General features: G+C 38.8%; 1 long non-coding RNA gene across 3 annotated transcripts; it reads right to left on the bottom strand.

Moving 5' to 3' along the window:
• Positions 1-32,252: 32,252 nt before the first annotated feature.
• Positions 32,253-52,707, bottom strand: LOC309644657. Of its 3 annotated transcripts, XR_014254541.1 has the most exons (4): positions 49,249-52,707; positions 47,430-47,544; positions 45,611-45,704; positions 32,253-32,979 (listed from the first exon to the last, which is right to left on the bottom strand). It is a non-coding gene; the product is annotated as an uncharacterized lncRNA (long non-coding RNA). The 3 variants fall into 3 exon arrangements; XR_014254542.1 differs by lacking the exon at positions 32,253-32,979 and having other exon boundaries at positions 45,577-45,704; XR_014254543.1 differs by lacking the exon at positions 32,253-32,979 and having other exon boundaries at positions 45,577-45,711.
• Positions 52,708-65,922: the final 13,215 nt, after the last annotated feature.

A 65,922-nucleotide genomic window follows, 5' to 3' on the forward strand; every position in this document is an offset into this window, starting at 1 on the left:
CATATATGTCCATGCCACTCTATCACTTCGTCCCAGCTTAACCTTCCCCCTCCCCTTATCGTCAAGTCCATTCTCTAGTAGGTCTGCATCTTTATTCCCATCTTGCCCATAGGATCTTCATGACCATTTTTTCCCCCATAGATTCCATATATATGTGTTAGCATATGGTATTTGTTTTTCTCTTTCTGACTTACTTCACTCTGTATGACAGACTCTAGGTCCATCCACCTCACTACAAATAACTCAATTTTGTTGTTTTTTATGGCTGAGTAATATTCCATTGTATATATGTGCCACATCTTCTTTATCCATTCATCTGTTGATGGACACTTAGGTTGCTTCCATGTCCTGGCTATTGTAAATAGAGCTGCAATGAATATTGTGGCACATGACTCCTTTTGAATTATGGTTTTCGCAGGGTATATGCCCAGTAGTGGGATTGCTGGGTCGTATGGTAGTTCTATTTTTAGTTTTTTAAGGAAACTCCATACTGTTCTCCATAGTGGCTGTATCAATTTACATTCCCACTAACATTGTAAGAGGGTTCCCTTTTCTCCACAACCTCTCGAGCATTTATTGTTTGTAGATTTTTTGATGATGGCCATTCTGACCGGTGTGAGATGATATCTCATTTTAGTTTTGATTTGCATTTCTCTAATGATTAATAACATTGAGCATTCTTTCATGTGTTTGTTGGCAATCTGTATATCTTCTTTGGAGAAATGTCTACTTAGGTCTTCTGCCCATTATTGGATTGGGTTGTTTGTGTTTTTGATATTGAGCTGCATGAGCTGCTTGTAAATTTTGGAGATTAATCCTTTGTCAGTTCCTTCATTTGCAAATATTTTCTCCCATTCTGAGGGTTGTCTTTTCGTCTTGTTTATGGTTTCCTTTGCTGTGCAAAAGCTTTTAAGTTTCATTAAGAACCATTTGTTTATTTTTGTTTTTATTTCCATTTCTCTAGGAGGTGGGTCAAAAAGGATCTTGCTGTGATTTATGTCATAGAGTGTTCTGCCTAAGCTTTCCTTTAAGAGTTTAATAGTGTCTACCCTTACATTTAGGTCTTTAATCCATTTTGAGTTTATATTTGTGTATGGTGTTAGGGAGTGTTCTAATTTCATTCTTTTACATGAAGCTGTCCAGTTTTCCCAGCACCACTTATTGAAGAGGCTGTCTTTTCTCCATTGTATAGTATTGCCTCCTTTTTCAAAGATAAGGTGACCATATGTGCGTGGGTTTATCTCTGGGCTTTCTATCCTGTTCCATTTATCTATATTTCTGTTTTTGTGCCAGTACCATACTGTCTTGATTACTGTAGCCTTTGTAGTATAGTCTGAAGTCGGGGAACCTGATTCCTCCAGCTCCGTTTTTCTTTCTCAAGATTGCTTTGGTTATTCAGGGTCTTTTGTGTTTCCACAGAAATTGAGAGATATTTTTGTGCTAGTTCTGTGAAAAATGCCAGAGGTAGTTTGATAGGGATTGCACTGAATCTGTAGGTTGCTTTGGGTAGTATAGTCATTTTCACAATGTTGATTCTTCCAATCCAAGAACATGGTATATCTCTCCATTTGTTGGTATCATCTTTAATTTCTTTCATCAATGTCTTATAATTTTCTGCATACAGGTCTTTTGTCTCCTTAGGTAGGTTTATTCCTAGATATTTTATTCTTTTTGTTGCAATGGTAAAGGGGAGTGTTTCCTTAATTTCTCTTTCAGATTTTTCATCGTTAGTGTATAGGAATGCAAGAGATTTCTGTGCATTAATTTTGTGTCCTGCTACTTCACCAAATTCACTGATTAGCTCTAGGAGTTTTCTGGTAGCATCTTTAGGATTCTCTACATATAGTATCATGTCATCTGCAAACAGTGACAGCTTTACTTCTTCTTCTCTGATTTGGATTCCTTTTATTTCTTTTTCTTCTCTGATTGCTGTGGCTAGGACTTCCAAAACTATGTTGAATAATAGTGGTGAGAGTGGGCAACCTTGTCTTGTTCCTGATCGTAGTGGAAATGGTTTCAGTTTTTCACCATTGAGGACAATGTTGGCTGTGGGTTTGTCATATATGGCCTTTATTATGTTGAGGTAAGTTCCCTCTATGCCTACTTTCTGGAGAGTTTTTATCATAAATGGGTGTTGAATTTTGTCAAAAGCTTTTTCTGCATCTATTGAGATGATCATATGGTTTTTATTCCTCAATGTGTTAATATGGTGTATCACATTGACTGATTTGCATATATTGAAGAATCCTTTTATCCCTGGGATAAATCCCACTTGATCATGGTGTATGATCGTTTTAATGTGTTTTTGGATTCTGTTTGCTAGTATTTTGTTGAGGATTTTTGCATCTATATTCATCAGTGATATTGGTCTGTAATTTTCTTTTTTTGTAGTATCTTTGTCTGGTTTTGGTATCAGGGTGATGGTGGCATCGTAGAATGAGTTTGGGAGTGTTCCTCCCTCTGCTATATTTTGGAAGAGTTTGAGAAGGATAGGTGTCACCTCTTCTCTAAATATTTGATAGAATTCACCTGTGAAGCCATCTGGTCCTGGGCTTTTGTTTGTTGGAAGATTTTTAATCACAGTTTCAATTTCATTACTTGTGATGGGTCTGTTCATATTTTCTATTTCTTTGTGCATTTCTAAGAATTAGTCCATTTCTTCCAGGTTGTCCATTTTATTGGCATATAGTTGCTTGTAGGAATCTCTCATGATGCTTTGTATTTCTGCAGTGTTAGTTATTACTTCTCCTTTTTCATTTCTAATTCTATTGATTTGAGTCTTCTCCCTTTTTTTCTTGATGAGTCTGGTTAATGGTTTATCATTTTTGTTTATCTTCTCAAAGAACCAGCTCTTAATTTTATTGATCTTTGCTATAGTTTCCTTCACTTCTTTTTCATTTATTTCTGATCTGATCTTTATGATTTCTTTCCTTTTGCTAACTTTGGGGTTTTCTTGTTCTTCTTTCTCTCATTGCTTTAGGTGTAAGGTTAGGTTGTTTATTAGAGATGTTTCTTGTTTCTTAAGGTAGGGTTGTATTGCTATAAACCTCCCTCTTAGAACTGCTTTTGCTGCATCCCATAGGTTTTGGGTCATCGTGTTTTCATTGTCATTTGTTTCTAGATATTTTTTGATTTCCTCTTTGATTTCTTCAGTGATCTCTTGGTTATTAAGTAGTGTATTGTTTAGCCTCCATGTGTTTGTATTTTTTACAGATTTTTTCCTGTAATTGATATCCAGTCTCATAGTGTTGTGGTCGGAAAAGATACTTGATATGATTTCAATTTTCTTAAATTTACCAAGGCTTGATTTGTGACCCAAGATATGATCTATCCTGGAGAATGTTCCATGAGCACTTGAGAAGAAAGTGTATTCTGTTGTTTTTGGATGGAATGTCCTATAAATATCAATTAAGTCCACCTTGTTTAATGTATCATTTAAAGCTTGTGTTTCCTTATTTATTTTCATTTTGGATGGCCTGTCCATTGTTGAAAGTGGGGTGTTAAAGTCCCCTACTATGATTGTGTTACTTTCGATTTCCCCTTTTATGGCTGTTAGCATTTGCCTTATGTATTGAGGTGTTCCTATGTTGTGTGCATAAATATTTACAATTGTTATATCTTCTTCTTGGATTGATCCCTTGATCATTATGTAGTGTCCTTCTTTGTCTCTTGTAATAATCTTTGTTTTAAAGTCTATTTTGTCTGATATGAGAATTGCTACTCCAGCTTTCTTTTGATTTCCATTTGCATGGAATATCTTTTTCCATCCCCTCACTTTCAGTCTGTATGTGTTCCTAGGTCTGAAGTGGGTCTCTAGTAGACAGCATATATACAGGTCTTGTTTTTGTAGCCATTCAGCCAGTCTATGTCTTTTGGTTGGAGCATTTAATCCATTTACATTTAAGGTAATTATTGTTATGTGTGGTCCTATTACCATTTTCTTAATTGTTTTCAGTTTGTTATTGTAGGTCTTTTCCTTCTCTTGTGTTTCTTGCCTAGAGAAGTTCCTTTAGCATTTGTTGTAAAGCTGGTTTGGTGGTGCTGAATTCTCTTAGCTTTTGTTTGTCTGTAAAGGTTTTAATTTCTCTGTTGAATCTGAATGAGATCCTTGCTGGGTAGATGAATCTTGGTTGTAGGTTTTTCCCCTTCATCACTTTAAATATGTCCTGCCACTCCTTTCTGGCTTGCAGAGTTTCCACTGAAAGATCAGCTGTTAACCTTATGGGGATTCCCTTGTATGTTATTTGGTTTTTTCCCCTTGCTGCTTTTAATATTTTTTCTTTGTATTTAATTTTTGATAGTTTGATTAATATGTGTCTTGGCATGTTTCTCCTTGGAGATATCCTGTATGGGACTCTCTGTGCTTCCTGGACTTGATTAACTATTTCCTTTCCCATATTAGGGAAGTTTTCAACTATAATCTCTTCAAATATTTTCTCAGTCCCTTTCTTTTACTCTTCTTCGTCTGGGACCCCTATCATTCGAATGTTGGTGCGTTTAATGTTGTCCGAGATGTCTCTGAGACTGTCCTCAATTCTTTTCATTTTTTTCTCTTTATTTTGCTCTGCAGTAGTTACTTCCACTATTTTATCGTCCAGGTCACTTATCTGTTCTTCTGCCTCAGTTATTCTGCTATTGATCCCTTCTAGAGAATTTTAAATTTCATTTATTGTGTTGTTCATCACTGTTTGTTTGCTCTTTAGTTCTTCTAGGTCCTTGTTAAACGTTTCTTGTATTTTCTCCATTCTATTTTCAAGATTTTGGATCATCTTTACTATCATTATTCTGAATTCTTTTTCGGGTAGACTGCCTATCTCCTCTTCATTTGTTAGGTCTGGTGGGTTTTTACCTTGCTCCTTCATGTGCTGTGTGTTTCTCTGTCTTCTCATGTTGCTTAACTTACTGTGTTTGGGTTCTCCTTTTCGCAGGCTGCAGGTTCATAGTTCCCGTTTTTTTGGTGTCTGTCCCCAGTGGCTATGGTTGGTTCAGTGGGTTGTGTAGGCTTCCTGGTGGAGGGGACTAGTGCCTATGTTCTGGTGCATTTGGCTGGATCTTGTCTTTCTGGTGGGCAGGTCCACGTCTGGTTGTGTATTTTGGGGTGTCTGTGGTCTTATTATGACTTTAGGCACCTCTCTGCTAATGGGTGGGTTTGTGTTCCTGTCTTGCTAGCTGTTTGGCATAGGGTATCCTGCACTGGAGCTTGCTGGTTGTTGAATGGAGCTGGGTCTTGGTGTTGAGGTGGAGATCTGGGAGACTTTTGCAGTTTGATATTACATGGAGCTGGGAGGTCTCTTGTGGACCAGTGTCCTGAACTTGGCTCTCCCACCTCAGAGGCACAGTCCTGATGCCTGGCTGGAGCACCAAGAGCGTGTCAATCACACAGCTCAAAATAAAAGGGAGAAAAAAAAGAAAGAAAGAAAGAAGATAAAATAAAATAAAAGACCACAAAATAAAGTTATTAAAATAGAAAAGATAAAAAAATTATTTTTAAAAAAGTTAAAAAAAAAAAGAAAGAAAGAAGAGAGCAACCAAACCAAAAAACAAATCCACCAATGATAACAAGCACTAAAAATTATACTAAAAAAACCCACAAAAAACAAACAAACAAAAAACGGACAGACAGAACCCTAGGACAAGTGTTAAAAGCAAAGCTATACAGACAAAATCACACACAGAAGCATACACATACATACTCACAAAAAAAGAAAAAAGCAAAAAATATATATATATATCATTGCTCCCAAAGTCCACCGCCTCAATTTGGGATGATTCATTGTCTATTCAGGTATTCCACAGATGCAGGTACATCACATTGATTGTGGAGATTTAATCCGCTGTTCCTGAGGCTGCTGGGAGAGATTTCCCTTTCTCTTCTTTGTTCGCACAGCTCCCGGGGTTCAGCTTTGGATTTGGCCCCGCCTCTACATGTAGGTCCCCTGAGGGCATCTGTTCTTCTCTCAGACAGGACGGGGTTAAAGGAGCAGCTGCTTCGGGGGCTCTGGCTCACTCAGGCTGGGGGGAGGGAGGGGTACGGAGGAGGCGGGGCGAGCCTGCGGCGGCAGAGGCTGGCGTGACATTGCAGCAGCCTGAGGCACGCCGTGCGATCTCCCGGGGAAGTTGTCCCTGGGTCACGGGACCCTGGCAGTGGCGGGCTGCACTGGCTCCCGGGAGGGGCGATGTGGAGAGTGACCTGTGCTCACACACAGGCTTCTTGGTGGCGGAAGCAGCAGCCTTAGCATCCCATGCCCGTCTCTGGGGTCCGCGCTGATAGCCGCGGCTCGCGCCCGTCTCTGGAGCTCCTTTAAGCGGCACTCTGAATCCCCTCTCCTCGCCCACCAGGAAACAAAGAGGCAAGAAAAAGTTTCTTGCCTCTTCGGCAGCTGCAGACTTTTTTCCGGACTCCCTCCCGGCTAGCACCGAAGCCCGAGCCTCAGCTCCCAGCCCCGCCCGCCCCGGCGGGTGAGCAGACAAGCCTCTCGGGCTGGTGAGTGCTGCTCGGCGCCGAGCCTCCATGCGGGAATCTCTCCACTTTGCCCTCCGCACCCCCGTGGCTGCGCTCTCCTCCGTGGCTCCGAAGCTTCCCCCCTCTGCCACCCGCAGTCTCCGCCCGCGAAGGGGCTTCCTAGTGTGTGGAAACTTTCCTCCTTCACAGCTCCCTCCCACTGCTGCAGGCCCCATCCCTATTCTTTTGTCTCTGTTTTTTCTTTTTTCTTTTGCCCTACCCAGGTACATGGGGACTTTCTTGCCTTTTGGGAGGTCTGAGGTCTTCTGCCAGCGTTCAGTAGGTGTTCTGTAGGAGTTGTTCCACATGTAGATGTATTTCTGATGTATCTGTGGGGAGGAAGGTGATCTCCACATCTTACTCTTCTGCCATCTCCTATCTATTGATTCTTAGTTGTCCATTCATATTTAAGGAGTAACTGCTTAGCTAATAAGGGTTTCCTCTGCTGTTATGTCTCTTTTTCCTTCAGTCTCTCTCTTGAATAAAAATATGCCTGGCTACCAAGCATGAGATAGAGCAGAACATGTAGCTGGTCAACCTTCCTTCACATGAGTTAAGGGAAACACTCTCACACTATTTCCCCCTCTATTGTAAGAATGTAAGAAGAAGGACTTAAATCTGTGAAGTCAACATCTATACTAGGCATTTCCCTAAATGGCTTATTCCATTTCTTTAGAGAAGAAACCTCCATATTTGGATAAGAAATAAAAGCCTGGCTGCCTGTGCCAGGTGAGGGAGGTTGAGGGCAACCATTTATAATTTGATCCTACAAACATAGGTACTGTCATTCCTCCAAAGCTCACTTGAAGCATATTCCAGCAGTGGTTTTACCATGCACTATTTTCCTGAAAACACCAGAGAAACAGAAATAGAATCTGTTTTTAAAAATTACTATCTTAGGGAATGGGAGCTGTCAACTGAAAATAAAAATGCACCATGTCAGAGTTGTGAGTTAAGTTTTATTTGGGGCAGACTGAGAACTATAGCCCAGGAGACAGCCTCTCAGATAGTACTGAGGAACTGCTCCCTAGAGCCGGGGGAGGAGGTCAGCATACATATGGTTTGGGGGAAGGGGGAACATGTACAATCCAGCACACATTTTGGCAGAAGGTTGCTGCTAGTCACGAGGAGCAGATGTCTCCGTTAATGGTTTTAGTGCTTTCCTAGATGTGAGAAGATGCAAGAAATTAGGCTCATAAATTCTTCTCCTGAAAATATCTAACTAAAGGCCTGTTCTGCCAGTTTTTGCTAGAGCACAGAGTGTCTCAGTCCTGATCTCTGCCCTGAACTCCTGGGTTGAAGGTCAGCGACTGCAGTGGCTAGTGACCTGATCTTTGTAGAGGCAGATGGCAAGTGATAATTTTTAGTTGGCAGGGCTAAAGATACATGCCAAGAGAGCCTTTTTTTAAAAACTGTATTTTTTTGTACTCTTCCATGAAGCCTCAATGTTTCTGTCACTTGCAGATATTTATTCTATACGTTGATGCCAAGATTAGTTTAAATTTGTAATGTATAGAGGAAAAAATCACTGGAAGCATAGTTACAAAACAAACCAAACACCGAAATATGTTAAAAAGAATTATGTCTGGGGACCTCCCTGGTGACACAGTGGATAAGACTCCATGCTGCCAATGCAGCGGGCCTGGGTTCAATCCCTGGTCAGGGAACTAGATCCCACATGCATGTTGCAACTAAGAGTTCACATGCCTCAACTAAGGAGCCCTGGAGTCGCAACAAAGGAGCCCACAAGCGGTAACTAAGGAGCCCTCCTGCCACAACTAAGACCCCATGCAACCAAATAATTAATAACTATTAAAAAGAAAAAAGAATTATGTCTGAGTAGAGGGAATACTTTGGGGTGATATTTTCCTGTATGCATAGTTTTTATCATAAAAATATTACAAATCTAATTTTGTGAGTGGGATAGTGAAGAAGAAAATCATAAAAAATTTAATGAGATCAAAGCTTTATCTAAACCAATGTCTAGGAAATATTAATATATAGTGACTGCTTCAGCCAAGGCCAAAGTCCTGCATCATCTTTGCCCTCTAACACAAAAATGAGAATATATGTTTCAATATTGACCTAAAGTTTCTAAAAAATCCTCAGACATCAAAGAAAGATGCACCTATGTTTACTACACGGAATTTTGCTAAGGGCATTTTATAAGGATTATTTAAAAAGTGTTGAAATAAGAATGATTTTCTGACTAGCCTGAAATTAACCATAACATTAAGCTACCCCAAGTGTTCCAGTCCCTTAAAATTCTGTGTAATTACAATCTTCCCAGTGCCTCATGCTTACTTCCTTAGGATTCTTTGCCAATGTGTTATTCTATATTTTAAACCACCAAAATACAGTCCAGGGATTCAAAGCTGAAGAAGCAAACCCAACTTCTCTGTATACTTTAAGTAACTATGAGATCTGGTTCTTTGGGAATTAGTAGACATGTCCCAGTATCCTTAGTACAGGGAGTTATTGTGGCCCAAGGAGGTGAAATTAATTTACTGTTCCAAAAGCACCAATGATATTCTTGGATATCTCTGTCCCAATCAAAATCCTAGTACGTGAGCAGCCCTCTGCAAAACATGACAGAGGACACAACAGAAGAAAACAAGGTCTATCTTTGAGAAGGTTAACACTCAGGAGAGACCAGATATAAACATAGCAAACCATGAAAAAGCTTATGAACAAGTTGTGTTAGGACCCTCATCAGGATGAGCTCTATGGGAAGGTAGAGTACAAGTGTTCAAGGGAATCAGAAAATACAGTCAGGAATTTGAACTATATCCAACTTTTTATGCAACTCTAATAAAGCCTCAGCTTGAGCCTAAAAGAGATTCAGATACGCCTGGGGACATCTGGAAAAAGGGCAGTGTCAGCCTCTGGAAACCTATTTGCATGCAGACTGAGAAATCTGGGAGAGGACTGGTCCCGAGGGAGGGATGACCCAGGCATGATGAAGTGACTCAGTAAAAAACCCATAGTCATTGAATGAGGAAGATGATTCTGAACACAGCAAGTCTGAGATTTATCCCCAACTTAACACTAATTGAGCTTCATTTGAATATTATGGAAAGCAAAGTTCTAAGTAAATGTTGAAATAGTTGTTTTACTTTCTGACCTAAACAGTTCTACTTTGGGGTTCCCTGTAGCAGAACTTAACAGAAAAGGAAAGTCTCTCTCACCACTTTTCCTTAGGTCATCACACAACGTTGGTGCCCTGAGGACACCAGCATGGTGCCTGGGAGAGCTAGCACTGTGTCTACCATGTCTTGTCAATAGTCTAAGGGTGGTCAGTCAGGAGGAAATGCCATGTTTTCGGATCAGTAACAGAGACAAAGTACTCAGCAGTGGAATCAGCATCTAAGACAGGCTTTTATACCCAGCTCATCATTAGCAGATGCCAATAAAAGACCACTGAACCAACTGAACCACAAGTAAAAACGCCAGTCCTGGCAGAGCAGAAATGTACCTGCCATGTCCAGGAGAGCAGCAGCAAGCTTAGCTTAAGAATTGCTGTGCCCAGTACCATGAGATCTGACTTTGTGGCCACATGAGAATGCAGGGCAAGAGCTCCTGCAGGGAAATAATTACCAGGGGTCTAGGAAGTCTTATGTCCACATAAAAAGACGTGAGATAGTGACATTTAAGTCTTTAACATTATCATACCTTAAGCTATCTGCAGGAGTGGTCTTGAGGAATCTAGGATGTACAATTAGTTATTTCTCAAAGTATAGAAAGATTGCTTTTAGCTGTGATGTTCAAGGTTAGGTTTACAGTGAAGTCAAAAATGGCATTAAGCATGTATAAAGAAATAGTGTTTAACCTCACTCCTGTTAGAATGGGCATCATCAGAAAATCTACAAACAACAAATGCTGGAGAGGGTGTGGAGAAAAGGGAAACCTCTTGCACTGTTGGTGGGAATGTAAATTGATACAGCCACTATGGAGAACAATATGGAGGTTCCTTAAAAAACTAAAAATAGAATTACCATATGACCCAGCAATCCCACTACTGGGCACATACCCAGAGAAAACCGTAATTCAAAAAGACACATGCACCCGAATGTTCATTGCAGCACTATTTACAATAGCCAGGTCATGGAAGCAACCTAAATGCCCATCAACAGATGAATGGATAAAGAAGTTGTGGTACATATATACAATGGAATATTACTCAGCCATAAAAAGGAACGAAATTGAGTCATCTGTTGAGACGTGGATGGATCTAGAGACTGTCATACAGAGTGAAGTAAGTCAGAAAGAGAAAAAAACAAATATCGTATATTAATGCATGTATGTGGAACCTAGAAAAATGGTACAGATGAGCCAGTTTGCAGGGCAGAAGATGAGACACAGATGTAGAGAATGGACATATGGACACCAAGGGGGGAAAACTGCGGTGGGGTGGGGATGGTGGTGTGCTGAATTGGGCGATTGGGATTGACATGTATACACTGATGTGTATAAAATTGATGCCTAATAAGAACCTGCAGTATAAAAAAACAAACAAAACAACTAATACTAAACTTTCATTGGGTTATTTGTATGGAAATATGTTAATATAAAAAAATAAATAAATAAAATAAATAAAAAATTAAAAAAAATTAAAAAAAAATTAAAAAAAAAAAGAAATAGTGTTTAAATGTCCCAGGATGATCACTTCTATAGAAGGCTTAAAGAATCACAATCCTAGGAGGACACAAAGGTAGAAATCAAGTAGACCAATCACCCAATCTTCAACTATGAGAGTGAGACCCAGGAGAAACAAAGGCAACCACTAGCTGGTTGTGGAACAGACAGAATAACAGAAATCTTCCGACTTCCGGTCCAAGGCTCTTTGAATGGCACTACGAACACTCAGGGAAACCAAATGAGAAATAATAAGCCTGACCTTTTGATTCCTAGATAGTGTCAGCAAATTACCTATAACCATTCTGTACAAGTAAAACTCCAGCTGGGAATTTAAGAACTGTCAAAATGCTCTCTTCTTGAATATGGATGGGTTTACCTACATTTCTGCCAATTTGAAAATGTAAATTCCTGAATTGATTTTTGATATGACTCCTCAAAAATTAGAAGCCGTGTTAGACTTAGCTTCAGAAGAGAAAAAGGTTGCACAATTTTTTGTTGGCTTTTAGGAATGGATGAAGGAAACATGGAGGGAAATGAAGAAAGAAGGAATGCAAGCAAAAAATGAGAACCAGAATGAGGAATAAAAATAGAAGAGTAAGTAAGTAGAAGAGAAAGAGCCAAAGAAGTTTGGAGTCTCCACATGAGAGGGATGGGTGGGTAAACTCCACCAAGAGTGTATTGAACATGAAGTTCATCTGTTTCAACTGGTGTGATTTACTTGACGTAAGTGACAGACCGAAACGGAAATAATAATCATCTGTCAAACAAATCAGTTTGATTGTTTCTTGACTGTCCTGGTTATTGTTTTCTTTTTTTAACCTAACCTAGCTGTTTCCTTGACCAGTCAAGTCAAAACAGACACCCAATTTGCACATGTCAACACAGGCTCACTCTTGAGTTAATGGCTCAGAGTCTGACTCACTGTCCTGAGAATCCCAGATCCTAACTTTTCTCTTCTTCTAAATTAGAATGAGATGGCCTCTGTTTATACTTTCATTAAACAGAACCACATGATTACAACCTTTCCACTGGGGGGTTTTAGCAGAGAGCTTATTAGCAAGAGCCTGTTTCCTGGGCTACAGGGCTGCTTTGGTTGTGAGCCAAGAGTGGCTGAGATAGACTCTTGCTTTGCTATTTTTCCTGGTTTAATGGGTTTCTTCTAGAGGATTCTAGGGGCTTGTGTCCATATACTGAAGGAAGAAAGAAAGAGATGAGTATTTCTTCCACATGGCCCAACTGTTTCTGTCTCTGATAGCTCCTATGTTATCAGAGATTTTCATTTGAAGCCTGAAGTTTCTCTTTCACTTGTCCTGTGGAAAAAATAATGCACAGATTCCTGAGAAGTGGTGCTGGCTTCATTTTTTTTGGCTGCGTTGGGTCTTCATTGCTGCATGCAGGCTTTCTCTAGTGCAGCGAGCGGGGGCCTCTCTTGCTGTGGAGCACAAGCTCTAGGCGCACGGGCTTCAGTAGTTGTGGCTCGCGGGCTCTAGAGCACAGGCTCAGTAGTTGTGGCTCGTGGGCTTAGTTGCTCCACAGCATGTGGGATCTCCCTGGACCAGGGCTCGAACCCGTGTCCCCTGCATTGGCAGGTGGATTCCCAACCATTGCGCCACCAGGGAAGTCCCGGTGGTGGCTTATCAATTTGTCATCTTTTATTACATGTGGTAATCAAACTGGAAGGTGTCTACCTTTTATTTCAAAGGCCCTCTCCCCTTCAAATTCTCCTATATCCTTTGAGACCCAGCCTCTGTGTTGACCGCCTTGACCCACACACCTGAAAATCCACATTCTCCTTGGAATTAACCTTTCCTTCCTCTGTGTCCTTAGCACTTGACTGCCTCCCCTGCTGTGTATTATGCTGTATCTACATTGCGACAGTTCCCTGAAGATAGAAACTATGTTTTAACATCATCACTTTTTAAATAGAGGAATGAATATTTGTTAAATTAAACAGAACTGCAGACGGCTAATGGGGGGAGGACATGAAGAAGAGATAAGGAGAAAAGAAGGGCAAGGTTATTAGTAGTTGAAGGGACCGCAGACAGATAAAGATGATGGGACAAAATTGCTGGTATTATCATGGAAGGGGGTAGGGTGATGGGAGGTGTTTGCAGGAAAGACAAAATGACGCTCAGGAGATGGATCACTAGGATGAGGACAGAATGGGAAGTAGTCAGAGTGAATGAAGTGCTGCAATTATAGTAAATGCTATAACTGATGCCCTTGTGATGGTATCTCCTTTGTGGGAAGGGAAGGAAAATCAGGAGATCAGGAAAGGACAATCATCCTACCCCAGAATACCTCTCCTTCTCCCTTCCTCCAGGCAGTCCACCTTGTTTCTTAGGCTTCAGAGCCTCAGCAATGCCTTGCTGGTTTTGCCCCCAGTCCCTATGCAGAGGTGCAAGCCTGCTGCTGTTCCCATAGCTCCAGCATCACATTCTGAGATAAAATTCCCGAAGTCTCTCCCTTCTTTTAAATATAGACATGGCATGTGTTATGAGATAACACAAATACACAATTAGCATGTATGTGTGGACTTATTTTTCCTCTATGTCTTAGTAAAATTATAGATAGATAGATAGGTAGAGTAGGGTAGTGAATCTTTTGACTTTCTGTTGCCCTTTTCTTATGATGAAGTAATCAAATTCATTATGAAACCTTAAAATGGATGTTAAGTCCTCGATAAAATTGAGGAGAAAGGTGTGCTGTTCAGAAGCAGCAGGTGTTGACAATGAAACCAGTAGGCCAAACCATAAGGTCCTAGGAAGAAAACACAGGGGTGACAGAGAAAACCCTGGACCAAGAAATAATCTTTGAGGATTTATATGGGATATAAGGTCTTCCATACTAAGGAGCCAGCCTCTTGTCTCATCTCTCAGTAGCTTCTGTTCCTACTTCTTCATCTCCTTCCAATTTCCCTATTTTTTCCCTCCAGATGGAGACCACATAGAGAAACGTGAATAGGCAGCAGCCCCTCATCCCCACCGCTGACAAGGTTTAGAAAGGAAACAGAGGGGAAACCTGTGGTTCTCTTATTTCAGGGGAAGGTGAAATCATTTTCAAATGGCTTCCTATATGTTATCTTATTTGATCCTTGCAATAACGAACCAGTGAGGGACGAAAAACAACTTTTATTACCTGCCCTCCTCCCCCTATTCAGTTAAAGAATCTTAGAGCTAAAAAGATTTCTAAAAATTGTTCACGGTCACAGGATTGATGAGAGTACAGCCTGGCTTCCTCTCACCAAAGATGGTGTTGGTTTCACCTCCTTTTCTACTTCTTGGTTTACCCATGGTGGTTCTATGTTATTAAGATGAGCACTGTTTATTGAGTGCGTTATGGGTCAGACAGACTTTTGTGAACTGGGATGACCTGGGTTAACTCACCATGAGGCATGACTTTATTTTATTAGAAAAATTTGTTCTGGGTTCTAAACAACTAATTTACACACAATATTTTAGTACACAGCTCCTTTTAGATTGAGGACTGCCTGTACTAAGCTTCTAGCTTCTAAGGATAGAAAGATAGTCTTTTTTATTTTTCCTGTTCTGCTTTTGGAAACTAACAACAAGGGTGCCAATTAGCACCAGATGGGACAGAGACTGTGTGATGTGGAACGGCAACCACTAGGGACTGGATCAAATCCACTGATGTATTAAGCAATCGAAGAGCCAGAAGTCGGGCAGGATTGGAATTTGGCACAATGTAAAGTTCTGGTCTGTAAAGGCCTAACTTTATACACAAAATCTGTCCCTTCCCCACTCACCGTCTGTGAGGAACAGCAAGGAAAACGGGAATTTGAAACTCTAGTACCTTTGCGGCCATAGACTTTCATATGCATATTGCCTTTCCCCTTGACTCCTCTCCATTTTTAAAAAAACTTATTTATTTATTTTTGACTGCGTTGGGTCTTCGTTGCCGTCTGCGGGTTTTCCATAGTTGTGGCAAGCGGGGGCTACTCTTCGTTGCGGTGCGCGGGCTTCTCATTCTGGTGGCCTCTCTTGTTGCAGAGCGCGGGCTCTAGGCATGTGGGCTTCAGTAGTTGTGGTGAGCGGCCTCCGTAGTTGTAGCGCACGGGCTTAGTTGCTCTGTGGCATGTGGGATCTTCCCAGACCAGGGCTTGAACCCGTGTCCCCTGCATTGGCAGGCAGACTCTCAACCACTGCGCCACCAGGGAAGTCCCTCCATTTTGAAGTTGAACTAATCTTTAGAGAATAAATAAGTAAACGTGCAAATGCCTACAGTCTTGAAACCTTGGATTTTTAAGTATATCATCTTAGCTGTCTTTACATTTATGAACGTTTTGATTTTTGAAATTAGAACTTTGCATTTGCACAAAGTCAAGTGTGGAATTGAAGCATTAGATAGCTAGCTTGAACTTAAAGGTAATTCAGACCTAAATGGCATATGTTTACTGAAAACATAGAGATGTGAAGCAATATAGGAATTTCTACTGATATTCTCTAGATAAATGTCTATTCTTTTCCTCACCTAGCTAGTTGTGTGCCTTTGCTGCAAATGGATAGACTACATTACAGTCCATTTGGTTTGCTGAGTTCTGTCACTTACCACTCACTACATAAACATCAGTTTTCCCAGGCAGTTCACCTTGAAGACAGCTGAACACAAGACAAATTGAACACAGTTCTGCCTCAGCTTGGTACAAACCTGTATTTAATAGAAATGATCAAAGTTAGGCTTCATCCATAAAATTAATGGGTTGGATTTAAACATTTCTTCATGACTTTTTTCTCTTTATAGCACACATAGAAAATGGTCTTATTCTGTAGTGTTCGCTGGCCAAAGAGATAACAGAGCTCATGGCCAGAGGAAAACAACAGCTAGAGGCTCCATAGAGCCTGCCCAGCCAATCCAAGGGCTGAGGAAATCAATACCTCAGTTCGTCTGGAACTCATCAGTAACACACCAGTGTGTCAGCACCTACCACTGGGCACACAGGTTGGAAGTTCTGTAGTAAAGGATGTTTATGGACCCATTGGGGATTCCATGACTACTTTTTAGCATAAATTCACTGGGACTTAACCACTGACTTGTGATTTGAGCACCATGGCCCAAAACCTTCTAGAGCATAAACTGATCCCAGAATGTAGTCTCTTTGTTAATGGCATTGATAAGTCATCTCATGCTGGGGTGACCAACTGTCCCAGTTTGACCAGGACTGAGGGGTTTCCCATGACATCCATGAGATTTTCAGTGCTAAAACTAGGGCAGTCCTAGGCAAACCAGGACAGTTAGTCCTCTACCCACCATATGTTAAAATATTCTATTAAGGAAACACAGAGGAGATACACTTTCTGCTTTCATAGGCTCAAGTGTTTGTGGTGGTCTTCCCAGCCCATTGGAACCAAAGGCAACAGCCCCGGGGCTAGAGTCCGGATCTATGGTTCATAAAGCAAAAGCCTATGACTTTTATTATGAAATGTTTTCCTTTGTAGAGTTGTTTTTGCCAGCTCAAAGAGGAAATAGTGGGCTGAAATCAAGTGGCATGACTGAATGACTAGTGCTAAGCCTTCGTGCAAAGGCTTCATTGGAAACATTCAGACTCAGAACAATAGTAGTTCTGACATGACTACCTCTTGCCTGGGAAACTCATAAACATGGCCTCTAGGCTATACTTTTTTTCCAGCAGCTGCTGGTCCTTTAATTTAATTATAAGCTACAAGTAAGCTTCTTAAAGAGGCAATGTGTGTACCAAACAGTGTCCAGAGGACACACTGTTCATAAAATTTAAGACAGTCAGCATTGTTGGAATTACATGTTCTATTAAGAGATGGGTGGACTGCTGTGGGAGAAATAGGAACCACCATCCCCCTCCTCCCCTACCCAACTTAACCCAAAATTGTTTTTGAGGTTCAAAAATATTCACATGACAGCTTTCTATGTTTGGCTGGAGTGGACTAAAGTGCAATGCCAAGAAAACGGTTTCTTCTATCTTTTATGCTAATACAGATGTCACAGGACTGAAGAGATTCCACAGCCCTGGTTCTCCATACTCATGCAGAGATACTATTTTATTTTTAACATTTATTATACACCTATTATGTGCACAGAACCAGGCTTTGCCCTGAAGGGAATGAGAAATAAGTAAGATGAAATCCTTCCCTTGAGGCACACACCATGTCCTGAGGAAAACCCATCTAAACAAGTAACTTTCACACTAAGCAGAATAAAATCAGTACAGCAGAAATGTGAAACCAGGAAGAAAGGAGAAAGTGGCATTTGAGCCAGTAGCATTTGGCAAGGTAGGATGTCAGTGAAAGAGGTGAAATTTAGAGTTCTAAAAGTAAACCACAGGAAGTCTTCTCCCTGGTGATAGCCCATCAAGACAAGCATGCCCTTGCTTCCCTGACAGTCATGTCACATAGGAGCTCCCTTTTCTGAATGGACATTGACTTTGAAGTCAGATAGAGTTGAGTTTGAATTCCATCTCTGCCTTGTATTAGCTATGGGTCTGTGTCAATTATTTAGCTTCTCTAAATCCATTCCTACACTATAAAAGGGAATTAATAACAAAGCAGTTTTACTAATACAGAAAATGTAAAGTGGGATAATACAGGTAAAATTGCCTTATACAGAGAAAGACACAGAGAGAGACAGAGACAGAGAATTCTCAGGGCCACTTACCCTTCTCTTTCCGGTTTCTTAAGAAACTTACTGTGTATACTTCAAACCTAAGTTTTGAAGTGGGATGACTTGTACTGAACTCTGAGTAGTGTGTAAAAAGCTCCCATTTCTTTTCTTATCAGGGAAACCAACAAATGCATTTAAAACTTAAAGCTAGTCATATTAGATCTATTGTTTTAGTATAAATGTCTTAGTACATGGAAGATGTGGAGTTAAAGGTGGGTAGAGGGAATGCTGGAAAAAAAGAGGGGAGAAGATATTTAAGTATGTAGACAGCCCCAAATCTAAAACAGGCAAGGCGTGAATCTTATTTCAGAGGACTCAGTCCTCAGAATTAAACAGAACAGATTGCATTTTTAATACCCAATATTCCAGTGAAAACCAGTACCTATGCCTCTTTGACGTGTCTTTTATAGTATCTTTGGGTACTGGTGTTTGGTCTAATGTAAACAGAATGTTCGCTGAACACACCAAGCTCCACTTAATATGACACAACTTTATTCTGATGGAGAAATCATTGAGGGTATTGCAATATGGGTTTTGCAACATGTACAACATTTTGGCACATGATAGTGATAGGATTGCAATATCTTTTTCCTTCCTGAACATATTCCAGATTCTTATTTGAACATCTAATATAGGAGAACTAAACAATGGTTCAGGGCTTGCAGGTAGGATATGATACCTGTAAAAGTCAAGTTTCTACGAACCACCACCCCCTTTTAGCCATCGTTTCCGCTGCTTAATTTCCTTCACCATTGGTAATATTTTTTTCCCAAATACCTATTTCAGCTTTCTCTTCCTCAATAAATATCCATCTTTAGCAAGGACAAAAAACCACACTCATTAAAACTGCAAAGACAATATTATGTTTTCCCTTTTAGACTCAAACATGGAAGGGATCCATCGAATAAGTAGAACTGGGAGGGAGAAAGGAGAGGGAGAAATTGGTGTGGAAGAGAGAGGAGAAAAGCAAGCATCATTCCCATCCCCCTCCTTTTGGGGCCCACATTCCATTGCCTCCTTCAAATCTCTGATCAGTGACAAATCCATGAGGCAAGCTTCTATGCCTTCAACCTGGTTTCCATTACATTAGAAGGAGACCAGTGCCCAAAATATATATCAGTATGTGACTTTTAGAAAATTCAGGGGTTGAGATACCCCAGTGGGTGTTACTGGCAGATCAGTAACAAATCACATTTCCACCAAGTCTCTTGTCTTTAAGTCTCCACATCAATTTCCTTGTGCTGAATGAGTCAAATACTTACAACTCTGGTTCTGTCATACTTGGCAGAATAACACTACATTTCTTGATTTTTTTTTTTTAATGGTTGAGAAAAATTCTATGATCTTCAGCAAATTTGCCTCGTTCTATTACTGGCTTCATCTCTTTGGGATCTTTCTTTAAATGATCACAATATTCACTGTCACCAGTGCAAGCAGTGGTTGTAGTAGGTCTATTATTTTTATGAAATGTTAACATTCCTTTAAAAAAAACCTTTAAGGAATTAACTAATGAATACAACAGATGTGTGGAGAAACTAACCTACATCTATTCATTCACTTATTTATTCATTTATACAACAATGTTTATTGTGCTCCTACTACATAGACAGTTATAGGCATTGGGAATACAGTAGTGAAAAAAAAAAAAAAAGGGAAAAAAAGACAATCCTTATGGTTACCAAAGGGGAAAGGGAGGGGAGGGATAAATTAGGAGTTTGGGATTAAACTATATTCATTACTATATTTATATAAAATAAATAACCAACAAGGACCTACTGTAGAGCACAGGGGACTATACTCAATATCTTGTAATAACCTAAAAGGGAAAAGAATCTAAAAAAAGAATATATATACATTCTTTTGTGTATGTAACTGAATCACTTTGCCGTACCCCTGAAACTAACAAAACATTGTAAATCAACTATATTTCAATAAAAATTTTTTAAAAAGACAATCTTTCCCATCATGACTTTTATAATCTGCTGTGAGGAGACAGACAATAGACATAATAAATAATTGGATTATATAGCATTTCAAAAGTGTTAAGTGTTATAGAGAAAAATGACTTAGAATAAAAGAGATGTAAGATGCTGGATGGCAAAAGTGTCAGTTTAAATGGAATGTTCATGGGTAACTGAGAAGGTGATACTGAGTGAAGAAATAAAGGAGGTAAGGAGTAAGCCAAATGGGCATCTGAAGGAATACTACTCGCGCCAAAGACCCTGAGGTAGGAGTGTGCGGTGTGCTAGTTACAAGGTGCGATGGTTAATTTTATGTGTCAACTGGACTGGCCTAAGGGATGCCCAGATAACTGCTAAAACCTTATTCCTGAGTATGTCTGTGAGTGTTTCTGGAAGATATTAGCATTTCAACCAGTAGGCTGAGTTAAGAAGGTCACATTCACCAGGGCAGGTGGGCATCACCCAATCTGTTGATGGCCTGACAAAGAATGGCAGAGAAAGGGCAAATTCCTTCTCTGCTTGTGCTGGGACTTTCATCTTCTCCAGCCCTGGGACCCTTGCATTCCTGGTTTTGGGCCTTTGGACTCAAACCAGGACTTATACTATCAGCTCCCCTGGTTCTCAGGCTGACTCAGGCTGAATTACACCACGAGCATTCCTGAGTCTCCATTATATTTGAAGCTTGCAAATGGCCAATCTTGGGACTTCTCAGCCTCCATAACCACGTGAGCTAATCCCTATATATATATATACACACGTATGTATACACACACATATGTATATATATCTTTATATGTATATGTATCTTTGTATATATAAACATATATATACACATACATATATATATCTTTATATATATATCTTTATACATGTACATAAATTTTATTCTATTGTTTCTGTTTCTCTGGAGAACCCCGACTAATCTACAAAATAATATCAGCCACACTGGCTGACCATATTATTTCAGGCTGGATAAAGATCTAGAGACACAATTTTAAAATAGCATTTGAAAATCAAGCTAATAAAATATGTTCCAGCAAAGTATTACTCTATTTCCTTCATCTTAGGCTCAGAAAAATTTTATGCTAAGCGAGATCAATATTCCCTCAGTTTCAATTTATCAGTTAATGTGTACAAAACATCATAATAATATGACACTGGAGCAAGTGTTATTGTTATTCAAAATCAGGTTATTAGATTTTGTTTTCCATTGTGATATAATGAATATGTACATACAAACAGTGAGATGTTTGTTTTTCGAAAAAAGTAAATGTTGATGTATATTCTATAAACATTGTGTAAATTATGATATAAAGTTACATTTTATAGGCAATTTTATTGGTCTTACATCCAGCAGCCAAAAGTCGCAGGTGCTTAGGTTAGTAGAAAAATAATCTACTGTCTGTAGAATTTTCAATAAAACAGTCAAAAAAGAGGTTGATGTTAAAGAAAAACTGACATAAAAACTAATATTATTTTAGAGACGATGATTTTTTTCTTTTTTGCTTAATATTATGCACATTAGGCCATTTTATAAGTTTATTTCTCTCAAAGGATTTAGATTTTTTCCAAAATGTCAATTTGGCCTTCAAAGTTGAGTTTAAATTAATATTGAAAAAGTGTATTTTAAACTCTATAATTGCTCATTATTTTTTAATCATGTCTTTATTCGACATTTTGCTTATCTGCATGAAAGATCTCAAAAAAAAGACATTAACAATGGTTGAAAGTGATTTTTGAATCACCAGCAGAAGGAAAACTTACATTTTCAACAGGGACTCTAAGTAAAACTGATATACTCATCTTTCTCCAAAACAAAGTAGGAGAATTAATTGCAAATAATTAAATTGGGTTTCTAGGCTGAATGATAACTTTGGACCTGACATCTGATCAACTGAGCTCACCTATCCAAATAAACGTAGTATTAGTTGGTCTGTTTTTCTTTCATTATATTTGAAGCTAGGAAAATCTAAATGGAATAATCAGTCTCTCACTGACAACTCTGGTTTTTTCCACTGAAAGTGAGATAATATTCTGCCCTCTTTTTCTCTGTTTAAACAAAACTCTAAATAACTTTTATGCTTTTGCAATTTACATGCACATACCCATGCACACCTAACCCAAAAGTAAACAGTTAAACGTAAATAACCACCTTAGCTTGAAGTCCACTCACAGTATCCTCACCCCCATGCCAGTGTCACACCAAGACTCAGGGGCCTCCACAGTTACCCGTGGAATCTTCTCATCCCTCCCCTCCGTGAAATTATGCCTCTGAGTACCATGGTCTTTAAGTTCTACTAGGCGGCTGGCTCATTTGCTGAAGGTAACCCAAGCAAACATGATACTAGTATGTTACTTCTAACATGACAATCATCACTAGGGCTTCCCTGAGACAATAATCATAGCGTTCTAAGAGAAGCAAGTGAAACAGGGACATCATGATAGCAGATTGGAGAGGGTATTGACTGAACCAGTAAAATGTTATTAAGGAAAGTGGGTCAAAAAGACAAGTGATGGTCGACAGCAAGCATTCTCATTGACTTGGACCAAATATACCGGATGCTGAAGGACCTTCCAGGTCAGGTCTCAAAAAGGACTGGAAAGACTAAGCCCGGCAGGCACTTATTTTAGTTAACTAGTTAATAGAAACTTGTAAAAATTTTAGGCCAAAAAACACTAGTTTTCCTCCACCTGATCCCCAGGTCCAGGCCCCATCCACAGAAATAAGTACTTTCAGTGTAACAGTAGTAATACCTATAGGATATAGGTATTCTATGCATGCGTGTATGAGATATGTGTGTTTGTGTGTATATATAATACCCAAGATACAGAATAATATATATATTAAACAAAAAAGACAGAATTTTATTTATATATAATACACATATACTGATATATACACATAAATATTATGTATATATATGTATATATATATATAATATATATATACACTTATATGGCATGCACACCCACACTGCCCCATTGCTGGCGTTATTCTAAACTGACTATCTCAGACTTTGGGGGTTTTTTTCTCTTTTTTTTTTAATTGGAAGTACAGTTGATGTACAGTATCATATAAGTTACAGGTGTACAATATAGTGATTCACAATTTTTAAATGTTGTACTCCATTTATAGTTATTAGAAAAAATTTGCTATATTCCCCATGTTGTACAGGATATCCTTGTAGCTTATTTCGTACATCATAATTTGTACCTCTTAATCTCCTACCCCTTTGTCACCCCTCCCCCTTCCCTCTCCCAGCTGGTGACCACTAGTTTGTTCTCTATATCTGTGAGTCTGTTTCGTTTTTGTTATATTCACCAGTTTGTTGTATTTTTTAGATTCCATATGTAAGTGATATCATACAGTATTTGTCTTTCTCTGTCTGACTTATTTTACTTACATAATACCCTCCATCTCAGACTGTGAAAACATTCTCTTATGGGTTACTGGGTCCTCTGAATTGCATTGGGGGGATTAACGAGAGAAAAAGGCTTCTAGAACAAGACCAAATTCAGAAGTGGGGTTTTCCCCCATGGAAAGGAGATGGAGATATTGATACTGAGAAATTTTCAGGATATAAGATTTTTTTAAGGGATAGAAAGCAAAAACATAGATCAAGGAAGAGGAACAAAGCTAACAACTGTGGCTTATTATGGAATTCTGGCCTTCACCAGCCTCTGTGCTGCTGAGGATACAAGCACATCAACACAGACAGCAGCCCCAGAGTTCCGGGAGCAGAATAACAGCAAAGCAAGCAGTGGCCCTCAGCGACCCTGGACATGGACCTGAGAGTCAGCTTTCCCAAGTGGATGAACTTGGGAAAGGACTAAGACAATCCTCCGGTTTCCTAAAAATACTAGAGGAAAACTTTTCTTGGGATAGGTTGATATTTGGTATATAAAAGGCACACATGATTATTACCTTACAAACTGGTGTCCATTTCACATTATATTGTATGCTCTAGAGAGAAGAATACTTTTTCCTCTCTACAGTCTTAACTTGGTCTATGAATGTGACATGCTGCAGGCAGCTCACTTTGGTACAAGAAAGCCAATTATTAAATTTTCAGAAATGTTATAAGCCAATTGTGAAACAGTCATTGTGAAAAATGAAAGTGTATAATCCTTCAAATAACAAAGATAACACATTTTCAAAACTCAACACCTCCTAATTATTTTACTACACTTTATATTATCTATCTTGAGGTTATTTCCATCTATTTTATCTGTATGATGGAAACACTGTGCTACTGCCTTTAGTTTAACTTTGCCTTAAGTTCTATCACATTGTTACCTTGAAATCAACCAAGGTGGAAGTATTTATACCACAAAAATTGTCCATCACTACAAATCAGGGCTTGATTTGTTTGTTGATTATCCAAACCACTGGTTATCAACCAGGATCAAGTTGGCAACATTTGGCAATGGCTTGGGGAAATATTTGGTTGTTATAACTAGGGGTTACTACTGGGATCTAGTGGGTTGTTACCTCTGGGGCATACTACTCAGACCTAGATAATCCAAAAGGATTTGCTGGCTTTTAGACCAGCGATGTTGCTAAACATACTATAATTCACAGGACAACCTCTCACAACAAAGAATTATTCAGCCCAAAATAACAATAGCACCGAGGTTGAGGAATCCTGGTCTGGACCTACTAAAGTGATGTAGAAAATGTTAATAGTGCAGATTAAATTCAAAGTGCAGTATCTGTACCTATTACACTGGCCCTTGCCTTACCTTTCTTCTGTCATCATAGCAACTTCAGCCAGCCTCTGTCTTCAGAATTTCCCAGGCAAAAGGCAGACATCTGTCCCTCTGTTCTCAAAACTCCCCAAACCCTAAAGAGCCCACATCAAGTGTCCCTGAGTGATCTCTCAGTGTGCTCCATTCCTGTACTGTTATCGATCTGGGTTCTTGGACTCTTTAATCAATAGAAATTGATCAGGGGCCAGACAAGAAATTCAGACAAGGCTTTACTGGGACTCCTGCTGTAGCACAAGGGAGAACAAGTAACAGGTTCCCTTGTTCCCCGCCCTGGGCAGTTGTGAGCTTGTCCCTTAAATGGGGTGATGGTAGGGTGGGTCCAGGGATCGGGCAGGAGGGGCGGCTTAGGTGGTCTGCCCACCCCCTTGGTGGTGCTGTGTGCAGGGATCATGTGCGGTCCCCTACTTTTGCTCCTGACACCTTAGAAGTGGCGGTTGGGTTTTTGGTCTTTCTGTATCTTGTAGTTTATAATTTGCACCAACTGCACATGCACGCAGTTATTTTTAGTCCCTTAGAGATTCTTTGTATGTTGTTGCTAGAGGAGACCTTTGTCCAGGTACAAGCACTGCAGCAAAGGGTCCCAGGTCCCAGGTCCCAGCCTGTCTCAGGACCACAGCAATGTCTGGCACACAATTCTACATGTTGCTCTTGGGGCCCCATCTGACTTTGCTTAGGTAGGAAGGGCTGCTACAACATTCTCTTGTTTATGACTTACCTCCAGAAAAAAATCCTGCAACAATTAGCTAATAAGATATGGATCTTTGGACTAGTTTTGCTATCTCATGATAAATCCTAAAAAGTTGTGTTCAGAATGAACCGACTTTATAACTCATGGCTTTCAGCTTTGGAGCTCCAACTGAAATTTTAAATAGTAGGAAAATTCTCAGTCACACCCTTTTACATATACTTGAAGAGCCCCATTGCAGGAGCTGGACAAAAGGAGGCTCTGTTTATACAAAAACATTTAACAAAACTGAAACAAGCCCACTGACATTACCAAGAAATTATGGTAGACCACAACCAGGGTTTCTAAGTTTGTACAAATTAACTTGGAAGTGGCTGATGTGGCTCAAACCAATCAAGGATCCAAAAGGATTCCCTGGCTTTTAGGGTTTGGACAGAAGGTCCCTGTGCAGATAGAAAATGCAGAGATAGAAGCCAACTAGGTACTGTAGATTGGGGCCACTCTCCAGACAATTTAGGCAAACTGATTCAGTGGTTACACCAGGCCAGTAAATCATCCTATTGAGTGAGAAAGTCACCCTGGGACAGAGGCTGAGTTTGGATGATGTATCCCATGTGGTTCTCTCCCCTTGGCTTCTCCCACTGATTGCCAGAGCGTCATGCCCTACCTCAGTCTGCACAGAGGTGTGTGACCATAGCCAACGTTAGTTTTCTTTGAGGAGGCAAGATAAATGGTTATTTGCACCATCTTCTTAAAGTTCAACAAAACCAAATAATCCAAAGTGTAGGGGATAAAATAAGTAGATTTGAAAAAAATCCACATTCAAAAAAGAAAGAAATTCTGTGAATCAGCAACCTGAAAAAAATGAAAACCAGAACTGAACGAGTACAGGTGTTCTTCTTCCTTGTATCCAAAATGTAAGTAGTTTGTTACTTTCTTCCCTAAAGCACTCCATGAAGTAGATTTTGGTAACTGCTGATATAGAGAGAGATTTATTAGAGATAGAAAAGTTCTAGTCACTGCCTTGCCAAAGCAACAGCATAAGAAATTTACTTTCCATGACAATTTACTTAGATACATATTTTTAAATACTGCAGTAAGAACAGAAACATACACTTTATGTATGTTTAATGGACTCTTTAATAGAAATGGGTATAAGACCCTAACTAAGACAAAAAATAATAAGTGTTGGCAAGGATGTGGAGAAAAGGGAACACTTGTACACTGTTGGTGGGAATGTAAATTGGTGCAGCCACTACAAAAAACAGTATGGAGGTTCCTCAAAAAATTAAAAATAGGACTACCATATGATCCAGAAATTCCATTGCCAGGTATATATCTGAAGGAAATTAAAACACTAACTGGAAAAGATACCTGCACCCTCAAGTTCATTGCAGCATTATTTACAATAGCCAAGACATGGAAACCATCTAAGTGTCCATCAACGGATGAATGGATAAAGAAAATGTGATAGATAGATAGATATAGATATTGATTAGATACGTTACTCAGCCATAAAAAAAAGGGAAATCTTGCCATCTGTGACAACATGTTACCTATAACAGAAAGGGACTGAGATGCAAATGATTTAACATTTGCATAATTTTTCAGAGAATACTTAAGCTACTCCCTGATGTGTAACCATTACCACAGGAAGTAACCATTGTGGCAGGAAGTTGAACAGAAACTGACCCAAAATAGACAAAACTATGAGGCACACTAAATTGAGTTAATATCTTTGATTATTGGTTATGAACAAGGCAGGTGATCTTTACACATATGCCTTACATATTGCATTAAGATATTTTTAATAAGTTTAACTATGGCATTATAGTGATTCAACAAATTATTTTCATTTTCATGTCTTATCATTTCATTTGCTCAAAGGATGTGTGTTTCAGTGCAGCTGTTAGGACACAACAATCTCATTTTGGTGCCTGAATTGAAACTTTAAGGGAGAAAAATTTGAGGACTGATGAATGGACACATTTCAACGAGCACTTTTAACACCGAGAAAAAGAACCTGCTCTGTGCTTATTCCCTCCTATGTAAGTCATTCTAAATCAGGGGAGATTAATGTCTTTCTCAGATGAAGAAGCTAGACAGCCTGGCAAGCTTGTTTCACTGGCATGTAATAAAAACTTTGAAGCCAAGGACCAGGCTGCCATGTCTCCCTAGGTAAGAGAGGTGTCCCCTTCTTTCTTAGCTCTTCCCCCAAGCAGAAGAAGGATGGGGAGCTTCTGCCTCACCGTACCTATACTGGGGATCAAAAGTCTATGTCAGCCTTCAGAGATGCCAATCTGGCACTTACAGAAGTATTAGGGTCACTTAAGGAATATGAGCAATAAAAAGAAAGGAAAAAATGACTTTGGAAACCTTTCAAAGACACGAGAGACGACATTCTGGGGCCAGGCAGAGAATGAGAAACGATCCTGGGTTTTATGTGCATAAGAGAATTGAACCACATCGTTATTAACAAAGCCATGAGGAAACCCTGGCTCCAGTGCCATTCTGCCTGGAAGTGTAATTTCTAAGAGGGAGAGTGGATTCACAAGGAAGACCATGATTTGTTTGGGATTTTGCCCCCAGAGTGTAAGAATAGCTTAAGCATTAGGTATTCCTAATTTGTTATAACTTGTGAGCAACTGGCTGCATTGGCAAATGTAAAGAGGCTGGGACTGCATCGGAGTCTAATAAAAGCCCTAGTAAAAGTTTTAAACTAGTTCACACATCTGCAGTCTAATGGGGGGTATTACCTAATCCATGCCATTGCCACAGCAGCCCCACCCACCTAACCGACTGGATACCTGCTAAAGAAGGAGGCTGGGGAGGGTTTTGGTACACCATTCCCTCAAGGCAGAATTTACTGCTTCTTAGAGAACCACCACCATCTTCAGAAGAACCAGGAGGGGATTTATTTAAAGAAATACAGCTAATTCTCTCGGGTTCCCATAATTTGCACTTGCAAAAATTCCTTGAAAGGGGCTGAAGCCTGCCTCTTCAATGGAGAGAGATCTTTACCAGGAGACAAAAATTGAAGTCTGGCATTTTAATGCCCCCATGCAAGAATCATCCACAACGCCCCAGGGTCCCAGCGGTGGTTCGAAGAGCGCTCCAACTTAGGATTGTGGAATTTCACTCTGGAACAGAGGAAGAAGCAGGGAACAAATAGCAAGAGGTGGGAAGCCCAACATTTCTTTCCACACTTTGGAAATTAATCTAGAACCTTGGGGGAATACAAAAGGTATTTTACTTAAAGTTTTAAAGCTTTGTAACATGTTGATATTAAATGCAAAAAAACCAAATTCTTGTTCTATTCCAGAATTAGTGTTATATTTTTTCTGAAAGTGTTTACATCGTAAGCTGACATTATGATACATTTAATTAGGTGATTCTAGAGATTATTCTAGCACCAGGCATAAACCTGTCCCATATAAGCCCACATCGCTCACTGGCTGAGTATCAAGAAGGTGAGCATGGCACTTAGGCAGCTAACAGTAGCAGCCTTCAAGACCTGTACCCACCAGGAACACATAGATCAAACTGGCTCTTAGAGTCTAGTCACACATTTATATTAAAAGGGAGAAAAGTCACCTTCTGGGGTTTTTTCAGAGCTTCAGATAGTCTCCCTTCCCTCAGCTCATCAAGTTTAAATTGGCTTCCTTTGTTAATTTCAGCCACCCTTGCCTTCTAGACTAAGGAGATTTGAAGCCCCTCTCCAGGTTACGGAAGGTACAATGCACTTTTCAGTTCACCATATTTTCCTGAAGGAAAATCTCTCTGCCTCCTAAAAGCAGCCCCAAACCACACAAAAATGTGGGGAGCAGTAGGAAGGAAAGAACCCAGGTCCAACTCTTGGTTCCATCAACCCACGGTCCCGCCAAGAGCTGCTAGGTGTCCCGTGTCAGATGATTAGCATCAGGTGATCCTTGGAGCCAGACAATCAGCAAAATAATCTGCCTTATTCTAATAAGATTCATTGCAATGTATTTATTGTCCTAAAAATGCATGTGCTGATCAGGTCTTTATCTGTATGCATGCACTCTCAGACAAAGAAGTACAGACCTAAGGACTCGCTTTCACTTTGGTGGAGAATATCAGTTTCCAAGTCATGCCGAGCCAAAAAAAAAGCACTATTAAATTTAAGTCCACTAAGGAACCACAAATAAAATATGTTAATTCCACTTTAAAATCTTAAAAGCTCTGCTCTACAGTTGTTGCCGTCTTTTTTTTTTTTCTCCCATTCTCTAGTTCATAAAAATCAGAATGGTCTGAATTTGAGTTATTAGTCCCTGACACTTTCATAAAATCGCAGCACATTTCTTCTTCTGTAATGTATTTGTTCTGCTTGTGCATCAGGTAGCCTGGAGTCTCATTTGCTTCTCACTTGTCTTAAGAATGTCTGAGGCACTGGCTTCAGGTACTGGGGTAATTGGGACTTAGGAAGGTTGGTTCACACAGGGAGTGGAAGAGTTAAGATTCAAGTTCAAGTCTCTCTGAGTTTAGAACCTTCAGTCCTTCATGTTGCTTCTCTCTGCCTAGCAACACGTAATAGTCCTAGAGCGTCTGACTCAATGCTTCAGTATAGTCTCCAACAACTTTGTGTGCTGACTGGACCCAGACACCATAGAGAGGTATTAATATATATTCAAGATCATGGCCTTTCCATAATAGAAGATATTTTGTTGCCAAGTTACCAAGAATGTCTGGTAGTGTCAGAGTTGGGCTTGAGTGGGGACGTCAGCCAAATAAAACTTTTCTTGTGGCTTGCTACTATTATTTTTCAGTGGCAATAATGACTCAGAAAACAATCTTTTAAAATATATTTTAACACCTAGATATTTTCAATCAAGGGTCCTTGAGTGGTGATGCCTTGCTTGTCCTGAGTTGGACCCATACTCCTTCCAGTTTTCTGCAACCACCATACTTGCCATTGAGAAAAGACATCAGACACGGAGGATCCCATTCCAGGCTAGTTCTATCACTCAGTCCCATCACTCCATCTCAGAGGTTCTCAACGCCCACCCCAACCCCCTGCAAATTAGGATTCCATAGAGACTGTAATCAGCATGAATATCAGAGTGAAAAATAGAACACACTTGGTGTCCTCAGCAAAGAAATGATTCCAAAGCGTCATCTATTCACTTATTTGAGTAGGGTTAATTTTTATGCATACCCCCAACCTATGACAAAAGTATTAACAAACAGTAAATGATGTGTTGATTTTTACTAGAAAACCAGCTATAATATAGTACAAATGAGTAAATGTCAGAGCTCTGAATCCATGACAAAGATGGTGAAATGTAATTTTAATCACCCTCTGACCTCCATGCTTACATGATCAGTCAGAAGGTATAATATACATCTATCCACAATTATTATAATGTTGAAATAAAGAAAACATGTTAGGTATATCATTTTTTCCATTTCAAGAATTGCTTTTTTCTTTTTTCTTTTTCTTTTTTACTTTTTCTTGGCTTGCTTGCTTCTTATTCATGTATATTGAGTTAGATGTGGGAGTATCCTCCTTGACCATCTTGTACATTATTTGCTTTTCTGGTACCTTTGTACAAATAAGAAAAAGGTGATCTCTCTGGATCATTACTTGACAAGAGAAAGATACTTTTTTAAAGGAAGAAAATGGAGCTTATGTCTTCCTCCAGGAAGGACTGAGCACAGACTGGATTTCAGCTCCCCCTCCGTCTCTCTGTCTGGCATTTATGGGTAGTGTTTGAAATGTGTAGTTTAAGCATGTAGCCTGGAAGGCTTGCCCACAGTCAATTCACAATTATTCTTTTACCCCAGTGTCATTCAAAGAAGTCTCTAAAGGACATTTTTGAAATCCGCCATGTGTTTTGGTTGAGACAAGGTTTGAGAAGTTTCTAGCATTTAGTGAGAAGGGACCAGGTATGTTAGATGTCTTGCAACGTTCAGGGAAGTGCCAAACTACAAATAATTGTTTCGCATTCTGCAGATAACTTTTTTTAACTGGAATAATTACCTGAACCTTGACCCTAATTCCTTTATACATATAAATTAAAGAATTTATTTAGCAGTTTCTATATATGTTAAAATTTCCAAAAATGCAACTACTGTGTAAATCAAGAGAAGACTGTACTTTGTTACAAAGATTTTCTCTACATTTTGGAAAACAGCACCACTAAAGGAAACTCAGGTCATAGGATTTGCATTTCTAATGCAAAACATTTGTTATTAGTTTGTGTTAGTAGCTGTTCCATTCGTGACTGAACCTATGTATGAATATATTTTTTTAGATCTTATTTCAAAACATCAAATATAAAGGAAAGTGACAACAATATCCAGCTGACTTTTTAAATTGAGTTTTATAGTTTTGCCCATAAAAGTCACCATTGTACCTTCAATTCTTGTGTTTTTTTTTTTTTTCAAATGAAGCAACAAAATCATTAAGACTGAAGAAACATTTTACAACAGAACATCCTAATAAAATTGTTAAAGACATGCCACATTTCCAAGTAATCTTGTCTCTGGGATGTTTATAAATAGTCTTTTAATCAAAAAAAGAACAAATCTTAGTAGTACAAATGATTACAAAATGTGGTAATCTATAAAATATTGGAGAAAAGCTAATCTTACTAGCTGTACAAGAATTTACTAGAATGGTGATGGAAAGGAATATAAATAAAATAATTTTTTTACTGTTTCATTCAGCAATGTTAAGAATTGTTGAGATAGCATATAGTATTGAAAAATTAGCTGTGTAATGAACTGTAATAAGCAAATTTTTGACAAGTGTATGAAAGTAACCTATAAGAAAATATTTACTGCTCACTTATGTAAGATTTGCAAGAAAAGAAAAAAGTTGAAAGAAAGAACTATTTTCAAAATTCCTGATAGAGGACAAAAAAGGATGTCAATAGTTGGATTTCTTAAAAAATATATTAAACAGAAAAAAATCTCATTTTCTATGTCATTGTTTGTACCATAGATAATTAGACCAGTTATCATTTGTCACTAAACAAGGTTTTATAAACAGCTTCAAGTATCATAATGTTTTAGCAGTTCATTCTATTTTTCATAGTAAACCAGTAGACAAGAATCTTGGTGAAACATTTCAATAAATGTTTTTTGAAATAAATAATAAAATAAAAAATAAATTTATTGATTTCAAAGAAATACAAACTTAAGCAGTCTGAAGTTAATAAAATTAAGACTAATTCTTTGAATGACAGATTATTTAGAAACCTATGACATGACAAAGATATTAAAAAGTTTATCTGACATACTAAGTAATTTTTTTCATACATTTGAAAGGCTCTCAAAGGAAGTTGCTTATAAATATTTTGTTCACTATTTGATGCTGTTGTAGAGCTATTTCATTTAACTAATGAAAAATTAGTGGCAAATTCAATGCCAAAATTCAAATATTGAAAAATGATGTGTTTATTTTTCAGAGTTATTGATGAAGTTAAATGAAGTGATCCTGAAGATGCAAGGAAATGAGTTAATCACATTAAAGTGAAAGGAATTTTCATAGGAATTATCAAGAAACACATTTCTTTTAAAATAACCTTTGTCACTGAGCATTTTCATTGTTCTTTCCAGCTGTTGGATCAGGTTAAATGTAATAATATTGATATTATATTACTCATATTGATAATATATTACTCTTACATGGCTGAACCCAAAAGATGAGATGTAAAGATCTGAATGAATTTTCATCAGTGATTGGGTGGGATTTATTTATTTGAAATGGAAAAGGTCCGTCAGCCAACATTTGCAAAGTGAGTTACCTGAGAAAGAAAGAAAGGACAGGGGTCAAAGAATTTAATCAGTCTAATTATAAAGTTATGAATTTCAACCTACCTCTTTGGAAATAAGCTAAATTACTTATTAGAGCATTTCCAACTTCATATTTAGTTGGAAAAAGTTTCAGTGCTATCTCACAGTTACTACAAAGTACAGTTATTGTAATTATATTGCAATGGTCACTGAATATGCTTAAAAACATACAGCAAAGATGATATTAACTGTTTCAACAAATTTAAAATCTAATATTATTAAATTAGTGGAGTAAGGATTCTTTTTATTATTTTTAAAAATAAATTTATTTATTTACTTATTTTTGGCTGCGTTGGGTCTTCGTTGCTGCGCGCGGGCTTTCTCTAATTGGGGCGAGTGGGGGCTACTCTTCATTGTGGTGCGGTGGTTTCTCATTGCGGTGGCTTCCCTTGCTGCGGAGCATGGGCTCTAGGTGCTCGGGCTTCAGTAGTTGTGGCACGCGGGCTCAGTAGTTGTGGCTCACGGGCTCTAGAGTGCAGGCTCAGTAGTTGTGGTGCATGGGCTTAGTTGCTCTGCTGTATGTGGGATTTTTCTGGACCAGGGATCAAACCCATGTCCCCTGCATTGGCAGGTGGATTCTTAACCACTGTGCCACCAGGGAAGACCAAGGATTATTTTTAAATATTTTATATTATTACTCAGATATACATAGTAGCTCAATAATAAGAAAACTGTGCTTTAAAAAAATGCATATTTATTTTATTTGGGTTGCCTTTTTTTCTGAGAAGTGTAGTATTCCATTGAGCCAGTTGTCTTGTTAGAAATTTAGGCTCATACATAGTTTGTTTTGTATGAAATGTGCATTTTATCATGGTCTACTGTCAAATAATGTTATACTCCCTTTACAAGTTACATAAGAAGTTTATAGCAGTATTTTTCTATTTTTCCCTCTAATCCTTTGTAATATTACTGTCATTTATTTTTCACTTCTATGTATATTATAAACCACACCACATTTTTACTTACTTTGCTTTAAACAGTCACTTGTATTTGGAGAAATTGGAAAATGAGAAAATGTCCTTAATATTTGCCTGATATTTGCTATTTCCAGTGCACTTAATTCTTTCATGTAGATCTGAGTTTCTAAGTGGTATCTTTTTTCTCCTTTAGTCTTAAGAACATACTTTAACATTTTTTGTAATACTTAGAGAACAAATTCTCTCAGCTTTTGTTTGTGTGAAAATGTCTATTCCATTTTCATTTTTGAAGGCTGTTTTTGCTGATTTAGGGTTCTTTTTTAATTTTATTGAAGTATAGTTGATTTACAATGTTGTGTTAATTTCTACTGTACAGCAAAGCAACTCAGTTATACATATATATATATTCTTTTTCATATTATTTTCCATTATAGTTTATCACAGGATACTGAATAAAGTTCCTTGTGCTATACGGTAGGACCTTGTTGTTTATCCATCCTGTATATATCAATTTGCATCTGCTAAACCCAAACTCCCAATCCTTCTCTCCCCCACCCCACTCTGGCCCTTGGCAACCACAAGTCTGTTCTCTATGTCTGTGAGTCTGTTTCTGTTTTGTAGACATGTTCATTTGTGTTGCATTTTAGATTCCACATATAAGTGATATCATATGATATTTGTCTTTCTCTTTCTGACTTACTTCACTTAGTATGATCATCTCTAGGTCCATCCATGTTGCTGCATGATTTAGGATTCTTGACTAACAAGAATTTTGTTTTGTTTTGTTTAGTATTTTTAAAATGTCATTCCTTGTCCTCTGGTTTGCACTGCTTCTGATCAAGTCAGTGGTAATTGTTATCTCTGTTTCCTGGTACATAATTTGTCTTATTTCCTCTGGCTGCCTTTGAGATTTTTCTCTTTCTTATCAGTTTTTAGGAATTGTACTATAATATGCCTCTTTGTACTTTTCTTTGTATTTCTCCTGTTTGGAGTTCATTAGGCCTCTTGGACCTGTGTGTTTATAATTTTCATCAAGTTAGAAAATTGAATGTTATTTCTTCAAATATTCTTCTCTTCCCTTCTGTTTTCCTGGGACCCCAGTTGACACATTTGTTAGACCTTTTAGATGATTAAGAGGGTAACTGGGAATCTGCTTTTTCATGTTAAGTACACTTTGATTCGATTCTGAATAGTGTGAATGTTATAATGTTGATATTCTCCATTTTGTTGTCTTCCTTTCAAGAGTGTTGAATTTTTGTTCCAGCAGCAGTTAAATTAAGTGTGAATTACCTTGATTCTTTGGAGTCTTGTTATTCAGCTTTATTAGGTCAAGCCTTGAGTAACTATTTTGACTGTACTCCTAGGGCATGCCTTCTCTGGCGCATCTCCTAATGCTCCAGATATTTAATGAGGTCTTTTCATTCTAACTTGATCAAATTCAAACTCTTCTCAGGCCTGTGTATGCTCACCTTATAGCTCCTGGTTGCTTGTCTTTCCGCAGTAGCTGTTTTTCTCCAGCCTCATGGAGTTCCATTCTAGATTCAATGGGACTTCTATGCAGATTTTCTGGAGCTTTCTCTGCATTTCTCCTTTCTCCCTGGCCCTCTTCCCTGTACATTCTAGCTCTCTCAGCCTCCCTGGTCTCTGATCTCAAACCCAGGCTCAGCAAGACGGCTGTGCTCCAGGTAGGCTGTGCCTCCCTGTGCTGTGGTCCAGAACCCTGCTTCAGACCGAAAACCAGAACAATCAGATGACATCCCTTACTTGTCTTCCATCTCTTGGGAATCCCAGTCTTGCATTGGCACGTGTCCAACATCAGAACACAGTTGTTTCCTACATTTGGTGCAGATATGTATTGTTTACGGCAGGAAGACTATTCTAATACTAGTTCTTCAGCCGTGACTGGAAGCAGAAGTGAGTTCCCTGTTAATTTTGATTTTCTTCTTGCCTCAGAAACATATCCTAAAACAGTTTTCTACAGCCTCTTGTGTGTATTACTCTTCTTTTTTCTTAATCCACCCTCTTCTCCCTACCACCTGCCAAAATATTTGGCTTTCTAAGTCTTAATAAATAACAGAAACTGAAAGTGTTCCCCAACACGTGGCAGGAATTTAAAACCTAAGATATGTTTTCTGTGCTACTCTGTCACGACTCTGCCCTGTGTCATTTCGTATGAATTATTCTGATTCTCCCCTTACAAGTGAGATACGGCCCATTTGTCAGATTGTCACATTTCCTCATTTCTCCACTTTGTTGCTCTGCAATTTTCCTTGGCATGTTATCCCAAATTCAATTAAGGTCATTTCTCTCTTTCCCTTATTATACACGAATGAATCCAGGTTGTTACAACCTATCCACACACTAGCTTCCATTTTAGTGTAACTCATACCTCTGCTATTCCATTTCCCTGCTTACCATATGTGGCATGCTTTCTTATCTTTTTACTTGTTGAGAAACCAAACTCACTCATCTGACTACTTCACTGCATCTTCTAAGTAGCCCTGTCCAGGCATTTACATAATGAAATGCATACTGTTATACATTGCTTTTCTTTTTAAAAAGACTTTATTTATTTATTTTTGGCTGCTTTGGGTCTTCATTGCCGGGGGCGGGCTTTCTCTAGTTGCAGCGAGAGGGGCTACGCTTTGCTGTGGTGCACGGGCTTCTCATTGCAGTGGCTTCTCTCGTTGCGGAGCACGGGCTCTAGGCGCACGGGCTTCAGTAGTTGTGGCACATGGGCTCAGCAGTTGTGGCTTGCGGGCTCTAGAGCGCAGGCTCTTTAGTTGTGGCACATGAGCTTTGTTGCTCCGCGGCATGTGGGATCTTCCCAGACCAGGGATCAAACCCGTGTCCCCTGCATTGGCAGGCGGATTCTTAACCACTGCGCCACCAGGGAAGTCCCTGCTTTTCTTTTATTTGTCCTTTTTGAGGGTATTATATTTACATGGAGATATATTAATGTTTTTGAAATTATGTGTGTACATAGATGATGTCATTTGTTACTTCTACTTCAGCACAGTGAAAAGCACATGACAACATATTGGCCATAAGAGGGCATTGGGTTCTATAGGATTGGAAACCACTGATTTATTTATTTAATACAAATTAGTAATTCCTTTCCATGTTCAAAACATTGTCCTATGTAAAATATAAAGGTGAAGTGGATGTCCTCAAGGAGTTCAATTTAATAAAAGAGAAACCCTGGAAATTCATGAATGTAGGGCTCACATCTGTTTAGTTTGCTACAGTATCCCTTGTTCCTAGAACAGTTATTGACACAGAGAGGATGGTCAATAAATGCACCTTGAATCAATGAAGGTAGGTCTTCAAATAGTCTAATCAAAGGCAGTAAGTAAAGAATGACCTAATAGTGGTATAAATGGAATATTGTAGGAATTTAGAGAGGAAAATATCAGACCTACACTGACCATAACAGGCCTCTTGCAGGAAGAGACTTTTCATTTAGACTATGATACATAAACCAGATTGACACACAGGAAGTTGACAAGGGCATTCTGAAGTGAGGGGACAAGTAAAGAAACGCAAATGCAGAATGACATGGAACGTTGGAAGAATGATCAGTAACCACGTTTGTCTGGACCTTAGTAATCAAGTTCAAGTAAAAGAGTAAGAAGAGAAGAGGCTTGAGAGTTAGGGCTGGCCAGAGCACAGAAGGAACTACACCCCAGACAGGAGAAACCAGGGCTCATTTATGACATAGCAAAAATAATACCCAAGGAAGGTTACTCTACCTTTGCTGTGTAAGGAAATTGTGAGGACAAGCGCAGGACTTAACCTAGAGGACCTTCTCCTGATCAAATGTCCACCAAATATGTGAACTGCAGAAAAACCCCCTTTTTGAAACTAGTAAATTTCAGAATGACATTATTATTTTTAATATCCTATACCTGCAATGAGGAGATAAAGAGAAATTAGTGGCGTTTAAGTCATATACAGGTTTAGGGAAATAATAGAATGTTTGAAGTAAAAGATTAATGTAATGAGAGATAAAGGAATCTTCCCAGGAACTTGAGTGTTTTGTCCCTCTTTGTTCTTCAATATGGACATTTGTGGGTGTGTGTGTGTGTGTGTGTGTGTGTGTGTGTGTGCTATAAATTAAAAGTTATTTTACTATGAGAATAATAGCAATTACCTAATTACCAATTACACACCATTGGAATAAAAGACAGCCCTTTAAGTTTAACACATTTTGCATCATAAGAAACACTTATATTCTAAGACTCTAAAAAAGAGTGGATATATGCACATGTATAACTGATTTACCCTGCTGCACACCTGAAACCAACACAACATTGCAAATCAACTATACCCCAACAAAAATTATCAAAAAATAAGTAAATAGGAAGAGAGGAACCAAGATGGCAGAGTAGAAGGACGTGCTCTCACTCCCTCTTGTGAGAACACCAGAATCACAACTAGCTGCTGGACAATCATCGACAGGAAGACACTGGAACTCACCAAAAAAGATACCCCACATCCAAAGACAAAGGAGAAGCCACAATGAGACGGTAGGAGGGGCACAATCACAGTAAAATCAAATCCCATAACTGCTGGGTGGGTGACTCACAGAATGGAGAACATTAAATGCAGCAACATTCTCATTATAGGGGTCCCAGAAGGAGAAGAGAGAGAGATAAGACCAGAGAAAATATTTGAAGAGATTATAGTCAAAAACTTCCCTAACATGGGAAAGGAAATAGCCACCCAAGTCCAGGAAGCACAGCGAGTCCCATACAGGATAAACCCAAGGAGAAACATGACAAGACACAGAGTAATCAAATTGCCAAAAATTAAAGACAAAGAAAAATAACTGAAAGCAATAAGGGAAAAATGACAAATAACATACAAGGGAACTCCCATAAGGTTAACAGCTGATTTCTCAGCAGAAACTCTACAAGCCAGAAGGGAGCAGCATGATATACTTAAAGTGATGAAAGGGAAGAACCTACAACCAAGATTACTCTACACGGCAAGGATCTCATTCAGATTCAATGGAGAAATCAAAAGCTTTACAGACAAACAAAAGCTAAGAGAATTCAGCACCACCAAACCAGCTCTACAACAAATGCTAAAGGAACTTCTCTAAGTGGGAAACACAAGAGAAGAAAAGGACCTACAAAAATAAACCCAAAACAATTAAGAAAACGGTCATAGGAACATACATATCGCTAATCACCTTAAACGTGAATGGATTAAATGCTCCAACCAAAAGACACAGGCTTGCTGAATGGATACAAAAACAAGACCCATATATATGCTGTCTACAAGAGACCCACTTCAGACCTAGGGACACATACAGACTGAAAGTGAAGGGATGGAAAAAGATATTCCATGCAAATGGAAATCAAAAGAAAGCTGGAGTAGCAATACTCATATCAGATAAAATAGACTTTAAAATAAAGAATGTTACAAGAGACAAGGAAGGACCCTACATAATGATCAAGGGATCAATCCAAGAAGAAGATGTAACAATTATACATATATATGCACCCAACATAGGAGCACCTCAATACATAAGGCAACTGCTAACAGTGATAAAAGAGGAAATCGACAGTAACACAATAATAGTGGGGGACTTTAACACCTCAATTACACCAATGGACAGATCATCCAAAATGAAAATAAATAAGGAAACAGAAGCTTTAAATGACACAATAGACCAGATAGATTTAATTGATCTTTATAGGACATTCCAGCCAAAAACAGCAGATTACACTTTCTTCTCAAGTGTGCACAGAGCATTCTCCAGGATTGATCACATCTTGGGTCACAAATCAAGCCTCAGTAAATTAAAGAAAAATTGAAATCATATCAAGCATCTTTTCTGACCACAACCCTATGAGATTAGAAATGAATTACGGGGAAAAAAACGTAAAATACACAAGCACATGGAGGCTAAACAATACGTTATTGAATAATGAAGAGATCACTGAAGAAATCAAAGAGGAAATCAAAAAATACCTAGAGACAAATGACAATGAAAACACGACGATCCAAAACCTATGGGATGCAGCAAAAGCAGTTCTAAGACGGAAGTTTATAGCTATACAAGCCTACCTCAAGAAACAAGAAAGATCTCAAATAAACAATCTAACCTTACAGCTAAAGGAACTAGAGAAAGAAGAACAAACAAAACCCAAAGTTAGCAGAAGGAAAGAAATCATAAAGATCAGAGCAGAAATAAATGAAACAGAAACAAAGAAAACAATAACAAAGATCAATAAAACTAAAAGCTGGCTCTTTGAGAAGATAAACAAAATTGATAAACCATTAGCCAGACGCATCAAGAAAAAGAGGGAGATGACTCAAATCACTAAAATTAGAAATGAAAAAGGAGAAGTGACAACAGACACCGTAGAAATACAAAGCATCCTAAGAGACGACTACAAGCAACCCTATGCCAAAAAAATGGACAACCTGGAAGAAATGGAAAATTCTTGGAAAGGTATAACCTTCCAAGATTGAACCAGGAAGAAATAGAAAATATGAACAGACCAATCACAAGGAATGAAATTGAAACTGTGATTAAAAATCTTCCAACAAACAAAAGTCCAGGACCAGATGGCTTCTCAGGTGAATTCTATCAAACATTTACAGAAGAGATGACACCCATCCTTCTCAAACTCTTCTAAAACACTGCAGAGGAAGGAACACACCCAAACTCATTCTAGGAGGCCACCATCAACCTGATACCAAAACCAGACAAAGATACTACAAAAAAAGAAAATTACAGACCAATATCACTGATGAATATAGATGCAAAAATCCTCAACAAAATACTAGCAAACAGAATCCAAAAACACATTAAAACGATCATACACCACGATCAAGTGGGATTTATCCCAGGGATACAAGGATTCTTCAATATACGCAAATCAGTCAATGTGATACACCATATTAACAAACTGAAGAAGAAGAACCATATGATCATCTCAATAGATGCAGAAAAAGCTTTTGACAAAATTCAACACCAAGTTATGATAAAAACTCTCCAGAAAGTGGGCATAGAGGGAACCTACCTCAACATAATAAAGGCCATATAAGACAAACCCACAACAAACATCATTCTCAATGGTGAAAAACTGAAAGCATTTCCTCTAAGATCAGGAACAAGACAAGGATGTCCACTCTCACCACTGTTATTCAACATAGTTTTGGAAGTCCTAGCCACAGCAATCAGAGAAGAAAAAGAAATAAAAGGAATCCAAATCGGAGAAGAAGAAGTAAAGCTGTCACTGTTTGCAGATGACATGATACTGTACATAGAGAATCCTAAAAATGCCACCAGAAAACTACTAGAGCTAATCAATGAATTTGGTAAAGTTGCAGGATACAGAATTAATGCACAGAAATCTCTTGCATTCCTATACATTAATGATGAAAAATCTGAAAGAGAAATTAAGGAAACACTCCCATTTACCACTGCAACAAAAAGAATAAAATACCTAGGAATAAGCCTACTTAAGGAGACAAAAGACCTGTATGCAGAAAACTATAAGACACTGATGAAAGAAATTAAAGATGATACCAACAGATGGAGAGATATACCATGTTCTTGGATTGGAAGAATCAATATTGTGAAAATGACTGTACTACCCAAAACAATCTACAGATTCAATGCAATCCCTATCAAATTACCAATGGCATTTTTTACAGAACTAGAACAAATCATCTTAAAATTTGTATGGAGACACAAAAGACCCCAAATAGCCAAAGCAGTCTTGAGGGAAAAAAACGGAGCTGGAGGAATCAGACTCCCTGACTTCAGACTATACTACAAAGCTACAGTAATCAAGACAATATGGTACTGGCACAAAAACAGAAACACAGGTCAATGGAACAAGATAAAAAGCCCAGAGATAAACCCACACACCTATGGTCAACTAATCTATGACAAAGGAGGCAAAGATATACAGTGGAGAAAAGACAGTCTCTTCAATAAGTGGTGCTGGGGAAACTGGACAGCTACGTGTAAAAGAATGAAATTAGAACATTCCCTAACACCATACACAAAAATAAACTCAAAATGGATTCGAGACCTAAATGTAAGGTCAGACACTATAAAACTCTTAGAGGAAAACATAGGAGGAACCCTGTTTGACATAAATCACAGCAAGATCTTTTTTGATCCACCTCCTAGAGTAATGGAAATAAAAAAAAACAAAAATAAACACATGGGACCTAATGAAACTTAAAAGCTTTTACACAGCAAAGAAAACCATAAACATGATGAAAAGACAACCCTCAGAATGGGAGAAAATATTTACAAACGAATCAACAGACAAAGGATTAATCTCCAAAATATATAAACAGCTTATGCAGCTCAATATTAAAGAAACAAACAACCCAATCCAAAAATGGGCAGAAGACCTAAATAGACATTTCTCCAAAGAAGACATACAGATGGCCAAGAAGCACGTGAAAACCTGCTCAACATCACTAATTATTAGAGAAATGCAAATCAAAACTACAATGAGGTATCACCTCACACCAGTTAGAATGGGCATCATCAGAAAATCTACAAACAACAAATGCTGGAGAGGATGTGGAGAAAAGGGAACCCTCTTGCACTGTTGGTGGGAATATAAATTGATACAGCCACTATGGAGAACAGTATGGAGGTTCCTTAAAAAACTAAACATAGAATTACCAAATGATCCAGCAATCCCACTACTGGGCATATACCCAGAGAAAAACATAATTCAAAAAGAGTCATGCACCCCAATGTTCATTGCAGCACTATTTAGAATAGCCAGGTCATGGAAGCAACCTAAATGCTCATCGACGAACGAATGGATAAAGAAGATGTGGTACATATATACAATGGAATATTACTCTACCATAAAAAGGAACAAAATTGAGTCATTTGTTGAGACGTGGATGGATCTAGAGACTGTCATACAGAGTGAAGTTAAGTCAGAAAGAGAAAAACAAATATCGTATGCTAACGCATGTATGTGGAACCTAGAAAAATGGTACAGATGAACCAGTTTGCAGGGCAGAAGTTGAGACACAGATGTAGAGAACAAACGTATGGACACCAAAGGGGGAAAGCCACGGGGGGGTGGCGGTGGTGGTGTGCTGAATTGGGTGACTGGGATTGACATGTATACACTGATGTGTATAAAATTGATGACTAATAAGAACCTGCTGTATAAAAAAATAAATAAAATAAAATTCAAAAAAAAATAAATAAAATTTAAAAATTAGTTTGAAATTTTAGATTCAAAAATAAAAGAAACACTTTAAAAGAGAAAGTCAATATGGACAATTTTAATATCATCCCAGGCATAAGACACTGGGAGCAATATAAAGTCACAGTAGTTTAAGCTTCAAGAAAGCTGTTGGGAATTCCCTGGAGGTCCAGTGGTTAGGGCTATGTGCTTCCAGTGTAGGGGGCCTGGTTTTGATCCCTGGTCGGGGAACTAAGATCCCACAAGCCACGCAGTGTGGCCTAAATAAATAAATAAATAAAAGCTGCCTCCTATCTGAGATGACAGACTCAGATAGCTTGACTTTCGTTACTAACAAAAAACATCTGAATACTCACGATTGCCACAATAAGAATGTCACTTAGTGAAGTTTTCTATTTTTTATCTTTCCTGGATGCTTTATCATTTCTTCTCGGTAACAGAGAGCCTGGGTTTTTTCATCTGTTTTGGCTTTGCAGTTACCTGAGAGAAATAGACTTCAAACTCTAAAGGCATCCTATGTATACCTTCCTGAGAGCCATGGATTCATTCAACCTCTAAGGCAATGGTTAATAAGACTTTATTTATTCCAAAACCCAGGCAGCAAGAAAAAGGCCCTTTTGCAGACTCCAGCTGAGATGACACATGAAAGCTGGAGTGTGGGTTCGAATATGCCCTGGTCAGAAGAGATGAAGAGTCCTGTAATCTTGTGGTATAACATTCGATCCTCAGCGCACACCACAGAAGTCCATTATGGGCCCCAGAAATCCCCTGGTTACTTCTCCTCCCACACCCTAGGAAAATAATTACTAGTTTATGCCCAAAGATTAAAACAGCCACAGCATGAAACGACTTCAGTGTTCCTCTTAGCGTACTTATTTGCTTAAGCCCTCTTCCAGAATATCCCATCAGTCAGAATTCCAGGCAGTGCTTAAAACGTGCAAAGTTGCTCAGCTTTCATCTCGGGCTATTTTGACTCGGGCCCCAGTCTCTTCCTCTAAGTGGGGTGTGATTTTTATTTTCATTCTTTCTCATACAAATCACACATTTCTTCCACTTGATGTTTCCTTGTTTAGTTACGGTAACCAGGAATGAGGTCTCTTCCAAATTGAGAAGATGGAGGGAAAAAAAAAAAGCTATTAAGTCTTTTTTTCTTAATCTGAAACTGAATAAATCAAATCTTTGAACGCTGAGTGGGCGAGAGGATTAACCAGCATTCTGTGAATGGATGCGGTGATTCATATTAACTTTGGCAATTGAGATATTAATTCTAATAAATTCTAATCATTCGTTTTAATTCTAATTAATTCTAATAACCTAACACTAATGAACCTTTAGTTGGGAGCTAATGAAATTGTGATAGAGGTACAGTAATAATAGCATGATAAACCGACACAGGAATAAGATCTCCCAGTAAGTAGAAATGAGTTTATTTACTGATGTCAAACTGACGCAGGTTAGTATGAACTACTGTGAATTTGTAAAGTAGAACCTCAATAAAGTATAAGATTCCATGAATTGAGTTCTTTATCATGACTTCATCTATAAAATTATAAATAACAAAAATATCCCATCTTTACTGAGCACTTACTATGTGCCAAGTGTCTTCATGCATTTTTATCATTCAGTTCTTATAGTCTTTTTATTACATAATTCTGTCCAATTTACAGACATGGAAACTGAGCCTGAGAGATGTGAAATAACTTACCTAAGTAAACTAGTGGGTGGTAGGGCCGGGGCAAAAAACTAAATCCTTATTCTTAAGCTCTTTGTTATTTTAGTTACTTTATATATATATTTCTTATATTACAGTATGATTTTTAATCATATCATTAACATCGTGTTTTGAAAGAATCTTGCTGATTTTTTCCATCATCTGTTGAACAGGTAGGACTACATTTGGTTGCAAGCAGCAGTAAGTACACTTAAATGACCTAAACAAATTGAGGGAGGCTCATTGTTTGGTATAACGCAAAGTTTGGGGTCTGGTCTGGTCTAGCTTGGCAGTGTCATCAAGGATCCAGGCTTTTTCTGTCCAGTCAGTACCCTTAACACAAAGGAGTGTCATCTTAGAAGTGTGATAGAAGTGTGAGCTCCAAGCATGAGGTCCATAGGCAAGTCAGGAAGGAGGGGAAAGCCTGGACCAGTGACATCTATCCTTTTCCTTAGAAAATCAAAAGCTTTCTCAGCAGTCCCAGCAGACTCTTCTTACATTCTACTGCCCAGATTTGTCATATGGCTGCACCTAACTGCAAAGGCAAGCAATATTTTTGGCAGGTTCTATAAGTGGAAGTAGGCAAGGGAGAAGGGGATTGGGACTGGGCACGGAGTTAGCCAACCAACAGTATCTGCCAAAAGTAAACATTCAGTTACAGAGGCTCTTAATCAGTTCTAGCTGCTATAACAAAACTACCATAGACTAGGTGCTTAAACGATAGACATTTATTTCTTACAGTTTTGGACACTGGGATGTCCGAGATCAAGATGTTGGCAGATTCATTTCCTGGTGAGAGTCCTCTTCCTGGTTTGCAAATGGATGCCTTCTTGCTGTATCCTCATAGAGTGGAAAAAGAAAGATCTGTGTCTTCCTCTTTTATAAGGACATTAATCCCATCATGAGGGCCCCATGACTTAATCTAACCCTAATTAACTTCCCAAAGCCCCACCTCCAAATACCATCATATAGAGGATTAAGGTTTCAACATATAAATTTTAGGAGGGGGATGCAAGCATTCAGTCCATAGCAGAAAAGATTATTTGATCAATATATTATAGCTTTTATTAACTGGTAATAGAATTGTTATAAAGCATTTTTTTTAATCAGTTTATTAATTGTCACAATGGTATAATGCAGTATTTTTTTTTCCATTTTTTAAATTAATTAATTTATTTATTTATGGCTGTGTTGGGTCTTCGTTTCTGTGCGAGGGCCCTCTCCAGCTACGGCAAGTGGGGGCCACTCTTCATCTTCATCGCGGTGCGCGGGCCTCTCACTATTGCGGCCTCTCCTGCTGCGGAGCACAAGCTCCAGACGCGCAGGCTCAGCAACTGTGGCTCACGGGCTCAGCCGCTCCGCGGCATGTGGGATCCTCCCAGACCAGGGCTCGAACCCGTGTCCCCTGCATTGGCAGGCAGACCCTCAACCACTGCGCCACCTGGGAAGCCCTAAAGCATATTTTTTAAGAGACAAAGTCTTATGGAAAACAAACAGTTTTCAGAGTGATAACAGTGCTGAGAAAAGCCTGTTTGCAGGTGCACGTCTGGGGCATACGGAGTTAAGTATGCATAATGTGCACGCAGGTCTCTTGACAAGTATGGAGAGAGCGTGGGGAAGCAATTCAGGTTAATATGCAAATAATCATAACATAACATATGCTACAAGCTATGAAACAGTGGCAAGCAAAATGCAGACTTCAGAGGAAGGAGAAATTATTTTTCACTGGGGAAAATGTTTTGCTACAAGGAGTTTTTTGCCTATTTGGTGGAGAGTGGAAAGAGAATCTTCAAATAAATGACTCTCTAATGGTAAAACTTCGAATACTGTGGCAAGTATGTATAAGAGGTAAAAATGCCCAGTGTAAGTTAAAGCACCAAAACTGCTGGATGGATAAGAATCTGCCTGACAGTGTTTAAGCAGTGTGGCATCGGCAGCCATGGATTAGTGCATTGGATTTCCCAAGTGGCAACATGAATATGAGCGTTCTTGATATCTCTGATGTTTAGATATCACCATTGGCCATTTCTGGGATTTTCCTCTTCCTTAATCATTTCATCAGCTTGAGATTCTAGGGTTCCTGGGGACTGAGAATTGTTTGCTGTGTTAGAGAAACACATAACATTTTAATTGTGCTTGGAGACAGGGAGACTCAATGAGGGAGACTAATTAAGAAACATAAATAAACTAGGAGTTCTGCTTTGCCTCATGTCATATCATTATGGTTCAGAATGAACTGCTAAGCTTTATTATGAGTCAAAGAAGTGATCAGAGTCACTGATTTAGGAACAAGACTAAGGGCTCTATGTAACATATAAAGTAAAGAATGGAGGCAACTACTATGTTATTATAATTATTATTTTTTACTGTACATATACTTTGGTTATCATAAAATACACTAATTATTTATGAGGCATACATCATGTGCTCTGGCATAATCCATGAATGCATTATAACATTTTTTATTTCATCTTCACACTAAACAAATGAGATGGGTATTCTCATTACCTTCATTTTCTAAATGAAGAAATAAGACTAAGAATGTTCAAGTGACATACCCAAGGTTATATATTCCTCTCTGGGTGCTTGGCAGGTGACACAACTTGCTTTGAATCATGACTTATTAGTCCCCCCAAAGCCATGTTTTTAACCATCATGTAAACTTTGATATTTCTGTAATGAAAAGAAAAGGCAAAAGAACTTTGAATTCAAGGAAAGTTTGTCAGATTCCAGGTGTAGAGAGATTTATCTTGGAAACAAGCAATTAAATGTGAACATATTTGATATGGAATGTTGAAATGCACATAGAAATTGTCCCATGATTGGATGCATTTATTAATACAGCTAATAATATTATATGTGAATGCTTGTTTCCATAGCTGCATAATTAATGGTGCTAAATGCCCATCTACATGCAGGGGTTGGCAACAGGGGTTGGCAAACTATTTCTGTAAAGGTCATATAGTAACTATCTTCAGCTTTGTGGGTCATAGAGTCTGTCACATTTGCTCAGCTCTGCTGCTGAAGTGCAAAAGCAGCCATAGACAACACATAAATGAATGAATGTGACTGTTTATTTACAAATAAAACTTTATTTACAAAAACAGGCAATGATGGACTTGAACTACGGTCCATAGTTTGCCAATCTCTGTGTTGGAGGACTAAAATAATTCCATTTCACTGAGGAAATTCCAAGATTGCCACAATTGCAAGCAAGTAAAAACAATAGATGTTTTTGAATTTAAGCAATACCTGAATCTTATGTTTATAAATGGAAGGGGTCAACATGATTTTTGTTTTTACTTTGAATCATGTTAAATGACGAGTCAGAGGAAATGGACTTATGGTAAAAGATAAAACAATTCAGTAATTCATCAGGAAGACTTTCTTAGCTGTCAGATTAACTAAACATTGGAAGGTACTTTAGAGGCAATATTAACAAAAAATAAATAATGTTTACAAGAACCAGAGTAAAGCTCAGTATCAATCAGTCTATACATATATAATGCTGCAAGTCCTGTTGGAGAAACACAAAGATTAAAATAAAGTACAACAAAAGAAATGAATACTAGAGAATTAAATATATTTAGTTTATGAGAAATTATTATGCGAGTAGTTATTAAAATTATTTATTTGGTGGTGTAGAAAATACTTCCATAGTTAAGAGTGCATAAGCTACTTCTATAATTAAAAGTCTATACGGTAGCCATCTCTAGAGATGACAAAGAAGAAAGTAGACCAGCCTTAATGGATTTAGACTTTTAATCATTTGAAATCATGGAATGGATTCATATAACCTTTTGAAATTAGTTATAGCTCTATTACTCCATAGCTTTATAAAGCACGCATCAAAAGGACTACATATATACACATACATATATATATATGTATGTGTATATATATATAGTGTATACATATATATATATAGTGTGTGTATACACAGACTATGTAAGTATGTTTTATACATATATGTATATTACTTATTATTCCCTATTCTCTGTAAAGTATATATATACATATATATAGTGTATATTATATATAATATATAGTGTATATATTATATATAACATATAGTATACACACACTATACATATACTGTGTATATATAGTATATAAAGTTTATATAGTACAAAATGTAAAGCTACACGTAAATAGTTTATATATAGCATATGCAGTGAATATATACATATATATTTCATTCTACATATATATGCTAAATAGAGAATAAAGGTTAATAAGTGATGTAAGATTACCAACATTTCAACATCATATATCTCATTAGATCTTCACATCAACAGATAATACCAAAAAAGGCAAAGTAACGTGAACAAAGATAATAGCGACTAGATTTTTAAGAAGACCCCTGTTCAAATTTACCTGTACATAATAGTTGGATGGCTTGAAGCTTCCATTCTTTCCTTCCCCAACAGATGGCACAGAAGGAGAAAAATGGGACTCACATCGAGTTGTGCTGCAAATCATTTATCTTCTATAAGATGTGGGGAAGCCATTGAATTGGTAAACAAGACTTTTGTAAGCATGCATAAAACGTATTCAATATTTGGTCACAAGGGATTTCCATTAAGCTTTCATGGGAGTTAATAAATCAACAGAAACCACTTACTGAAACATTTTCATGGGTCCTGTGGAATTCTAAGCAAATATCGGGTTTAAGAATGAAAAGTCAGTTATATTTTCAACATAATCTAACGTTCAAAGAAGTGTAAAAGATGCTTAAGTGTTAATATTTTATGTTTCCCCACTCTCAGCAGTAATTGCAGCCCATTAAAAAGAATGCTAAGACATAGCTGTTAGCACTGGCACGGGCCCAAGGAAACACTGAACCGTCACAGAGGGGGGTTAATTGCTACACGAAGAGGTAATTTATTAAGGAACACTGAAGCCCTGTATACTCCCTAACGTGAGGCTGAATGGCACAATCTTACGTGAATATTACATTTTATAATCAAGGCCTTTTCCATGGTAGATTTCAGAACAAGCTTAGCTAAACGATACAGAGAGGTGGAGGGGGAGAAAAAAAAACTCCAACGCAATTTTTCTCTATGGCTCCCATACACTCGCCCTTGGTGCCCTGCAGTCTGGCGCTCCCACCACCAGGAAAGTTGGCTGCTCCGTAAAATTCTTGGTGGCTGATGAGAAAGGCTCATATAACTATCAAGTTGAAGGACGGCTTCTACTGTTTATTTGTCCAGATCTGGTGCTTCAGTCCTCTTCTGAGTGTTAAACTTAATTTTCACCATTTGTCAGAAGTGGTGTTTTCAGAACTTTATCACATTGAAGTAGCCCTTCATCACAGTTTAGACCAATATCGCGAGGCTTATTAAACATCACGTGAAGAGAAAATCGTGGCCCCACGCATCCCTTGCCTAACGTCTCCCGTTTGGCAGAGTTTCGTCTCAATCCTCTGGGTTCCTGGTTGTGTCCTGAACTTACGATTTTTGTCCTGAACAAGAGTCCAAAAGCAAGTGGGAGGGCAAGGTGACTCTGAGGAATCCTTTTACCTAAAGTGCTGAGGGTTTTCTTGGCTGTACTAACAACAAATTCTCGATTCTCAAACGATTTAGGAAAAGAGAATTAGTTTTACCTCTTTGTCTCTCTTTTTAATATTGCTAACAGCAAACTGACATTGAAGAAAAATTCCCTTGAAAAACAGGGTAAAGGCGAAACAGTGGTTTCTCTGAAATGCATCACTGATGTGTTCCAGCTTTTTCCACTTTGTAGCTTGGTCCTTTAGCCATCTCTGGTCAAACCCTCAATAAAGAAGTGTTTACGGAGTACTTATTTTGCTCCTGGCGCCGGGTTAAGAGTGATGCTTTAGCAGAATACAAAAGGCATACAATACATGGCTCCACCCTTACGGAGTGTTCAGTGTTATAGGAAAGATCAAAAAAGAATTTATGTGAAGCAGAGAACAATTTTATAGAAACTACAACAGGAATGATAGCAGAGAGAGAGCAATATGGGCAGATTTTGATGGGTCTTTATTCATCTCCTTTGTTGAACTTCTCTCCTGCTTCAGTTTTTTTTTTTTTTTTTTTAAAGGTGTAGGCTTATTTATTTATTTATTTTTGGCTGTGTTGGGTCTTCGTTTCTGTGCGAAAGCTTTCTCTAGTTGCGGCAAGTGGGGGCCACTCTTCATCGCGGTGCGCGGGCCTCTCACTATCGCGGCCTCTCTTGCTGCGGAGCACAGGCTCCAGACGCGCAGGCTCAGTAATTGTGGCTCACGGGCCTAGTTGCTCCGCGGCATGTGGGATCTTCCCAGACCAGGGCTCGAACCCGTGTCCCCTGCATCGGCAGGCAGATTCTCGACCACTGCGCCACCAGGGAAGCCCGTGCTTCAGTTTTTATTTTCTCCTCTTCTGCCACTTTTTCTATAATGCAATGGCGTCTTCCCTTGATCTGCAGATGATCAGAGCCATTATCTGGATGTTTCACCACGCACTTAACACCATCCAACCTTGGGCTCCATGATCAAAATTATGTCTTACACTTGAACTATTTCCCCCTAAAACACTCTCATTTCTTCAGTGTCAGTCAGCTAGGTGTTTGGGACAAGATACCAATTAAATTAGCTCACACTCCAGCATCCTCCACCTTCATCTCCCTCTTCTTCAATTTTTCCATGGATGGTCCAGATTTGAAATAGTCTGTCCTATTCTAAGACTATACCTTGACCATGAATCAGATGATTGGGACACTCCATCTAAATCAGGGGAGAGAACAAGAGAGGTTTCTTTCTCAGCTTCAGAGGACTGTCTATTCCACCATCCCCTTTTCATTTACCACCAAGTTCCATTACTGTCCCTGATCCTTTTCTGTTTAGAGTTTGATGTGCAGGCTGCTGTACTTGAAATCGAGCAGGACCTTGTGGGGCTCCTGGGCACAGGAGCCTTTCTGTCCCCCATTTCTTGTAGGCAAGACTCCAGCTTCCATGACCTTCCCTGAGTTGCAAAGGGCAGGTTCGAACAGTTGCTACTCAAGGAAGGAGCAGCCAGGAAACCACCTGAGGCAAGATTAAAGGGACCAGGGAAGCTCATCAAGATTAGGAGATCGACCACCTGAGATGAGATTAAAGGAGTTCAAGCCCTGCACACACCCTAATCTTATCTGCAACCCCACCCTTGAACCATTGCTATAAAACTCCTCATCAAATCCTCCCGGGTTGGGACACATAGTTTTTCCAAGGCAGAAGCCTGCTGTGTCCCCCTTTGCCTGGCAAAGCAGTAAAGCTATTCTTTTCTACTTTACCCAAAACTCTGTCTCCAAGATATGACTTGGCACTGGTGCAGAGGCTGAGCTTTCGACATCATACTTGATATGTCATCAAGGAGAGAGAAGAAACCACCTCGTTTTTAGAGCAAAAGGAGCAGCATGCCCTAAGTAAACATTATGCTTGCTCTGCTTTGGAGCATACTTGAGGGGCTGCACCTGTCCACTGGAGACCCCCAGAAAGCTGAAGGCAAACAAGATTCCTATCGGAAAGAAAGAAGAAGCTTGGATCCTCCAGAATGCAGGTCCATGTGACTTCCTAGGGCCTTCAAGTTACTTTCTGCTCTCCCCTCTTTCCTCTATTTGGAACTCCAAATGCTCATCCTGGCTATTTGTAATTAATACTAAGCATGGTAATTTCTATTTATATCTTTAAAATGTGTTTTTAAAAAAGAAATAATTTTTAAGTTTTTCCAGTCAGTTTTTTTCATTCTTTTTGCCTCACAGGTGGTTCCTAAATCAGACCAATATATCACATAGTTAGAGCAGCCTCTATTCCGGATAACTTTTCACTCATTCCTCATCCTAGGCAGATTTAAAAAGTCATTAAAGGGCTTCCCTTGTGGCTCAGTGGTTAAGAATCCGCCTGCCAATGCAGGGCACATGGGTTCGTGCCCCGGTCTGGGAAGATCCCACATGCCGCGGAGCGGCTAGGCCCGTGAGCCACAACTACTGAGCCTGCGCGTCTGGAGCCTGTGCTCCGCAACGGGAGAGGCCGCGACAGTGAGAGGCCCGCGCACCGCGATGAAGAGTGGCCCCTGCTCGCCGCAACTGGAGAAAGCCCTCGCACAGAAACGAAGACCCAACACAAAACAAAAAAATAAATAAATAAAAAGTCATTAAAGATCACAGCTTTATGATCACATTAAAGATTCAGCTCACAGAATGAAATCAAACATACACACACATGAACACACACACACGTTTCCAGGGGTTAGTCCTTTTTTTGGGGTCTTATTTTTAAAGAAAGCCTTCCTGTATGAGATCTTATTTTTTGCAAGTATTCCACTGAGCAGTATCTTATCTTTATAATCTTGAAGTTTATCTTGGAGTTTATCTAAAAGAAATTCTTTCAGTCATCAAGGTCAACACCTCTTTTCTTTCTCTCTCCTTGTTTTCCATTTTCTTTCTAAGGAATTGGAAGAAAATGCAGGCAGATGAGTAGTTAAGTAATCCCAGCGCTGTGCATGTCACTTGGACCAGAGCCAGGCACATGTAAAGGTCTTCACTTGCCAAAAACACACCAGGGACCTCTTAAGCAATCAGGAATTGCTACATGTGTGCAAGAGCTAACATCTTGAACACAATAGAAATCTGTAATTCAATTATCCTCTCTTTCTCATACATCTGCCCTCTTAGCATCCCAACATGTAGGAGCTTGAAAGTCTAAACTGGAAACTACTGAGAGCTCCCCCTGCATGAGGGCAGGCAGCGAGGTCACTTCCCTCTGGTTCACAAAGGAGCATAAGGAGGAGGAATGGAGAATTGGCTCTACCCTCAAGAAGCCCTGGGGAAATGGGAAGGAAGGGAAAGGGAAACAATAACAGAAGAAAAAAGCATCTAGACAAAGGGTAGCCTATAATCAGGAAGAAGAGTTAGAGTCATGAAAGCAAAGCAAAGAGAAACTTAACCAAGTGTTAATTTCTGTTGCTCCTTGAGTTCTCCTGGGGGACACTGATAGCATTCTTGGGAACTGGTCCTCAAAAAAAGGAGGAATTTCTTTGCGTGAGATAAGAAGAACTTATTTTTGCTGTTGGCACGTTTTCTACTTAAAGGAGATTCACTACCTCCAGTCTTTCCCACATGCAAGTGTTCTACTTCTGAAAATGGTATCCTAAAATACACAAGACATTATTCACTACCTGTATAGGATATGAGAATTAGAAAAAAAGTATCCCCCAGCAGTTTTGCTCATATTTATGATAGTGGGCCAGGACATTTTCCATAAAAATGAGTTAACTTCCAGCAGGCAAAAAATGTATAGTATGTGCTGATCTTGAACAGAGAGTATTTATATGCTATATTTTATCACCCACAGACCCTACAGAGCTAGGTTTTTCTCCTGGGATGCATTGTTAGTATTTCAACCTCTGTACATGTCAAATGGAAACAAAGATTGTTTCAAAAGGTAAATACAGTGCTGTCTTTCTTCCTGGCACAATACAGATGCAGTATATTTAACTAGAGTTACTATGAAAACCGCATGTTTTTTACAAGATGTGGCAACATTATGCAAATGGCTTAATCCAGTTAAATCCTTTTAAGCGCTATGTGTTACGCAGGGTTCTTTTGATTGCAAGTAATGGAAACCTAACTCAAATGTACTTAGACAGAATTTATCGGTTGATACTGAAACATCTCAAGTTATCAAATGAAGGATTAAATAACCAATTCATTAGAAGGACAAGGATGCTGTTAGACCTCAAAAATAAATGGACCAAAGTTTCAAAACTGTCGGACTTTCTGTCTGTGTCCCTTATCTTTCCTTTTCTATGTTGGCTTCGTTCTCTTTTAGTTCAGATTTCTTCCAGAGTGCAGGAAAACACAGTACCTGGCCAATCCCAGGCTTCATACCCTTCAGCTTTTAACTGCAGAAAAGGCTTTATCCTTCTCTTTATTCCCATTTGGAAAATGGGTGAAGAATTCTGACTGGCTTGTCTGTATCTGGTGCTCGTCCCGCAGCCAAAAGTGTCACCCTCGCATCAACTGTCAGAGTGTGCTCTTTCCTTGGAGTGCCTTCTTCAGATGTTGATTATCTACCAAAATGGAATGAATGTTACTCTCTTCCTTCCAGTTCAGCATCAAGAGCGGCATCATGAGAAGTAATCTCGGATGCTGAAGATCTTGTGTGGGAATCCTGGATGGGCTACTTGTGAGCTGAGACCTTCAGAAAAATTACCCCACTCTTCTAGTTTGAGTTTCCTGCTCTGTAAAATGAAAAAAGAAGCATTTTCTCAAAAGAAATGCAGACTGATGCAACATGTTGTGAGTCTTATGTTCATGAGGCTGAATGCAAGAAACCACAAGCAAATGAGGACAGAGTGTATCGTTCCATTTTATAAAATTCTAGGAAAGGCAAAACTGTCTTACAGCGAGAGAAACTCAATCCATCCTTGAGGGTGTGTTTGGAGGATGTTGAATGAAAAAGCACGAGGGTAAAGGGTACAAGCTTTCAGCTAAAAAATGAATGAGGTCTGAAGATCTAATGTACAACACGGTTACTGGAGCTGATAACATTGTAATGCATAATTGAAATTTGCTAAGAGAGTGGAACTTAAATCTTCTCACCAAAGGAAAAAAAAAAAAAGAAGATAAATATGTGAGATGATGAAGAATTAATTAACTACATTAACTAATTCCATGGGGAGAAATCTTTCACAACACATCGCGTATGAAACCACCACAATGCACACTTTAAATAACTTACAATTTTATGTGTCATTTATACCTCCATAAAGCTGAATTTTAAAAAAAAATGTATATATGTATGTATTTATTTATTTATTTGGCTGTGCAGGGTCTTAGTTGCGGCATCCAAGATCTTCGTTGCCACGTGTGTGATCTTTAGTTGTGGCATGTGGGATCTAGTTCCCTGACCAAGGATCAAACCCTGGTCCCCTGCATTGGGAGCATGGAATCTTAGCCACTGGACCACCAGGGAAGTCCCTGAAATTTTGAAAATACAAAAGAGAAAAAAGACAAAGGCAAGAAAGATCTTTCTGGGAAAATAAAAATGTTCTATATCTTGATTCGGGTAAAGGTTATATGGGTGTATATATTTGTGAAAAGTCTTTGACTCATATACCTAAAATATAAGAATTTTACTTTGTATAAATTATGTCTTGATAAAGTTGAGTTTATTAAAAAGTGTGTCTTTCTTCAGAGGGTTGAGACGAGCATCAAATTAAGCAGGGCACGTCAAAGACTTGGCAAACATAAAGTGACATACACATTTTAAAAATTCCATTTAATTGTGTCTTTGGCTAGTTTGCTTAGTTAAATTAAAATGTTAACACAACTAAACATGGGATCAGACTCTACTACCATAAATGACTCTTGTCCCTTTGGCAGTGTTTTCTCTGGGCTCTTCCCACTCTAGGAGTCCAGTTGTCTAAATCCCAGGTGGTAAGGCTTTTAAAGGTATCCCAACCCTTGGTGTCATGTGTAGCCATTCGGTCTTCAGGAAGACCCAAATTGCAACAGAGAAAAGTGTACTCATCACAAGAGGTACCACTAAAGTTTCCTCCCCCTGCAGGGATGGCATTGCTTCTGACCTTTGTAAGGCTGCCTTGTTATGCATTTCAGTTATTTCTTGTTGCTTAATAAACTACTGCAAAAACAAAACTTAGAGTTTAATACAGCACTGATTTATTTCTCATGATTGTATGTGTTGGCTGGGCTCAGTTGGGCAGTCCTTTTCCACATGGTGTCAGTTGGGGTCATCCATGTGAGTGCATTTAGCCAGGAACTCAGCTAGGGTTGGAACACCCAAGAGGGCTGCACTCATGTTTGGCACCTCAGCTGGGGTAGCTGGAATGGCTGGGGGTTGCCTGGGCTTCTCTCTTTCCACATGGTTTCTCATAACTCATTCATCCAACCCAAGCTCCTTTCTGTGGCATCTAGATACCAAAAGGATGAAAACAGAAGTTGCAAGTCCTTCCCAAGTTCTGACCTCAGTAGTCTCAGAAAATCACTTCCACGTCATTCACTGGTCAAAGCAAGTCATTAGATCATCCCTACGTTATGACATGGGGAATAAGATGCCACTTCTTGATGGGAAGAGTGCCCTTCAGTGGAAGGATGGGAAGAATTGTTGGTGGACAGCTTTACATACAGTCCACTGCATTCCGCCATTTTCTTTCACCCATTATAAATAATTAAGTTTAAGGTCAGTTAGCCCCAAAGACTTAGGCTACAGAATGAAGGACTCATTCATTCATATATTCATTCATTCAAATAACAAGTATCAAGAATCTATGTGCCAAGTACATTGTATGCTATACACACCAAACCCAAATTCCCTTCACACAATAGGTCAGGAAACCACCCAGGACCTGGAGCTGCAATCTTGGCAAGTTCAATCACACCTTTATTAAATCACATGAAGAAAAGTTCCCATTTGCCTGGCTTTTAGGAAAAATAGACTACTTTGAAGGTCACCGGCCTATCCTCTGGATCTAAGAGGAACTTCTTTATATTTCCTCAGCTAGATCATAATTTTTTCCCTTTTGAAAGAAGACTTAGGATCAGAGTGAATAAATAGAGAGAACTAGCTGTTTGTGTACATTAAGGCAGGATCTACTGAAAGATGGAATTGGGTTCAGTCTTATTCTGTTAATTATTCCATTATTGTCATCTATCCACTCCATAAAAATAAGTGCTTGCTATCTGCTATATCATAAACACTTCTATTTCCTGATGTAGAGGAATAACCCTTTCATCTACCTTCACTTTAAGTTTAATAAAGTTTCAGGCCCAGCTTCCTACTGGCATTTGTTAAAAGTCATAACTCAAATAGGCTTAATCCTGAGGAAGGCTGGGACTGGGAACCAGGTGGAAGCCTAGCTGGAGAGGTCCAAAACCAGGGTATTAAGACTCCTTTCCTTCAAGTGTATGGTACCCTCCTCAGGGACACCAGGGTCTCCAGTGGCCAACTGCCAGGTCTCTTCCATCAGCTTGATGCCTTTGAGTTCTTTTTTCTTCTCCCCTTCTTATCCTGATAAAACCTTACTGATTCTATGACCTAATCCCTCTAGGGTTAACTGAATCACAAAAGGATGTTAAAGATTGACAGCAGCTTCCTGTGTTACCTCACCAAGAGACATTTGCATTTGGACTCTCAGAACAGAAGCAAATGATCCCATTAGGCACAAAGCCCTAATGGAACCAGGCAAAGGCATGAGAGAGATGCACTGGGGTCAAAGTCTCATGCCAGCATTCCTTACTTCATAAGATGTATGCAGCTTTTATCTACCTATCAAATAAATTTGTCTGCTTAAAAAACTCCATGCATTTTCTCTTGGAAACTTTATTTTTTTTTAAATGCTTGGTGGATGGTTGTCAAGAGACATATCAGAAGAGAGCCCTTGATTCCTTGTGGAAGCAAGCCACTGAAACACCCTCATTTGTTTTTGTCAGAGGACTCTACTACAGAACTTTGGGTTCTGGGAATTGATCAAGACCAAGAGTTTGAGGGGGAAATGAGGTCAAGGTCACTGCCACACCACATGGCTGGGGTTTAGCTCACTGTTGGTGTGTGGGTTTGCTTTAACGACGTGAAACAGATTAATAAACAGAACATGCTATATTTTGGAAGATGAATGAAGCCCAGTACTGGGAGACTCTTGGGTGGAGTTTGTGAACCCTCTCCTGAGACAGAAATGGGACCTCTGAGGCTTCTCGTGGAAATTACAAAATTTGTGGAATCGAAAACAGAGAAGTGGCCAAATCTTAGAAGCTGAATGAGAATGACTCATTTGGGTAAGGTACTTTGCAGCCTGTACAAACATTGCTCTGTCACTGTCAGGGCTGGAAACGTCTTTAGGTGGGCTCTGAAGAACACGCTTTGGTTTCAAATCCTGATGACCACAGAGAACTTAATTTCTCCTCGTCTTTGTTTCCTCTGTTTTAAATAGAGATAATAAGAGTATCTACCTCAGATGTTGTGAGAAGTAAGAGAGGGTCTGGAGCGTTTTGAACAACGTGTGTCCCATAGTACATGCTAAGGAAGTGTTCCTCATTATTATTTAAGTATTGTCAACTCCTTATCGTGTTTATTGCACATCAGAATAGCTGGACAAATATTCCCAATAATGATGACTGCACAGACATCTGCCTATCAAAGAGGGGGATGACCCAACAATATGCTGTATGATAGGAAGAAGGTGGGCTGATTTCTCAGGCCTCTTGAAAACTGAAGATACTGTGGTTTGAGGCATCCAGGTTTCAGATGAGTAATCCGCCATTTGCCTACATGTCCAATGGCGAATGAGGCACTGACTCATTTTATGAAAGCCTTTCCTCCAGGCTTCCAATGCTAAGTAACAACACTTTTCCTCCTCATCCAACTAACCATCTTTCTCTCCGAGCATCAGGTATCCATTCCAGGACCGAACATCTGTGTTTCATCACCAGGTGACCCAACTGTTCTTCTATCTTTGTCAAAGTCCTCTGTATGTTCTGGACGGTGCGTAGCCAGAAGTGTATGTATTTTTATGGCAGGATATAAAGTAAGCAAACACAAAGATATATAAAGTATAAACTGGCAAGTTGAAGCAGCAGAAGTACCATAGGGTGGCCCCAGGCAGAAGTGTTAAAAAACAGATATTAACCCTTGAGAAAACTCAGCAAAAGCTTACAAAACAGGCATAATGCATTCGTCCACTCTGAAAATGATCCGGGTGTTTTCAGCAGGGACTCAAATGTAGGACTCAGCATCATTGACAGAGTTTCTGTGAGCAGTTTTTTCAAACTGTGAGCAGTCCCATGGATCTCCTAGATCTGGGGAGCGAAGAAGAGTCTCTGTCAATTAGAAATAATTAGAGGGAAATGGCATTGACTGTTGTGAATGAACAACCAGATCAGCTTTTTAAAAATGCAAGTCAACTGAAAAACTCTGATGTATCCATTCAACAATAAATGCATTTTTGAGCTTTTATGGTGAAGTATCTGTCCCCAGTCCTCTCTACATGTAAGGGATGTAAACCTCCCACCTTCCTGTAGTTTAAAAATCTGGTGAAAATGGCAGATAATACACAAATAATCAAACAAACATAACGTTCAATTGCAGGTAGTGCATTGAATAAAAATGAAACAGGGTAAGAGGTAGAGATGACAGGGTTGGGGGTATTGTAGAGAGGGGTCAGGAAAGACAGAATGGTCTGGATCCCCTGTTTCTGGAGCGCCATGATTGAGTCAAGGGAAGTCCCTCTGTGCGATATTGATGGAGACAGACTCAACTCCTCCCCCCCCCCCAGATTTGTAACTATTTCTGACCTTTGGTCAAAGGGAGGGAAATTAGAAATGATTAACCTGCAGGCTTTCCTGAAAGCTAGCACTAGCAGACTTTTTTTTTTTTTTTTAATTTATTTATTTAATTTATTTATTTTTGGCTGTGTTGGGTCTTTGTTGCTGCGCGCGAGCTTTCTCTAGTTGCGGCGAGCGGGGGCTACTCTTCGTTGCGGTGCGCGGGCTTCTCACTGCGGTGGCTTCTCTTGTTGTGGAGCACGGGCTCTAGGCACACGGGCTTCAGTAGCTGTGGCATGCAGGCTCAGTACTTGTGGCTCATGGGCTCTGGAACGCAGTCTTAGTAGCTGGGGCACACAGGCTTAGTTGCTCCGCAGCATGTGGGATCTTCTCGGACCAGGGCTCCAGCCCGTGTTCCCTGCATTGGCAGGCGGATTCTTAACCACTGCGCCACCAGGGAAGCCCACTAACAGACTTTCTGAAGTTTCTTTCAGCCCTGTAACAAACTCTCCTCTATCCATTTATCTCCAGAAGCTGAGATTCACTTGTCCCCAAGTAGCTTGAAAACTAGTCAGAGGAAACAGTGACAATGCTTTAAAGGGTTTGCTATTCCTCGATTTGCAGAGTCAGTATAAATAGACCATGTTTTAAAAGGTGAGCCAGAAAAACCCCAAAAGGTTGAAAAATAGAGAAGCTAAAAATAAATGACTAAAAGAGAAAAGTTCCTGTAATTTTAAGTTTAAAATACGAGGTTGAGTAATCAGGAAAGTATTTTTACTGCCTTGTCAATATTTTTCCTGGAAGCGCAAGTAAATAGACCTTCTTCAGATCTGCAGTGTGCGTGCCTAATGGTCTTAGGTGTCTCTGACCACAGAATAACTTTATCCTTAAGAAACAGAGCAAACAGGAACTTTGTGGTTTTAGCATTCCCCACAAATAACTCAATATATGGATGTATATAAAAAAGGTTCAGTGCCATAGGACAGATAATTTGGGTCTATTTGAGAAGTGTTTCCCCTCTGGTGGAACCTTTCATACGAACATTTCCATGCATTGAAAGGTAGTCCTTTTGCCAAGAGTGATCATTGTATTTTCTGCATCATTTGTACTCTCTTTCAATTTACTGTTCCGTGCCCAGCAGAGGTGCAGAAAGCATAAGAGAGGTTGTCCCTTTTCTAAGTTGAGTCCTCATTTATTTACCCTGCTGGTGAAAAACCCACTGGCTTTCATCTCTTCTGAATCTGCAGCCAGGTGAGGCAGGGGGTCACAAATGTTGAACAGAGTTTAAAAAGGAGAAAAATTATCATAAGAGCCTTCAAGCACACATTGCTCCCCAGTTCTAGCTGTCCCTGGGTTTACGAGGTATTTGCCCAAAGCCCTGATGTTCAGGCCAGGGGAGCAGCACGTGGTTTTGTTGGCAGCCAGGAGCTCTGTCTCTAACTGGGGCATGTTTCCACTGGCTAATTCGTAAGGTTGTACTGATCCTAGGGTTTAACACAAATCCATCACTTGAATAACTGGCACCCCTCAACCCGTGGATCCTTGATTATTTGATGCTGGATGGAAAGTAGGCGCTGGGAATTGTCAGGGGAAACAAAAGGCAGATCAGATGCCCATATATCACTTTGAAGGCCACCAATACAGTGTGTACTTTCCAGTCAGACATGACTAATAGGTCTTCAATCTGGAATTGGCCAGTGTGCGGCCTGCAGGGTTAACAGAGAGGAAGGCTCACTCTCTCTTCCAAAAAGATCCAATATGAACTAATATCTCCATTTGTCTGATGGCTTCTGACTGAAAATATTTGAAAGATCACTTGGAGGCTGGATTTTTTGAATTGGTAAAAATTCATAATTTTACCCCAGAAGGAAAAAATAATGTTGTTCTTCTAGATTGTTTAGCAACTTCTGACTTCATCAACATGCCAAAACTTCCAGTTAATTCAGTCAAAAAACCCAGTCAGACCAGTCATTTTCAGGCAAATAAAAGCAAATACTTCTTCAAATAGCAAGTAGCAAATTATTTCCAAGACATTGTATGGGTTGAAAATATCAAATGCTCCAAGAAAGCATTAGATAAATCTATTGTTAATCAACTTAATATAGTTTGTCATGGAAAAGCTAGCATATCCTATAAACATCCATGAAACAGACTGACCTCGAAACAGACAACAACCACACTTTGATACAAAATGGCCCAAAAAGCCAACATGCAACGATAAATGTGAATTCCTTGATGTTCTTGAATTTGATATAATGTGGGCAAAAAATAAATGAATAAATAAATAATCATCGGAGCATTTCTCTGTTATGTTGATGTAGCCTTGTTTTCTTTCTTCCCAGGACATATTTGAGATGACGATACTGTATACCAGTTTGTCCTCACCATCTGACACATCCATGACATTTCTTCCTCCAGAAAGGCAGTAAACAGTAAGCAGACAAGAAACAACTTTTTTCCCACAGTGTCTTGAGTCTGGTCTTGTTTATCTTTCTCTAACAATGGAAACAGATGTATTCCTATGCTTACAGCTTCCTAGATGTATTACTCTAAAATTCCATCAGCTGTTCAGAGATGTTGCTAGTTTTGAAAGGAGTGAGGGCTTTGCCAAATTAATCGCTTGACTCAAGACATTGCATTTTCTTCATGCAAAGCCCACTCTCTGCAGTAGTTGGGGTCCTGTTATAGTGGACGATGATCATAAACTCTCAGCAAAGTGGACCGTCAAGTGGAACTTAATGTTCCTGGAAACACTGTGTGACAACAATAAAGACCTGGAGCTCAGAATCAGCGATGAATAAAATTGCTTTAATCTTGCCATCAGCTTTGGTCAGAATTGATCCCAAGGCCCGGTGCAATAGTTGGTGTCCAGTTGAGGTCGAGTATCCTGGGTTATGGGAAAAAATCTGGATAGAAAGTAGGCAAAACCTTATAGAGTCACACTCTAACTGTTAGATAAGCCTGTTTTGAAAAGAGCATCCTTCCTTTTCTCTAAATTATAGTAATCCTTCACTAAGTGTGCTTGTATCTTCCACTAACTTCAGCCTTTACAAAAAAAGTATACATTTTTGCCTTTATAATTCTCTGTACTAATGTGCTGAGCAACATAAACTTAGAAAGATGTTCAATTTAGAGCTGTGTAAAACACAGTGCTTAACAGCAATAGTGAAATATACACTTTTTTCAACTGCACACAGAGCATTCAGCAAAATTGACTATATTCTGGGCCATAAAGCAAACATTAACAAATTTAAAATGATAGAAATCATACAAAGTATGTTCTTGGATAATAAAAGGATTAAACTAGACATCAATAACAGAAAGATACTTGAAAAATTCCTTAAATATTTGGAAATTAAGAAACCATACTTCTAAATAACCCATGATTCAGACAGGCAGTGAGGGGAAATTTTAAAACACTTTAAGCTGAAAAAAATTAAACTATACTGTAGCAATATCTGCTGGATACAGAGAAAGTTATGATTACAATTTGCCTACATCAGGATTGAAGAAAGAGATATCACTCCTGACCCCACAGACAAAAGAATAATGAAATGCTACAAACAATTCAGTGCCTTCAAAATGCAACAATTTAGATGAAACTGACATTCCTTGAAAGACACAAGCTACAAAAATTTATTCAAGAAGAAATAAATAACAAGAAACATCTATTACAGAAATTGAGTTTGTAGTTAAAAACCTTTATACAAAGAAAACTCCAAGCTTGGGTGATTTAACTGGGTAATTCTATCGAACATTTAAGGAAGAAATAAGACAAATTATAAACAATCTCTACTGGAAAATAGAAGGGGAATAAACACTCCCCAACTCATCTAATGGGATCATCATTACCTAATATCAAAACCAAACAAAACATTACAAGAAAAGAAAACTACAAGTCAATATCCCTCATGAACATACACTCAAAACTCTTCAACAAAATATTTGCAAATGAAATCCATCAATATATAAAAAGGTTGCTAGATCATGACCAAATGGTGTTTATACGAGGATTACAAACTGATTCAACATTTAAAAATTAATCAATACGGAAGAAATAGAAAATATGAACAGACCAATCACAAGCACTGAAATTGAAACTGTGATTAAAAATCTTCCAACAAACAAAAGCCCAGGACCAGATGGCTTCACAGGTGAATTCTATCAAACATTTAGAGAAGAGCTAACACCTATCCTTCTCAACTCTTCCAAAATATAGCAGAGGGAGGAACACTCCAAACTCATTCTACGAGGCCACCATCATCCTGATACCAAAACCAGACAAAGATGTCACAAAGAAAGAAAACTACAAGCCAATAACACTGATGAACATAGATGCAAAAATCCTCAACAAAATACTGGCAAACAGAATCCAACAGCACACTAAAAGGATCATACACCATGATCAAGTGGGGTTTATCTCAGGAATGCAAGGATTCTTCAATATACTCAAATCAATCAATGTGATACACCATATTAACAAACTGAAGGAGAAAAACCATATGATCAACTCAATAGATGCAGAGAAAGCTATTGACAAAATTCAACACCCATTTATGATAAAAACCCTCCAGACAGTAGGCATAGAGGGAACTTTCCTCAATATAATAAAGGCCATATATGACAAACCCACAGCCAACATCGTCCTCAATGCTGAAAAACTGAAACCATTTCCACTAAGATCAGGAACAAGACAAGGTTGCCCACTCTCACCACTATTATTCAACATAGTTTTGGAAGTCCTAGCCACGGCAATCAGAGAAGAAAAACAAATAAAAGGAATCCAAATCGGAAAAGAAGAAGTAAAGCTGTCACTGTTTGCAGATGACATGATACTATACATAGAAAACCCTAAAGATGCTACTAGAAAACTACTAGAGCTAATCAATGAATTTGGTAAAATAGCAGGAAACAAAATTAATGCACGGAAATCTCTTGCATTCCTATACACTAATGATGAAAAACCTGAAAGAGAAATTAAGGAAACACTCCCATTTATGGTTGCAACTAAAAGAATAAAATACCTAGGAATAAACCTACCTAAGGAGGCAAAAGACCTCTATGCAGAAAACTATAAGACACTGATGAAAGAAATTAAAAATGATACAAACAGATGGAGAGATATACCATGTTCTTGGATTGGAAAAATCAACATTGTGAAAATGACTGTATTACCCAAAGCCATCTACAGATTCAATGCAATTGCTGCCGAACTACCAATGGCATTTTTCACAGGACTAGAACAAAAATTTTTACAATTTGTATGGAAACACAAAAGACTCTGAATATCCAAAGCTATCTTGAGAAAGAAAAATGGAGCTGAAGGAATCAGGTGCCTGACTTTAGAATATACTACAAAGCTACAGTAATCAAGGCAGTATGGGACTGGCACAAAAACAGAAATATAGATCAATGGAACAGGATAGAAAGTCCAGAGATAAACCCACGCACATATGGTCACCTTATCTTTGATAAACGAGGCAAGAGTATACAATGGAGAAAAGACAGCCTCTTCAATAAGTGGTGCTGGGAAAACTGGACAGCTACATGTAAAAGAATGAACTTACTACACTCCCTAACACCATACACAAAAATAAACTCAAAATGGATTAAAGACCTAAATGTAAGGCCAGAGACTATAAAATTCTTAGGGGAAAACATAGGCACAACACTCTATGACATAAATCACAGCAAGATCCTTTTGGACCCACGTCCTAGAGAAATGGAAATAAAAACAAAAATAAACAAATGGTTCTTAATGAAACTTAAAAGCTTTTGCACAGCAAAGGAAACCAT

Source organism: Balaenoptera physalus (genome assembly GCF_965194825.1).
Source record: "Balaenoptera physalus genome assembly, chromosome: 1".
In the NCBI taxonomy this organism is placed as follows: Eukaryota; Metazoa; Chordata; class Mammalia; order Artiodactyla; family Balaenopteridae; genus Balaenoptera; species Balaenoptera physalus.